Raw genomic sequence first — 69,503 nt, forward strand, 5'->3', positions numbered from 1 at the left:
TGTGTCTTAGCAGCAGGACCTGCTAGGTACCCACCTCCTGGCCAGACAGTGCAAGGACCTGTTCAGTCCTGCCCACCCCTCCGTAGCCAGCAGGGGTGGCCAGCCCGGACACAGAGTAGGTGCTCAGGAAAGATTGGTCAGATGGCGAACAGGAGGGACAGGCGGTGGGGAGATGCGTGGGAGCCGGAGAGGACCGTGCATTCGCGAGTCTGCCATCTTGTTCCCACGTCTTCCGGCAGGGAATGCTGCTTTGTGCAGAAACTGTCTAGAGTGTTAACACTTAAGTGCCCAAACTTTGACAACCTGGCTCACTTTAGATGGCCATTGGCTGAGATGCCTTTCAGGCTACACCTCTGTGGCAGGAACCGCCTCAGTGTCCAGAGGAACCGAGAGCCCCTCTGTGTTCTGAGCCCCCTTGGGCCGGTGGGCAATGAAAGAAATGAACCTTGTTTCCCAGAGACCTTGGTCTCAGCCCCTGAGGACTGGGGCATGTCCCTGCTCCTGGCATTGGCCAGCCTCTGAGAGTAGCCACAGCTCTCCTGAGATCAGAGGCCACACGCCTCTGGGCCGTTGTGTTTCCATGGGCAGTTCTAGATCAGAAACCTGGGTGGGTAGCCAAGAGCTGCTTCCAAGAGGATCCTTGTGAGCCGGGAGCTTCCCCAAAGGTGAGGGATCCAGCCCAACTGAGCCACGTTGCCAGGAGCCGTCTGCGCCGGTGTGAAGGCCAAGGCCACATGTGCTGAGACTCGTTCAGTCCCGGGAGCTTAGTGCGTGGCCTTGGCGATGCCGCCACTCCGCGCAGGCCACAAGCCGGGATGAGAGGAGGGGAGAGACTAGCTAGAGAAGCTCGGGACCCGGGACAAGGCAGCCCAGCAGCCCCTGTGGCCCGCACCAGCAGACCCAGTGAGGGCTCCGGACGGGGCAGCCAGGGGTACCAGAGTTCCTCGGGCAAGTTTCAGGATGCTCCGTGGAGGAGGAAGGTGGGTGGCCTGGGACTTAGCCAGCTGTTGTTAATTTCGGGGAGACCCCAGCTCCTCACTTTGCCATCTGGAGGGCCGGAGGGTGAGGGGGACGGGGTGGCACTGTGTTGTGGAGCAGGGTGACAGAGAAGTCACCCGTGACCTGTGGCTGTTTTCTGCTTTCTCCTCCGCCCTCCCCTTCCACTCCCTCCCTCCCTGCCTCTTTCCCCTTCCCTCTGGCCCTCTCCCCTCCTTTTCCCCTGCCCACCCCACCCTCTCCCTTCCTAGCCCTGGATCCCAGGTGCCCCCAGGGTAGCAGAAACACCCTGTGCACTAAGCCCTGACCTAGCGCCCAGCTGCCTCTGTCCATGGCTTGCCCTGTTCCCTGGACCCCCACGGGCCTGAAACCTTGAGCCGCAGGGGCCCCGCCTGAAGACCACTGCCTCCAGGGACGAGTCTTAAATCAGGCAAGCGAGGGAGTGTGATGGAGCGTCTATGCCGGGGCAGGACCACCCACTGTTCGTTCCATCCCAACATGTCACGCCTGCTCCAGTGTGGGGGCCCAGGTGAACTTGGGGGGCAGCAAGAGCCCCCATGTCCCAGGTTGCCTAGTGCTAGCAGTTGTAGGTCCCCACTGGGAGGCTCTCATTCTGCCTCCTGCCCCCAGTGGCAAGCCCTGCCAGCTTGTGTTCTTGTGGTGGGCAGGACTGAGGGGTAACCTGGCAGGCAGGCCTGGTAGGCTTGAGGGCCTGGTCCGGCCTGGGGGTGGTGGTGGGGGGGGGGGAATTTTGCACCCAGTGAGTCGTGGCTCAACCTGAGTGCACATTTGCAGAGAACATCCCAGAGAGGGGACCTTGGTTTCATCTCAACTACGCTTCTCACCTCCTCCCCAGGTGTCTGCACTTGACCTCCCCCCCCCGCCCCGGCTACACCTCACCCCAGTGCTGGGAACTCGGGGGGCCGCCTGCCCCCGGCGGAGGCTGCACCTGCGAGAACACCCCCGCCCCCGTGCCACAGGCAGGATGGGCGACGTGGCCAACAGTTCCATCGAGTTCCACCCCAAACCCCAGCAGCAGCGGGAGACCCCACATGCAGGCGGCTTCGGGTGCACGCTGGCCGAGCTGCGCTCCCTCATGGAGCTCCGGGGGGCCGAGGCACTGCAGAAAGTCCAGGAGGCCTACGGGGACGTGGGCGGGCTTTGCAGGAGGCTGAAGACCTCACCCACCGAGGGTAAGTCTGCCAGCAGGGCGGGTATGCCAGCGGTGCAGAGCCATTACCTCCCCACACTCCTCCCTGAAGAGGCTCTGTAGCCCCAGGGCAGACAGGGCTTGCAGCCGCTTCCCAGAGGCACTCTTCACTAAACCATGACCACGATTGTGCCCTTATGCCCTCCCTGGGCATCCATTTTCCCCTAGAGTGGGAGATGCTCTGCATGGGGCAACCTGCACCCCTGCTCCCTGCCTCCATCACCAGTGGTTCCCACTTGCATCTCTTCTCTGGATGAAATAGCACTGAAGTACCCAAGCCAAGTAAGGGAGGAAGCTGGCACCAAATGGCACATGCTGGTGGTATGGGCCCTAAACTGAAACCTCAGCAAGAGATGAGCAGGGTGGCCCTTGACCAAGTGTTCCCCACATGCTGTCCCCCTTCTGTGTCCTCCAGAAAGTTCTGGGCGTAGAGGCCTTATGGGTCTGTTGGGAGGCCAGGACCCCCTGGAGGGGACCCAGGCTTGGCCCCGGATTTCACCAACTGGAGCATTTCTGGCCTAGCTGCCACCTCCCTGGCAGGGCTACTGGGGCTACCCCAGGCCGGTGCCAGGATGGTCCCTGACCAGCACAGATGGATCCTATCGGCCCTGTCTCAGCTGGCACACCTTTGTCCACCAGCGCCCTGGCTTCCACCCTTGTCTCCTGCTCCCTGGCTCCATCTGTGTGCAGGTGACACCAGGGCTACAACAGGGGGTAGAAATGCGCCCCTGCTCCCCGCAGAGAAGGTGGACCTGAGGCTGGGTGAGAGCACACCCACCTGGCCAGATCAGGAGCACCGAGGGCCCTCCTGGGTCCCTCCTGCTTTGTGCTCTCAAAGGCCCCAGCCTGGTGCAGGTGTGTAATCGATCAGGGGCAGATGGCTTGGCTCGGGGCCAGAGGATCTCTATCCTCCCCTCCTCCTGGCCCGTCCCCCCACCCCCAACTTGGGGCTGAGTGGAGGGAGGCCCGAGGTAGAGGGCCATTTAGCCACCAGGGCTCTGGCCTCTCCCAGATAAAAGGAAGCAGATGGGTTTCAGCTGGCAGCTCCTTCCTCTGCCTGTCAGGCCTTGTTAAATATTTAAAATGTCAAGGCCCCTGGGAACATGCCCGATTCTGCCACAGTGGCTCTGGCACTCACCCGGTGGAGGGGCAGGCCTAGAGAAAAGCAGGTGCCCAGGTGGGTGGCCCGGCCATGGCAGAGGGAGCCAGCCGGCCCGCTCTGCGTCCAGAATAAGGCTCTGGTCCTGGCCCACCTAGATGCTCCCACTGCCATTCAGACACAGTGACCTGAGCTCCAGAATGGGCGGGGAGGTGGGGTGCAGCATAGCTGAGCCTCAGGGCCCCCGCACACCCCCTGGCAAGGTGGGGGGAAGGCAGCAGGCCAAGCAGGTGCATGCTATATTGGAGGAGGGGACTTTGGGTTTCCTCTCGGCAGTAAGTGCATCCAAGAAAATTCCAGAAGCTGGGAGCCTATGCCAGGCTAGGGTGAGCGGCCCTTCCCCTTCCTGGCCTCCACTGACACTCATGGAAAGGAGGGGCAGATGAGTGGAGAGCTGCACGATGTGGTCCTAATCCAATTCTGATGGCATCTGGCCTCTGGTCCGGGCAGGGTGCCCATCTGTGTCCATGCCAACCGCCGGCCGCTGCCCCTGCAGCCTAGACCGGGGCTGGACCAGTGTGTGCTCGGAACCAGAGGGGCTGCTGCTGGCTGTCTTCGGTTGCCCTCGCGAGCACTTCTCCAGACCCCGGTGCCAACAGGAAGGCCAAGGCCTTGGGCTGCTCTAGGGCAAGGGAGAGAGAGGCATTGCGGCAGCATCAAGGGCAAACCAAGGCCAATGGACAGGCCAAGGGAGGGAGAGAGGAAACTCCTGGGAAAGGGGCCCTGAGGGCTTGGCTGGGCAAATGGGGTTGGGCAGGCAGCATGCAGATTCTTGAGGCGTGACAGGGGCCCAGGGGCTCTCTAGACAGTGGGTTGGGCCTCTGTGGTTCTTGGTGGCTCCAAGTCAGCACCCTTTCCCAGAGTGGGGGTAGTGGAGACCCTGGGTGTCTGGGAGACTCAGAGTTCAAGAACCTTCTGAGTAGTAAGCCCCCTTTTCATATCTTCTGTAGGTCAGGGGAGTGGGACACAAGCCCTCAGCTGGGTCGCTGGGCCCTTTGGAGCTGAGGTTCTCAGTTTCTCCCAGTGGAAGACCACAGCCTCCAAAACCTTGACCCGTGGCCAGGCCCAGCACAGTGAGGCCAGCAGAGAGGGACAGAGATAGCTGTGGCTGCTGCTGGTGAGGGAGACAGTGTGTGGCCGCAGCCTAGCTCGGAGGGCGCATTCTTGTTGGCCCTTCCACCCCGAGGCGCCATCGTCCCCTCCCCAGAAACAAACTTCCCCTACCCAGCACATGCCCACCCTCCTTCTTTCGGATTCTCTATACCACCCTCAGCACGTTCATCTTCTCAAGTCATCTGGGACCATGTCTTGCGTGGGTTTCCAAGCCAACAAGGAGCACCCCACGGGCTGGGACCCCAGCCCTTCCGGTTGCTCCACCCCGACCACCGCCCGTCCACACTGGAGGCCTTGGGAATTGTAGCTCCTCAGGGCTGGCAACTGCAAGCCACGGAGTCCATGAGGTGTCAGTGTGGGGTCAGGCAATTGGGGGCGCCAAAAAGCCAGAAAGCTTTGGGGTGGAGGGGTCCTGTGGAAGGGCCCAGAAGGAAGCCAAAGCCCAAGGGCCGAGGTGGGACCAGGGCACTGTGTCTGCCCCTGGGGAAGATGGCCAAGCGGATGTCTGGCCTTGGGAGGCAGTGGCCTGAATGCCAGTCCCATGTGGAAGCTTTCGCTGCCTTCAGGAATGAGCCTGAGGAGACTCACCCTGTGAAAGCAGAGACCCAGAGGCCCTGGTGCTGACCTGGGTAGGAAGTGGGCTGTCCCAAGAATGAGAAGTCAGGCCACAGATTCTGAAATGAGTGCCTGGGGCCAGCCCCTTTGTGGGTGTGGATTTTACACCCTGCATCCCCTCCCTGCCACCCGACACACAGCAGCTTGCAAGGATGCAGAGGGGGTTGTTAGCTCCTGGCCCCACCCAGGCGTATGGGAGGGTGGTCCAGCCCTTCCTCATGCTGGGATCTCTGCACTATCACCTGCTCACACACCTGTGCCATCCAGGCAGCTGGAGACGCTGCCTGCGCCCCCTATGTGCCCCCCAGGCTTTGCAGAAGGGCTCCAGGCGCTGGGCCAGCGCGGTTCCGCTTCCTGGGAGCTTTCAGCCTAGAGGGGGAGACGGGCGGATGTGGAAAAGGGAGCGGGAGGTGCGGGGTTGGCCTTTGCCATCATCTCCTTCTGTGCCTCTGCTCTGCATCCCTGCACTGCGCAGGCCTGGCTGACAACGCCAACGACCTGGAGAAGCGCAGGCAGATCTACGGGCAGAACTTCATCCCCCCCAAGCAGCCCAAGACCTTCCTACAGCTGGTGTGGGAGGCCCTGCAGGATGTGACCCTCATCATCCTGGAGGTGGCCGCCATCGTGTCCCTGGGCCTTTCATTCTATGCACCGCCCGGGGAGGAGAGCGAAGGTGAGGGGTGGACTCGGAGGGGCGGGGCGTGGAGGCGCACTGCGGGCCGAGGGCTGCACCACCGAGGGGCCGGAGGAGGGGAGGGTCCTAGGAGGTACCGGCAGCAGGAAGGAGCCAGTGAAGGAATTCATCTGCCGCCTCCATCCTTCCCTTCTGTCCTCGGGCGGGCGCAGCCTGTGGGAATGTGTCGGCTGGGGCAGAAGACGAAGGGGAAGCCGAGGCGGGCTGGATCGAGGGGGCCGCCATCCTGCTGTCTGTCATCTGCGTGGTCCTGGTCACGGCCTTCAACGACTGGAGCAAAGAGAAGCAGTTCCGAGGCCTGCAGAGTCGCATTGAGCAGGAGCAGAAGTTCACCGTCATCCGGAATGGGCAGCTCCTCCAGGTGCCCGTGGCCACGCTCGTGGTAGGGGATATCGCCCAGGTCAAGTATGGTGAGTGCGCCCAGGGCAGCACCTCCAGCACACCCAGCTGGGTGCTTCTGTGGGCCCGGTTCCCTGGCAGCTGGATGACCGGACTGGGGATGGGTGGCTACCCAGGCCCAAGGGGACATCCTCTGGGAGTGGTGGGAGGCAGTGGGGAGGAAGGCTGCTCAGACGCTCGGACGGTCTGTGGTTCTGTCTGCCTGGCCGGCCTTAGGAGACCTGCTGCCTGCTGATGGCGTGCTCATCCAGGGCAATGACCTCAAGATCGATGAGAGCTCCCTGACAGGCGAGTCGGACCATGTGCGCAAGTCGACAGACAAGGACCCCATGCTGCTGTCAGGTGAGCCCCAGGGGAAGCAGGGCTCCTGGTCCTGGGAGGCCTAGGGGGACAAGACCTGGAGGTGCTGAGCGTGCCTCCCAGCCCGCGGTACAGATGTCTGTCTCAGCCTTTGTGTTGCTGTGCCAGGCACTCATGTCATGGAAGGTTCTGGAAGAATGGTGGTGACGGCCGTGGGTGTGAACTCCCAGACGGGCATCATCTTTACCTTGCTTGGAGCTGGTGGAGAGGAGGAAGAGAAGAAGGATAAGAAAGGTAAGGCAGCACTAACCGTTGTATGAAGCCTGCTTTCTCTTCTGAGCCTGCCTTCTGGTGGTCCCTCGCTCAACCCGTCCCTGCTCTGGCACTGATGAGAACCAGCCCTCGGCGGGTGGGAGCCCATACCCTCTCTCCTGGAATTCCTTTTGGAGGCCCCTCTTCTGAGGTCTTTGCCCCAGAGCCAGCAGGTTGGGACCCCCAGTCTTGTGCAAGATAATTTCCTTTGGATGGCTGTGCCCTGAAGGCTTTGGGGCATATGTGCCCAGGCACAGGTGTGCCAAGGTGTGGGGAGGGCCCTGCTTGAGTAGGAAGGGAGTTGGAGGGCAGAGACCAGCCACCCTGGCTTGGGAGAGCACCTCGGGGCCATCCCTGGGGGAGGTGTTCAGCCCACAGGGGGAGCTGTTCAGCCTGCATGGTGAAGTGCTGAGGGCCCCAGGCCACCATGACAGCTAGGTGTCATAGCCAAGGTGGAGGGCTCCCAAGTAGGAGGGCCTGGGCACCCTAAAGGCCATCATGGCAGAGGAAGCTGAGAGGGGGCTGGGGCCCTCACCCCAAGGGAAAGCACTGTCAAGGGACATATGTCTTCAGAGATCCCAGCTCTGTATCCAAACTGGCACATGGCTACCCAGCTGCTTCCCCTGAGCCCCAGACATGGCAGGTGCCCCCTGCAGTCCTCACAACATCTGCTCACAATTCGCCTTGCACTGACCTGGATCTCCCCTTAGGCCACTCCTGTGACAAAGCAGGTGAGGAATGGCGTTTGCTCCATGTGCACCCCACCTCTGAGTGAAGCCCCCTGCATCCACTAGAAGTACAAAGACACACACTGGTACGAGGGGACCATGTGCCAGATGCCTGCAGCCAGGGTCCTGTGGACATAGGCAGCGAGTCACCAGTCACCAGCTCCACCCCAGTCAATCAAGGCCACTGGGTCTTGAGCGCAGGTGGGATCAGTCTGCCAGCCCAGGAACATGGGGATGGGTCAACATAAGGAAAGACTTCCTCATGTCCCCCTTCCTGGGCCACTGTGTTCCTTGGAGATGGGTGAGCTGCTGTTGCCTAGAGGCTTCCCAGGGCCCCAGGTCCTGGCATCCTGGGCCTGGGTTCCCTTTGTGGACTCCCCTCCCTGTAGGCTCAGCCCAGTGTCTCTGCACAGTCAGTACCCTGGTGCCCCCAGGATGGCCAGTGGGTGGGTAGGCAGGCCCCGGACCTCCCCTAGGCTGGACTGGAGTCCCCGGTGACCCTCCAGTGACATCCTGATGGCTGCTTGGCAGGTCGCCCCCCTCCATGTTCCTTCCCGGGCTCCTCCCCTCCCGCTAGGTCCCTTCAATGTCAGAGGCCTGAAGGCCTCGGTCCTAGGCCCCTTATCTTTGACCTCCAGCCCCCTGGGTCCCCGCAGCCCCGGGTCCTGTCCCCCACTTGCTATGTCAGGTAGGAGGTATCTCTAGCACCTGGCTTCCTAGAGGAAGGGAGCCCCGAGGGGAAGCCGACCTGGCCAGGCTCTGGGAGGGGCGTTGCACCCACTACTGCACACTGGAGACTGGAAGGTGGGGTCTCACTCTCTCCCCACCTCTGCTGCGATCCATCCTGCCTGCAGGCTGAGCACTCCCTGACCACCAAAGGCTGTTTCTTGCCTTCTGGCCTGACTTCTCGTGGTCCTCTTTGGGCTGACTTGTCTTTCCTCTTCCTCCCCTACCTTGGCTCCTGCCCCCTCTGCAGGCCAGGTCCAGCCATCATCTTCTGGCTGTGCTCATCTCAAACCTCCCTCCCCCCTCCAAAAGGCTCCCCCAATCACAGGGCAATACCCTTTCCTTGTGCCGGATTGTCACCCACCCCTTTGCCTCTGAATGCGCCCATGGGGCCCAACCAACCCCCCATGAGGGTGGGGAAGGAGCCTCTCCTGATTGCCTGGAACCCCCCCCAGACCACACCCCACCACCTGGGAGCTACGTTTCCTCCAGTCTGCATCCCAGGATCTCCAGTGACCATGAGCTATTCTGTGGGGGCTGATGAGCCAGCCCACGAGAGCCCTTCCTGCCTGGGATCAGTGGTCTTTGGACGTAGGGCTGTCCATGTGTGGTTTCTGGAGAGCTCTCTTGGGTGTAGGTGAAGCAAGAGAAGCTGGGGTACAGAACCCGAACCCCCAAGCCTGAAGCCCCTCACCTGCTGGCTCTCCTGAGCCCTCCCAGTGGGACAGTCCTTGCCAACCTTGCAAACCAGAGGCACGGCTGGCACCATTTACGTTGACACGGGGAAGCCAGTCACTGCCACCATTCCTAGCAGCCAGCTTCAGGCTTTATGGTGGCAAAGCACATGAGCAAAGGATCCCCGCACAGATCCACCTGGGGTCCAGCCCTGATGCTCCCTCCAGTGCTGTGGGTGTCCTGACCCTGGCCAACTCCTCTCCCTCCATGGCCATGCTGTGTAGAAAGCTGATCTCTAGGCCACCGGGCTTAGGAACCATCTAGGCCAGGGAACTGCAACCCTCCAAGCCCTGGATAGATACCGCTCCATGTAGGACCTGGGCTGCACAGCAGGACATGAGCCGTTGTCTTCCATGAAAGCAGTCTCTGGGGCTAGGAAGGTTGGGGACCGCCGATCTAGGCAAGCCCCTTGTGCTGGTTCTGGCCCGCGGGTTCACCGCCCGCCCCTCCTCCCACACACACTGGCTGCAGTGTCCTGTGCCCCGCTGTCCCATGTGCGTGTGTGTTACCAGGGCCACGTGGTGTTCTCAAGTCTCCGTGTCTGTCGTTCCTCTCCGTTGTAGGCAAGCAGCAGGATGGGGCGATGGAGAGTAGCCAGACCAAAGGTAATGGGCGCTCTGCACTCAGGATGGGTGGCAGAGGGTGCCAAGTGGGGTGGGGGGGCTGCCTGCCTCTGCTGCAGGGGCAGGACCTGGAGGCCAGGTGAGTGGGGCGGGCAGCCAGTCAGCAGACCCCGCCAGGAGTGCACAAAGATGGCCCATGAGCCCACATCCTGGTGAGGGATCTGATGCTCTGGAAGGGGGACTCACCCAAGACCTTGTGGGGCCAATGGGTTCCCGGCTCAGTGGCCTTTCTGCTGAGGCTTTGAGGCCTGCTGCCCTCTTGGATGAGGCAGACAAAGAGTTCAGAGGCTGCTGGTGGTTGGGCGGGCACTTGGGACTGGAGGTTAGTCTGATGGCCAGGGCCCAGGCTGGGACAGGGAGTGGCAGACTGCATTGGGGGCAGAGACTAGAGTGGTCCAGCTAGGTGGGATGTTGAGTGTCACTGAGGCTGCAGCTAAAGGGCTAGGAGATGGGGCCACAGGGATTGGCTGATGTGCAGAGTCACTGAGAGCTCGTTCAGTGGAGATGAGGATGAGTGGTAGCATTGGGTGCACCCTCTGGGTGGTGGAGGGACCATAACGGGTGGTGAGGAACACAGCACCACTAAGTTAGGGCAGCAGGGGTGCTGTGACGGGACGGCTAGTTCCAGAGAGGAGGTAGACAGACAGCTAGTAGAGAGGAGCAAAGAAAGGCCTGAGCCAAGGGCAGGGGAGGACAGCGCGGGGATTCTTGGACCTCCCTGAGGGCAGTGGGGACATGGCTTAGACGCCAGTGTGCCAGAGTCAGCTCTGGGTTCTGGAACATTCTATGGACCCCAGGTCTCCACTCTCAGGTATTGAGGTTTGGGGTGTCACAGGACTGACCACGCTGTGTGCATTCCCCAGTTAGCAGTGCTTCTGTCTGTCTTCTCTTCCCCTGCGAGGCCCCGAGAGGAGCATCTTGGTCCTGCCCTGGACAGCGCCCACTTCAGGAGGGCCTGGGCTGAGGAGAGAGGAGGGCTGGTGTGCCATTGCTTGCCATGTGAAAGCCCCCCTGTAGCCGTCACCCCAGCAGGCAGGTCCTAACCTTGGCTTCGGGCTTCTCCTTTGTACAGCCAAGAAGCAGGATGGGGCTGTTGCCATGGAAATGCAGCCCCTGAAGAGTGCAGAGGGCGGGGAGATGGAGGAGCGGGAGAAGAAGAAAGCCAACGTGCCCAAGAAGGAGAAGTCAGTCCTTCAGGGAAAGCTCACCAAACTGGCCGTGCAGATTGGGAAAGCAGGTGGGGGCCGTCGACAGGGTAGCCCAGGGGGCCACCTGGTGGGCAGGGAGGGCGCTGGGCTCCTGGGCTTGAGGTTGGGGCAAGGAGAACAAGTGAGCAAAGGAAAAGTGATGGGGACCGTGGGCCAATCAGCCAGGGGACTGGCCAGGGACACATGACGGCCTTCAGGGCCCGCTTCTGCCTCTTCTGGTGAGGATGGACTGTGACCCTCCAAGAGTCCAGGGACAGGCTGCAGCATCCCTTATCTCTTCTGTCTTGCTCTCCCTTCCTGCCTCTACTGCCTGTGGCAGGGCTGGTGATGTCCGCCATCACTGTTATCATCCTGGTCCTCTACTTTGTGATCGAGACCTTCGTCATAGACGGCCGGGTGTGGCTGGCAGAGTGCACGCCTGTCTACGTGCAATACTTCGTCAAGTTCTTCATCATTGGTGTCACCGTACTGGTTGTAGCTGTCCCAGAGGGCCTGCCTCTCGCTGTCACCATCTCCTTAGCTTACTCCGTCAAGGTAATAAAATCAACATACCATGGATTCGAATCCCGTGGTACCAGGATACAGAACCAGGACTCGAGGCACAAAGCCCTTAAGCAGCTTGAACAAGCGAGGACCAGATAAAGTTTGGGATTGCTCAGGGGCAGAATGGGGGCGGGGGGTTGGCGAGCAGGGATGCAGAGCTGGGTTTGGACATCCTTCTCCAACCTGGCCTCCTGGACATGGGGGCACGACGAGCCAGCATCTGCCAGATGAGGGCAAGGTCCCAGGGCGGCAGGGAGTTGAGATGGGGGAGAAGATGAAGGACGACCCCTAGGACACAGTGGGAGAAGGCAAAGATTGTGGTGGATGGGGAACCCAAAGGGCCTGCCTGAGAGGGGCACCGGGCAGGGGCATCATCCTGGCCCATCTGAGCTGTGTTTCTTACTCCCTCACCCCCTGGGCCAATCCCCTCCCCCAGGACAGCTGGCTACCCAAGCCTCCATCTGTGCCCTTTACAGAAAATGATGAGGGACAACAACCTGGTCCGCCACCTGGATGCCTGCGAGACCATGGGCAATGCTACGGCCATCTGCTCTGACAAGACGGGCACGCTCACCACCAACCGCATGACCGTGGTGCAGTCCTACCTTGGGGACACCCACTACAAAGAGATTCCGGCCCCCAGTGCCCTGACCCCCAAGATCCTCGACCTCCTGGTCCACGCCATCTCCATCAACAGTGCCTACACCACCAAAATACTAGTGAGCTGGGAGCCAGTGGTGGGCGGGCCCAGGCAGGGGCGGCAAGGTGTGGCTGCAGGGTGGGCTGTCACCAGGGGCTGGCTAGGCTCCCTTAAGGACTTTTTTGAGCAGGGCCACAATCATTTCTGGGGTGCTGGGCTCCCTCCTCATCTGTGGACCCTGGGCAGGGCCTGCAGGTTCTGGAAGCCCTTCACAGCCCAGTGAATGGTGGGAAAGCTGCCCATCTAGTCCATGCTGGAGGCCAAGGCTGGCCTGGGGTCCAAGGACAGTAAGGTGGGTGGACTTGGGGCCCCCAGGGCCATGTTGGTTCTCCTCACCTCACAGCCTCCAGAGAAGGAAGGAGCCCTCCCACGCCAAGTGGGCAACAAGACAGAGTGCGCTCTGCTTGGCTTCGTCCTGGACCTCAAGCAGGACTTCCAGCCGGTGCGGGAGCAGATTCCTGAAGATAAGCTCTATAAAGTGTACACCTTCAACTCGGTCCGCAAGTCCATGAGCACGGTCATCCGCACACCTGACGGCGGCTTCCGCCTCTTCAGCAAGGGTGCCTCAGAGATCCTGCTGAAAAAGTGAGTGGATGGAACTGGGGCTAGCCAAAGGCTATGGTGTTTCTGGTTTTCCTATTGCAATAGACAGTAGCCTGAAACTGGCCCTTTTAATCACTTTAAAGTGCATTCAGTCCCAGACAAGTTGATAACCCCAAAGGAAACCCCATGCCTATCCCCATCCCCCCAGTTCTTGCAGGAGACTCAGGTTTAATTCCTGGGTCAGGAAGATCCCTTGGAGAAGGAAATGGCAATCTACTCCAATATTCTTGCCTGGAAAATCCCATGGACAGAGGAGCCTGGTGGGCTACAGTCCATGGGGTCACAAGAGTCGGACACGACTTGGTGACTAAACAGCCAAACAAATAACCAACAACAGCTGTTTCTCTGTTTGTGAATTTACCTATTATGGACATTTCATATGAAGGATCATACAGGATGTGTCATTTTGTATCTGGCTTCTTTCACGGAGCGTGGTTTGCAAGGTTCATCTGAATTGCAGCCCTTATCAGTGCTTCATCCCTTTCTGCAACGGAATAACATTCCATTGCATGGACAGACCACCTTCTACTTATCCAGTTGTCCCATTGGCAAACTGTCGAGTTGTTTCCACCTTTTTGCTACTGTGAGTCGTGCCACTTTGAAGGCTTGCGTAGAGTTTCTGCTTGAACACGTATTTTCAGCTCTCTTGGGTATATTCCTGGGAGCAAAACTGGTAACTCTGTGTTTCATCTTTTGATGAACGCCAAACGGTTTTCCTCAGCAGCTGTCCCACTTTAGCTTCCCATTAGCAGTGCCTAAGGGTTCTAGCTTCTCATCCTCACCGAGTTATTACCTGATTATTGTTGCTGCTGTTGCTATAGCCATCGGGATCACACAGCGGTTTTGACCTGCGTTTTGCTGATGACTAGGGATATTTGGTGCCTTTTCATGCGCTTGTTGGTCATTTGTTTAGCTCCTTTGGAGGAATGTCTACTCTAGCCCTTACCCATCTTGGATCTGAATTCTTTGTCATTTTATTGTTGAGCGGTGAGAGTTCTCTGTATGTTCTGAATATTAGATTCTTAACATATATCTGATTTCAAAGCATTTCCTCCCATTCTGTGGGCTGCTGTCTTTTCACTCCCTTGATAGATTTCTTGTTCCTTATCTTGATTTGTCCTTGGACGCACAAATGTCTTTCAATTGGGAAGTCCAATCTATCTCTCCTTTTTTGTTGCTTCTGCCGGGTTCCTTTCAGAGGTTAGTGATGTTCTCAAGGTGATAGTGGTAATAGCAGCACAGCTATGAATATACTAGGACCCATTGCACGGGTGAATCATGTGCTGTGTGAATTAGATCTCAACAGAGCTGTTAGGAAGACTGAGGTGGTGCCCTGCCCAGTGCCCTGCCTCCGCCCCCCCTCAGCATTCACACCTTCCCTTGGCCTTGACCTCTGCAGCCCTCAAGCACCCTCCCCCGCCCACCTGGCTCCTCAGCTGCCTTCTCCAGAGGAGCCGCCTTCTAAGACTTGACCTAATTGTACCTCACTGCTCACCCCTCCCCCCGCCCCGCCTCCTTCCGGAGCCTTCAGGACAGGCAAAGACCTGAACAGAACCTCCACAATCAACATTTTTTCCTTCCTCACCAGTCTTCTCAGGGCCTCCACTTGTCCAATGGCCATGCCAGCCCCCGGGGCTCAGGTTTCCTTTGCTCCTTCCTTTTCTGTGCCCAAATCCCGTCAGCCCTCCCCATCCCAGCCCTTCTGGGGCCTTGGGTTTTTGCTAACATCCCCCCTCTTGCCCCAAAGCTCAACAGGGCAAACGCAACACACACACACCCCCACCAGGTCCCATTGAGTGTGCAAAGATGTGCTGCACAAGTGTCTGAGCTCCTGGCTCCCGGGAAAACAGAGTACCATCAACCTGGTGCCAGAACCAGAAGTCCTCAGTCAAGGTGTGGGCGGGGTCACCCTCCCCGGAAGACCTCCAGGATGGGATGCTCCCTGGCGTGTCTCCTTGGTCTTCCTTGGCTTGTAGCTGCATCTCTCTGGTCTCTGCCTCCGTCATCACACAGCCTTGTCCCTGTGTCTGTGTCTCTATGTGTTTGCTCCTCTTTATAAGGACAGCAGGCATTGGACTGAAGGCCCACACTCATCCAGGATGACCTCATCTTAACTTGGCAACAAGCCTCTTTCCAAATAAGGTCACATTCTGAGGTTCTGGTGAGAACAAGGTGGGGGTTCTTCTAAGCCCCAGCAGCAGCGGAGCACCACCTCCCTCAGAGAAACCCTCTACCCTGCCTTACACCAGCTCCTCCTGCTCCATCCGCCCCAGGTGCACCAACATCTTGAACAGCAATGGGGAACTCCGCAGCTTTCGCCCTCGGGACCGGGACGACATGGTGAAGAAGATCATTGAGCCGATGGCCTGCGATGGGCTCCGCACCATTTGCATCGCCTACCGGGACTTCACTGCCGCCCAGGAGCCCGACTGGGACAATGAGAACGAGGTGGTGGGCGACCTCACCTGCATAGCTGTCGTGGGCATCGAGGACCCTGTGCGGCCCGAGGTAGCTTGTCAGGATGGCTGAGGCAACCGTTCTTGTCTGCACGGGGCCTCGGCCTTGGGACACAAATGCAAGGAGGGGACTGCCCCTTCCTCCTGCCCTCCTGGCCATCACGACCTCCCTGCCAGGCTTTCTAGATAGAACACACAGCAGCCGGCCAGAGTTGGACCAGGTGAGAAGGGTGGACGATGGCAGAGCATCGGGGGCGTGGCCGCCATGGCCCAGGTCAGACCTCCCAGGCACACTGGAGCCCCCTTGTTCTCTGGCCCTGGCGCCCTTCGGGAGGCTCTGTGCTGCCCTCTGAAAGGTCCCCTCTGGCTTGGCATCCACGCCTGGCTCAGGTTCTGCCTCTGCCACGGGAGAGAGGGCAGCAGGTAGAACCCTGATGGCTGCCAAGGCTAGCAGAAGTGATGGACCAGAAAGGATGATGAGGAGGGGAGGGACAAGCCAGGGACAGCTGACTGGGCTCTGGTTCAGAGAACTGGGTACATGGTACTTGAGGAGTGCTGGTAGATAGGAGGACAGTTCTCAGCTGAGGCTTTGATTGGGGCTGAGTGGGGTTCCGGACATCCCTATGGAAAGCTCAGAGCAAAGGTCCTGGCCAGAGGGACATTGTCCGGAAATGACTTTACATGACTTAGGGTCATGAGGGTAGCCAAGCAGACGGTGGGAGGATCCTGCAAAGGAAAGGGCCAGGCAGGGAGGTGAAACAATGGGAAACGTGTTGGCTGGAGCGAGAGGGCAGGTGGCCCGCCCCACCCTGAGCTAAGTAGGTCCCGTGGGACGGCGCAGGGAGCCAGTGCTTGGAGATGACTTCACTCGGAGCTTTCTTGAAACACACCAACAGGGCAGAAGCTAATCAGGGCCTAGAGAGGAAGAGCAATGGGGAGAGGTGTGTGTCCTTCAAGATGGGAAACCCCATCTTGGAGGAAGAGAGCCTACTAGGCTGGCCTTGGAGTGGGCCCAGAGAAGGTGGGCAGTGGGAGGAGCTGCCCAGGAGAGCAGGATAAGAGGGTGCCATTGAGGGTGGCAGGGCCACCCCGGGGGACCCAGGGAGCAAGCCTTTCCCCTCACCAGACCAAGGAGAAACTTTGAGGCAAAGAGGAGGGCTGTGTCCACACGGCGAGCCAAGTCCTAAGGCCATATGGCCCTTGCCTAGACCGACGGCCTCCCCCTCTGAACAGAGCCATTCGCCACTGCTGTCCCCAGTGTTGACGGCAACAGCTCTACACTTTTCCACCCAGCTATCACAGACAGAGGAAGATGAGGTTCCCAGATTCCCAGGGCCATGGCCAAGGCCATGTCCACAGCATCATAACCAGGCCGTCTGGCCCTTCCACCTCAGCCCCCTGGGCCAAGGAGCCCTTCCAGTTTCCCCTCATTTCCCCCATAAATATTCATTGCAAACTGAAGCTCTGGTCATCGATACAAGGTTGGAGGCCTGAGATGTATGCATACATCCTAAGACAGAACTGCAGAGGCAGGTCCACAGTGGCTTGAGACTGGGGACCAGGGTGGGGGCTAGATGGAACAGTCCAGAAGGCAAGCATGTGGGTGGGGCAAGGCCTAGACCTTTCCCTGTTGGTGCTCTTCTCAGAGATACATTTAAAAAAAAAAAAATTCTTCATCTTAGAAAAAACCTGGATAAAATTTCCAAAAAGGTCACCATGAAGGCTCAGCCTCAGTGGCTGCCCCAGTGGGCTGAATCAGAGAGGGAGAGCACCCTCAAGGCAAAGTAATGGGGTGCTTGTTTTAGAACCAGAAATCGCCTTGGTAAAGGGGCTCTGGGGGCAAGATGTCTTGCCTCTGGCTGGAGAATGGCTGCATGAGAGACTGGGCAGCAGGTGGCACCAACACAGCCAGGACAGGGAAGCCAGGCAGGACGCCCCCCCTACCATGGGGACCAGCCAGCAGACAGTGGCCAAGGAGGACACCCTGGGTCCCAATGGCAGGCAGGAAGACCGATGGCACTGTTAGACTTGCCAGGATGTCTGTGGGCCTAGGACAGCTGCAACCCAAAGATGGCCTGTCAGTGGCATGTCTCTGCCCCTGGGGGATCACTTGGCCCCTGTAGGCATGCTGTATTTATGCCAGAGGGGTGCAGGGGCTCATGCAAACATGGAGCCGCCAGGCATCAGTGGACCAGGGCTGTGTCCATTGGGACAGCAGGGATGCATGTGAGGAAGGACAGTCACCCGATGAGGGAGAGGGCACGTACAGATGGAGGGGAGCTTCCTGCTACCTGCCTGGGAGGCCAAGGGCCTTTCAGACCAGAGAGGGAGCCAGCGGGGCCGCAGCCACTCGGAGACAAGCAGAGGCTAGATCAAAGCTCAACGTGCTCAGGCGCGTCATGACCACTGGGTGACAGCAAAGAGCCAGCTACCAGACGCTTCAGAGCCAGGAGGGAACTTGCTGGAAGGGAGGATGTCTCCGGGCAACTCCCAAGGATCCCCAAAAAGCAGAAAGGGTCCTCGATTGAGGCGAAGTGAGGAGACACACACATTACGGAAGGGGCGGGATGCAATGCCCCTTCCCGGGGCTGGGGCTTCTAGGTAACTTGGCAGAATGTGTAAGGTCACTCTGTCCCAGCCCTGGGTACCCATCCTCTCCCTACTTTCTCCACGGCAGAAATCACAGCCACTACCCCCTGGCTTTGGGGGCCCCCAGTGGGCCCCAATGTCCCAGGCCAGGGCTCCCCCACAGCCCACCTGGCCCAGCCTACCGGCCACCTGCCCTGGGGTCTCATGGATGCCCTGCCCCCCACCCTTGGCCCATGCTCCCCTGGCCACTACACATGTGTGTCCCCATCACCCCTCTGTCCCCGGTGCCCAGGCCTGGTTGCCAGGCCACACCCAGGACACGGCGGGCTCTCTAACTCTCTGTCCCCAGGCTCACATCGTCCCCAGGTTCACGTTGTCCCCCGGGCTTCCAGTGGTGCCCACTAGGAGCTTACAGAGGGTTGTGCTGGGGCCAGCAGACACAGCAGGCAGCTGGGTCTCCTCAGGCTGCACCCCGTGCCAGGGCCCCATCTGGACATGTCACAGGCCTAGGTCTCACCTCCTAATCCAGTTCCCTGAGCTCTGAGCCTCCTGTCCCCTCCCAGCCCTCAGGCACTGTCGCCCTGGCTCCCCTCCACACTGCCATCTCAGGGCTTACCAGCCCATCCTCATCGAAAAAACAGGAGTGTCTCCACTCTCTGGGACAAGAGCACCACCTCTCAGTTAGTCTCCACTCCCTACAGCCCATTTCCCCCTCAGCACCAGAGGGATCTCTTGTTCTGTCTTTTCTGGAATCTACTCTTACGTTAAGAAAATGGAGATGTGAGGAACCACAGCGATGGCCCATTTCCCCCTGAGAACACCTAATCATGTCAACCCTATGGCTCTAAAAGTCTTGAAAGTGAAAGTGTTCATTACTCAGCTGTCTCTGACTCTTTGAGACCCTCTAGACTAACCCGCCAGGGTCCTCTGTCGATGGGATTCTCCAGGCAAGCATACTGGAGTGGGTGACCATTTCCTTCTCCAGGGGATCTTCCCCACCCAGGGATCAAAGCCACATCTCCTGCCTTGCAGAAAGATTCTTTACCAAAGTTAGTCTTGTGTTAGTCACTCAGGAGTGACTGACTCTGTGACCCCCATGAACTGTAGCCCCCCAGGCTCCTCTGCCCATAGGATTCTCCAGGCAAGAATACTGGAGTGGGTTGCCATTTCCTCCTCCAGGGGATCTTCCTGACTCAGGGATCAAACCTGTGTCTCTTACATCTCCTGCATTGGCAGGCAGATTCTTTACCACTGAGCCACCTGGAAGCCCATCTGTGTGTGTATGTGTGTGTATGTTTGTGTGTGAATATATATGTGTGAAAGTGACAGTCACTCAGTCATGTCCAACTCTTTGCTACCCCATGGACTATACAGTCCATGGAATTCTCCAGGCCAGAATACTGGAGTGGGTAGCCTTTCCCTTCTCCAGGGGACCTTCCCAACCCAGGGATCAAACCCAGGTCTCCTACATTGCAGGCAGATTCTTTACCATCTGAGCCACCAGGGAAACTGTTAAAGTCTTAGGTTTTATATTATTTTAAAAATAAAATAAGAGATGCAGAGACAAGTGAATCAAGGCCTGGGAGGGGAGGCCCATGATGGCTCCTGCCATCTGACCGTTGGGGCAACTGGGACCAGAAGTTCTTTTCTCATCCTTCCGGACCTCACAGACATGGTACCCCACCAGCTAGCCTGCTAATGGGGCTGGACCTAGCTCAGCTACTGTGGGTCTCCATTTCCCTGGTGGAAACTGGGTGATTTCTACAGTCACCTTGCTGGACACGGCCCCAGTAGTGCCGCTCAACAGCGTTCCCGTGGCTTCTCTCGGCCTTGCTCCTGGGGTCAGGGCCTAGGTCTGAGTTGTTGCTGCTCCCTGGGACTGGCACAGGGAAGGAGGCACCTGGTAGGGGATGGGGGGGGACACTGCTCCCTGTGGGTCAGGCCACTTCCCCCACCACCTCCAGGCCCCATGGTGAGACAAGGGGCACCTCAGATCTGGACGGAGGAAAGGGTAGAGCTCAGACACTGGTGCGTCTGGCCTGGACAGCTGCACCCACCCATCTTATCCCTTGCAGGTCCCTGAAGCTATCCGCAAATGTCAGCGGGCCGGCATCACGGTCCGCATGGTAACAGGGGACAACATCAACACAGCCCGCGCCATTGCGGCCAAGTGCGGCATCATCCAGCCTGGGGAGGACTTCCTGTGCCTGGAGGGGAAAGAGTTCAACCGGCGGATCCGAAACGAGAAAGGCGAGGTAGTTCTCTGCCCATCAGTGGCCCGGCGGGTCCAGGGTTCTGGCACTTTCTACACCCTGCCCCTTGGTTCAGCCCCTCCAAGACTCTGCAGCATCTATGTGCTTTCCCCTCCCAGATAGAGCAGGAGCGTCTGGACAAGGTGTGGCCTAAGCTGAGGGTCCTGGCGCGATCATCTCCCACCGACAAACATACTCTGGTTAAAGGTAATGGAGTGGGCTCGCTCATGGCCCCACCTTCCCCCGGCCCAGGTGGCATGACGCAGGGGGGAGGGGGCGGTGTGGCTGTCACCTCGATTGTGGGTCGTCTGCTCCCAGATGCCCAATGCTGAGCTTCCAATTGGGTGTCTGGCCCTGCCTAAGAAGCAGGCTACTCAGCTCTGGATACATGGCTCCTGGAGATTTTGTCCCAGAGGAAGTCACTTGTCCTTCCCAAACCTCAGTTTCCTCATTGGGAAAATGGGGATAATAATGGAGACTCCCTCCAAGGGCTGAGTGGCCAGAGCTTGCCCCTCCACTCCCCTGTACTCACAGTATCAATGGAAGATGCCAGCAGGGGCCAGCCTCTCATCAGAGCAGATGGGCAAACTGGGGCCTGGGAGAAGGAGACATTTTTCCAAGTCACCCAGTGCCAGGCCCCTGCCTTGTACCAAATCCCACCACCCTGTATTGTCTCACTGGGTGAGGACCAGGGTGGGAGAAGCAGGATGCAGCTGCCAATCAAGACGCAAGACTTGGTCCCAAAGGTGATGGAGTGTATGGAGAGTTGGAGGCAGTAGGCTTGGTGGCAATCTCAAAGGCTTTCCAGAGCCAACTGGCCTCCCACAGCCCCTGGGCTGGTCACCTGGGGCCGCAGATGGCAGGAGCCGTGCCCTGCACTGATCTATGTTCCAGGGATCATCGACAGCCACACAGGTGAGCAACGGCAGGTGGTGGCCGTGACAGGAGACGGAACCAATGATGGGCCAGCCCTCAAGAAGGCGGATGTGGGCTTCGCCATGGTAAGCTGCCCGCTGTGCCAGTCTGGGTCACCGTGGCAGATGGGGCCCTGTGACAGAGGATGCGTAAGCTTTGGGCAAGAATGTGGGAGCTAGCATTGAGGCAAGTTTACAAGTGCCAGACATTTCTTTCTCTCACGTCCTGACCTCCTCTGCCAGTGATTTGTGCCAGGGTATTTGGTGTGATGGTACCCAAGGTGATGAGGGACTGGCTGCATTGCTAGGGGGTCGTGGGGACTTGTCTGCTGAAAACTTGCCCCACCATCTCCAGGTCCAGTCTGAGTGAACCTCAGCCCCACGTGTGATGAGCCTAGTCCCCACATGAGCTTTTCCTCTGTGCATCTCTCTCATGGCTGAAATAAAGCTGGTTCTTTCTGTAAAAACAGCTGAGCAGGGTGGCCTTGGCACAAAACAGGCTGTGCTCGGCTGCCAAAGGCAGAAAGCAAGTGAGGCCTCTCCCAGCCCACCTCAAAGGAGGGGCACGGCCCTCAGAGTGCAGGCACCGGGGGCACAGAGCAGTCCTTCCCAGGGCCATATCCAGAGGGGGCCCAGCCCCAGCTCCGGGCACTGAAGGAACCCAGCTGGGCAGCACCATGGTGACCTGTGTGGGCTGGGAAGCCGCGTTCTCTCTCTGGGACTCCCAGGGGCCCCTTACGCAGGGACCTGACAGAAGACCAGGGGGAGGCCACTGCAGGCATGGTGTCTTCTTCATTTGTGAGCAAAACTTCTGTAGTACAAGGATACGTTTGGAGTGAGCAAGGAGGGCTGGGGAAGGGGCCTGTGGACATGGAATGTGTGTGCCTTCCAGGGCATTGCAGGGACAGATGTGGCCAAGGAGGCCTCAGACATCATCCTGACGGACGACAACTTCACCAGCATCGTCAAGGCTGTCATGTGGGGCCGCAACGTCTACGACAGCATCTCCAAGTTCCTGCAGTTCCAGCTGACGGTCAACGTGGTGGCTGTGATCGTGGCCTTCACGGGCGCCTGCATCACTCAGGTGGGTGCTGGGGCTCTCCCTTCCATGACCACAGCTCTCCCACCTGGTGTGCCTGGGCCTCAGGGCCCAGTGGCAGAAGCCAGGTTTTTCTTTGCTGCTGACTTTTTTTCCATTTAGATAGAATTCACCTAACAAAAAATTCACCATTCAATGACTTTTAAGTACATTCACAGCACTGTGCCGTCATCACCTCTGTCTAGTTCTATCGTGTTTTCATCACCCCGAAGGAAACGCCATCCTCATCAGCAGTCACTCCCTACTCGCCTTCCACCACTTCTGGACATTTCAACTCCATGGAAGCAAATCATAGGTGGTCATTTGTGTCTGGCTCCTTCACTTAGCACAATGTTCTTAAGGTACATTCATGTTGTAGCAGGTACTTTATTCCTATGGATGGAGGACTGATGTTCCATTGTATGGATGGAGCACCTAGCTTTTCTGCATCGTTTCATCAGTGGGCATTTGGGTTGTTTCCACCTGTGGCCACTGTGGACTTGTGTGTGCAAGTCCTGTCCTGGGTCTGCTGGGAACTCTGTGGTTAACCTCTGCAGGAGCCTCTTCCCCTTTTTCTGTCATCCAATTCTCCCCATTAGTGAGTATTCAGAATTTGTCTCTCTTTCAAAGGTATTTTTTAATTGAGATAAAATCCTCATAACACCCTCTGTACCATAATAGCCATTTGAACCAAAGTGTACAACTCAGTGGTTTTTGATGCTGTCTCCATCTTGTGCAACTGTTACCTATACTTGTACCCACTAAGCAGCCACACTCCATTCTCCTCTCCCTCCATCCCTGGCACCCACCCATTTGCTTTCTGTTTCCATGGATCTGTTAGTTCTGGAAGTTTCATAGGAATGGACTCCTACAGGATGTCCTTGGTGTCTATCTTCTGTGAGGCTCATTTTTAACCAACAAGTCAGAAGTGATGAGGAGGAAGGCCCTCATCACAGTTTCTACCTCTTCCTGGCCCGTGGGCATGGGAGCACAGGAGATCACCCATTCATCATGCTCTTTTATGGTCTGGGGCAACTGACAAGGAGGTGGCAACCTCCTGCTAACAATTGGGACCACATCTTCTACATCAATGCCAGCAGGTCAGAGAAGAAGGGAGACTAACATTTTAAGAGCAGCAATCTGAGAGCCAGTGAAAACTCTCTGCTCACCTTAAGGCAACATAGGGATAGAAATGTCAGAATGTTACAGGAAGGCTGGATTTGTTGCAATTTCACTTGAATTAAATTCCAGTGACATTGACCCCTAGTTGAGTTTCTTCCCAGGGGGTGGGGGTGGGGGGTCAGTGAGGGTTCCAGGCCCATGTTGGGGTGACTGGCTGCTCTCCACAGGACTCTCCTCTCAAAGCCGTGCAGATGTTGTGGGTGAACTTGATCATGGACACATTCGCCTCTCTGGCTCTGGCAACAGAGCCACCCACTGAGTCGCTGCTGCTGCGTAAGCCATACGGCCGGGACAAGCCCCTGATCTCGCGGACCATGATGAAGAACATCCTGGGCCATGCTGTCTACCAGCTCACCATCATCTTCACCCTGCTCTTCGTCGGTAGGTTGATCCAGAGCCACATAGCCTCTGGCCCTGTGTAGCAGTGGAAGGGACAGGTACTTGGGAATCTGATTTCCAGTGAGGACCCCTCAGCCCTCACTTCACTGCTATCCTGGGAGTTTTCTTCTGTGTCTGGCATCAGCAACTTTTATGTGATTCTTTTATTTACACCGAGTGGGATTGTCACTTCTTCTGTTTGTGGCCTCTCTGCCTGACATCAGGGGGCTCTCCATGGGTCAGGTAACCCTTGGTGGCTTGGCTTTCAGCACACATTCCTGGGAGCAGACTTGAAGCTCAGTGCAGGGATGGTGCTGGCCAAGGGTAATACTGATGCAAAACATCTTTTGGGGGCACCAAAAGATAGCCTCTGGGGATACTCTCATGGGACCTTTCTGTGCAATCTTGGGAGCAGAAGCTGTTCATGGCTAAGCCAAGGTTGGTCCTTTTAACAGGACAGGCAGGGCAGAGGAGGGTCAGGCCTGCCCTGAGACTTCAGTTCCCATTCCTTCCCTAGCTCAAGCCAGTGCGCAAATGGGTTTCAATGTCTTCACTCATGTCCTGGGGACAACTCCTATCCTGGGTGACAGCTCCCGTGGTCAGGATCCAGCCTTTGCTGTGACCTAATGTGGGTTAGTCCCGGGGGTGCTGGGGGACTCATGACTTCCCCCTGTATCACCCAGTGGGAGGTATCACCCACCTGGGTCCAGCTCTCCTCACGTGGCCCTGGGCTTGCAGGGGAGCTCTTCTTTGACATTGACAGTGGACGGAACGCTCCCCTGCACTCGCCACCCTCCGAGCACTACACTATCATCTTCAACACCTTCGTCATGATGCAGCTCTTCAACGAGATCAATGCCCGCAAGATCCATGGCGAGCGCAATGTGTTCCATGGCATCTTCAGCAACCCCATCTTCTGCACCATTGTGCTAGGCACCTTTGCCATCCAGGTAGGATGGGCGGCTCCACTGTTGGAAAAGGTGGGGGAGAGGGGACCATCACCCCACTCTCCACACCAGCCTTGGCTTCTGTTCCCCTCCTGCCCACATTCCCCGATGCCCAGCTCTCTGAGCATCTTCGTCTTCAAAAGCCCTGGCCTGGCCCCAGGCTCACCTGTTCCGTTCCAGAGGGTTTCAGTGGATCTTCCCCAGAGCTGACCTTCTCCCAGGTTTTCTCACAGGTTTGCCATCCCCATGTCTAGCACTCGATTCCTTGGCAAGAGACCACTCTAGCTCCAGAAGTTTCCTGTGACAATTCTCCCTGTGCCAGGCTGGTCACTCAGCTCTCCAAGAGGTGCTGAGCATTCAAAACCAGGGCATACTGATAGAAAATGTGAGCCAGAGTGAGGCCAATAGGGTAGGACAATAGGCCAGTTTTTTTCTTGCAGTTTTCAGAGGAAGGCCTGCCACACCATGGGAACACCTGGGGAAGCACCCAGGCTTCTCGGGAGGCAGAGGGAGAGTGGGGAACGAAGGCAGGACCTGTGAGATTGAGGGAGCAGGCTGAGGGTCTGATGGTATGAATAATCTCTTGGCTCTGGAGTGTATGGCTGTCTACCTCATGGTCTAAGACCTGGCCCTGAGTGGTTAAGGCAGGAGGACACTGGCATGGAGGGTGGGAGTCCAGGAACAGAGGGAGTTGGAGTGCAAGCTCAGGACCAATTGGTCTGGAGTTAGAAAGCTCGCCCTTGAGAAGAGGCCACCTCCCATGGAGCAGTGATGGGGCTGCAGGAGGCCCATTGGAGTGTCCAGCACCTAGCATATTCAAACACCATGTCCATAGAAGCTGGGGACTTGGCTAGCACTGCCAAGCCACACCTGCATGCTGGAAAGAGGATGGTCTGGGGCACCAGGGTCAGCGGGCTCCTGGCAACAAGCAAGGCCCTGAGCCCATCTGGCATGACACCCCCAGCCTATGGTCAGCCGGTCTGGGAAGCTTTTTTCAGCACTGGCTGAGGGGGAGATGAAGGGAAGGAGCCTGGAGAAAGGAATTCTCCCATGAATGGCCTGTCTATCTGGGTGAATCAGGAGGCCCTCTGACTCCCTGAGCTGGGCCCACAGGCAAGGGTGCCCTGAGGGCTAGAGGTGCTGGCTGGACCCACCTCCTGCCCACCCCTCTCCCACAGATTGTCATCGTCCAGTTCGGTGGAAAGCCCTTCAGCTGTTCCCCACTGTCCACGGAGCAGTGGCTCTGGTGCCTGTTTGTCGGTGTTGGGGAACTAGTCTGGGGACAGGTAAGCATCTGCCTCGGCCACTTTTCCAGCCCTGTGCTCCCTTCCCAATTGTCTGAGTAAGTGAAGACAACCCAGGGGCTCCTGTCTTGCCTCTGGGACAGGCCATGACCTAGGTGCAAAGCTACAAGTGACAGCATCAGTGGAGAGCATGCAGACGACCATGGCCAGGATGTGACAGGCCCTGGTAAAACCGCCTGCCACTCCCTTTTCCACAGTAGGAGTTGAAAATCGTGCTTTAGAATTGGGTAACTTGGAAGATGTTAACACATTTGAAGCTACACAACACCTCTCTGAACCTTCAAGAGGACAAGAGAACGTCTCAAGGGAAATGAGGAAATCCTCTGAGCTGACAGAGGGCAAGTCTCACACTTCTGACTCTGTGGCTGCCGCTAAAGCTAGTTCCTAGTGCCCAAGGTTACATTAGGAAGAAAGGGCTTGGGTACTGGGGCTGGGCAGAGGCCAGGAGGGGCCAGATCAGGCCCTGGGAACACAAGAGGCCCCGAAGGATATTTCTCCAGAGTTCTAGAACATTGGTGTAGGAGGCTGAGTCCAGTATGTACTTTACCCTGTGTCTCAGGCCACCTCAGGCTACCACAAAGTATAGACCAAGCAGCTTCAACGTCAGATGTTACTGTCTGGAGGTTGGACATCCAAGATCAAGCTTACATAGGGCAAATCCAGGAGGGAACAGGAATAGGCTTCCAGGTCCCCACCACAGGAGTCACCAGCAGCACAATTTCTCCCAAGAGCCACATGTGACAACATGCACGGGTACCATCACCAGGAAAGTTCCCCTGAGCAGTGCTTGAGTGGGAGTCACTCCTGGAGGCCTGGAGCACCCATGTGGCTCACCTCATTTTCTTGATCTCTGGGCCCCGGAGGTCAAGCTGGTATGAGGTCCAAGGCCCTGCCGGAAATCACGCTGCCATGATTTCCAGCATTTCCGTGATTTCCAGTGGCATAGACTACCGGCCTTCAGCCCCCAACAAACCAAGATCCACTCATCAGGCAGGGCCCTAAAGGTCTCCTCCCAGGAGCCAGGCCAGAGCCAGACCTTGGTCTGGTAAGGCGAGTCCCTTATGTCACATACTGTGTGGGAAGATGACATGCATTGCTCCTCTGGGCACACACACTGCCCCCTCACTGGGAGGAAGCCTTGAGAAAGTAGCCAAGCATGGTGCAGGGCAGGTGGAGGGAGCGGCCTTGGCCTGGGTCTGAGGGAGGTGGGTAGCGTGGGTCCCTTCCTGGACCCAGCAGCCCTCCCACTTCTGACAGTCACTTCTGCCTGCTGTCCCTCACCTCCGGCAATCCAGGTCATCGCCACCATCCCCACCAGCCAGCTCAAGTGCCTGAAGGAAGCAGGACATGGGCCCGGGAAGGATGAGATGACTGACGAGGAGCTGGCTGAAGGAGAAGAAGAGATTGACCATGCCGAGCGGGAGCTCCGCAGAGGCCAGATCCTCTGGTTCCGGGGCCTCAACCGGATCCAGACACAGGTAAGCCACTGGGAGGCTTGGCCACTCCAGCTCTCCCACCTCAAGACAGGGGCCAGCAAGCCAGAGGTAGAGAATGGGTGAGGTGAGCCTGAGACCAATAGGGCGGCCCTGGGGTCTGGTCGCCATGAGCACAAGGGCAGTTTCTTGGAGTGCCCAGGGACAGAATGTCACTGAGAAGGCCTCTCCCTGACACCCCCTCAGAGCCCAGGTGGCCCTCCCCAGAGTGGGTGCAGGTGGCAGCTAAGAGTGTTTGCTGTGACCAAGAGCTGTGTCTTGGAGAGGTGAGGGCACAGGCTACCTGCAATTCGAATAGCTACTGGGACTTGTTTTATTTCCTGGGGGTGGTCCCAGGTCACGGGAAAGGGACCTTCTCAGGCTGAGGCAGACGCCCACTTCAAATAGCCTTTGATGAACTCACCATTTATTGGGTTATATTGAGAATTCTAGGGAAAGACTTCATTGGGAAGCACACTCTGGCCACCAAGGTGGTCCATTCTGTTCATCCCAATCTCCAAATGTCAGTGCTGGTCAAGGTCTAGGCCATCAGCAGCTGTCCTCTAGAAAGTCAGACAGTCGTAATGGGCACCCCGCTGGGGGCACTTGCAAAGGCTTCATGAGAGCCTGCCTGACAGAGCCACCCTCACTTCCTGCCCCCACCTCTTCCCGGCCAGCCTTCTTGCCAGAATGTTCCATACTTGCTGTTTCTCCGGGTCCTTCCCTGGCACTCCCTGGTGATTTCATCATGGCCTGACATCAGTCCTCACCAAAGTCTGCGAGACGTCCTCCTGGCTCCCGAGCTGGGCCATCCCTCCATTCCTCCTGCTGCCTCCCAGCGCCTTTCCGGAAGTGCAGTCCACCCTGCTCTCCTGGCAACTTCCTGTCCCCTCTCCCTCTTCCTTGCCTGTCACTCCCACCCCCTGTTGAGATCTTGGTCTGCCCCGGCCTCTTGACTGTGACCCCAGCTTCTGGAAATCCCACAGGTCCCGGGGCAGGGTGGAGGGGGAAGGCACCCATTCCCCATAGCCTGGCCCTCCTTGCATAACCTCCAGATGGCGACCACCTCCTCCTCTTTCTGGCCAGATAACCAGCAGCCCTGGGCTGGGGCTTGCTCAGCCCAGACCACAGGCCCCACCACCCCGAGCCCACCTCCTCCCAGCCCCCCAGCCGCTGATGGATGGCTCCATCACTTCTGCACAAGCCAAGAACCTGGAGCTGCCCCCAGCCCTCTTCCTGTGTCCCTGAACACTTGGGTGCATGCCCATTGCATCCATAATCCAGCCACCGCCAGCCTCCTCTGGGCCTAATCACCCGTGTCTCTGCCTGGATTGTTTCCTGTGTCCACCCTGGACCCCTGCAGCTCTTTGTCAACCTAGCCAGTCTGTGACACTTACCACTCCCTGCTTCTCCCATGCATTTCTCCACACTCTGTACTGGACCCCCAGCCCCACTGCCCTGAGCCAGCTCCAACTGCTTCTTTCCCTGGAGACCCACGGGAGGGACAAACACTGCCCAGCCCCTGTTTAGGCAACTTCCCGCCATGGGCCCCTTGGCCTGGGTGGGGACCTCAGCCCATGGCTCTCACCGGCATCTGCCTGCAGCATCTCACCCATCACCACGGGTTCATCCCAAAGTGCCCTCCTGGTGTCCCTGGCTCACCAGCTGCTCCCGCACAGACCTTGGGGTCCTAGCCTCCAGGCACCCCTCTCTCCTCCCTGAGCCCTGGCCAGCTCTCAGGCTCTCTCCTGACCCATGCACCCTGCACCCCGAGAACCCCTGCTGCCTTTCCAGACTTCCCTCTGCTCCCCCACGCTGCTGTGCCTCCATGCTGGCTGCTGTCTGGGCCCCAGGCCTCCTTAGCTCCTCATCCCGTGAAGCCTTCTCAGAGTCCACTCCCTGCTGCCACCAGGGCACACACACTCAGCTGAGCCTCCACTTGGCATCAGAGGTGGGCAGGATGCCCCGGGGGACTTTCCAAAACTGCAGGGTCCCGGGTCACCCAGAGCCTGGGATCCTATAGGGCTGGGTGAGGGGGCACCAAAGAGCACCATGTGAAAGAGCTCCCTGGGGTCCCAAGGGGCTTCTCCCAGCCTCTGGCTCATGCCTCCTGGCATCCCAAGCACCAGCATGGCCAGAGAAGGATGTCTTCAGCCCAGCCAGAACAGCGAGTGCCCACTAGAATGGGAGGAGCCTCTGATGCCAGCTGTCTAGCTCTCCCCTGTGGCCTCCTGCTGCTCATCTGTGAGCCTCTACCCACCCTGTCCCGGCCTCGATCGGCTCTGGGGTGTCATGCCAGGCAGGTTGTGTGGCAGAGCCTATTCAATCCCATCAATGAGCTGAAGACAGCAGCCCTGCCCCCATCCGAGGTGTCTGGGTGGAGGTCCTTGGTGCCCCAGCTAGTTGTGTCCCCTCAGACAGAGTCTGACACTTCTGACCCCTGCTTTCCACACAGGGAAATGGGGCCCAGAGAGAAGGGACCTACCTAAGGTCACTCAAGTCTCCCTCCCCTTCACTTGGTCACATCGAATCTGCCATGCTTCTCAAGAATGATGAACCAACGTTACTGTAGCTCACTTTTTAAAGTTCTTTTTTATTCAAAATACCTACTTGAACCGAGAAAATAAAGCCCAGGAAAATTAAAGTCCCTCAGGTTGTATATACCCCAAGCCAAGAGAACCATTGTCTAGATAGCCAGCCTTAGATTTCTGACTTTTGCAAAATACAGAATTCCTCCCAAGATTTCAGAGGCCACCACAACTTTTTATGTTGCTAAATGGAGGCCTTTCCTAACCTGCCGCCCACCCATCATGGCAGTGCACCAGCCAGGCAGGACATCATTTGAGAACGTGCAGTGCTGTGCTTAGTCACTCAGTTGTGTCTGACTCTTTGTGACCCTATGGACTGTAGCCCGCCAGGCTCCTCTGACCATGGAATCCTCTAGGCAAGAATACTGGAGTGGGTAGCCATTCCCTTCTCCAGGGGATCTTCCTGATCCAGGGATCAAACCCAGGTCTCCCATATCGCAGGCGGATTCTTTACTGTCTGAGCCACCAGGGAAGCCCAAGAATACTGGAGTGGGTAGCCTACCCCTTCTCCAGGGCATCTTCCTGACCCAGGAATCGAACTGGGGTCTCCTACATTGCTGGTGGATTCTTTACCAGCTGAGCTACCAGAGAAGCCCTCATTCCAGAATGAGTCCTCAAATCTACAGACTTAGAGTTTTTCATAGCACTCATGACATGGTCTATTTTGCATTCCATTATAAAGCAAAGAGAAGCTTCAGCAGTGACTGTGCCTTGTTCCTGGCCCAGTGTGGGGGCTTCTGGGATGGGGTGGGGGCGAGGGGAAAATGATGTGGTATTTTGACTGATACCATCATCCCATCAGGACACCACCTGGAGAGGCCCAATCAGAGACAGGAAAGGCATTTTTTCCTTCCTTTGTTGCCTTTTCCACAGTAAGAGTCCCCTCTTGAGACAGACTTATCTTTGTAGCCTTAGAAACATCTCAACCTAGGGAAGAAATAGAAAGAGACAGCAACATCATGGCATGGGTCATCTTTCTTCAGTGTGTTGGGGCACTCAGCACTGTGCCAGCCCCATGGGCACTCAGCAGTGGGCACACAACAATAAGTCTGTCTCACAGTGCATCCAAGGGTTGAAATGATGGACGTCTTCATTGTGGTTGGGATGGAGGGAATCCAAGCACTCAAGTTGCTTTCTTCCTAGAGGCTGGCCCTATGTCAGACACACCACGGACCCTGGTGGCTACCACGTAGCCACCTGGGGGCTTGGGAGCAGGGGCCATGGCCTTGGGCCCAGAGCAGGCAGCCAGTGTGCTCTGGGCTCCAAAAATGCATACTGCTCACATCATCCAGTGAACTCTCTAGAAATAGTTCTAGATAGGCACTTTCTAGAAATTGGATCCACCTTCTAACTCCAAAAAATTCCATAAACACACACACACACACACACATAAACACACATGACCAAGAGGTCATCCCCTAAGAAGCACCCCAAGTGCGTCACAGCAGGCTGGTGTCCCAGAACCTAGACACACAGATTTCTGATGGCAGGACATTCATAGTGCCCACCCACCCACAGTCACCTGGAAACCCATGTCTGGCTTTGCTCCACCCCCAGCCCCCCCCCCCTCCACCAGCCAAAGGCAGGGTCGGGAAATCCGAAGACACTGTGTCTCTGGGCAAGTTCACCCCCATGGCACTTCTTTCCCAAAGGCTCCCTGGAAGCTTAAAGGGTGAGGGCCAAAGCCAAAGCCGTCTTTGCTCCCCAGACCTATCTCTCCATTTTCCTCCCGTCCTGCCTGTGGCTCTGTGGGTAGGCATTCTGATAAGACAAAGTGGGGGCTTTGAGAAAACCCCTCCCCCTCTTGTAAAATCCATTCTTCCATTGAGATTTCCCTCTGAGTACCCCTCAGTCACTTGGATGAGCCACAGAAGCAGAGTGATGCCAGGTTAGAGCCATGTAAGCAAGGACGGGCGGGAAAGGGCAGCTGTCCCCACCATCCACGACCTTGTTCCAATGGGAGCATGTCACATCCCTCAGGTGTGTTGGGGCAGCAAAAAAGTTGAGCACTACTGACCTAGGATAACAAAGTATTGCCAGACACAGGTATTTATTGACAAGTGGCTTGCAATGAGCATATCGTGAATGCAAATGGCTCTCCCTAAAATCGTTTGTGGTGCACCTGATCCATCACTAATCCCCGAGCGCCCCAAGTCTTTTGAGCCCAAATCATTCGCTCAGCAAACCATCTCTTGATGGATGACGCAGAGGCCGAGGGCCTTGGCCATGGTCCCACCGGAAGCACCGCGGCGACCCCTATGAGGCTTTGCTGTCACGATATGCGCCCAGCATGGTCCCTGTCCCCACCTAGCCCCACCCCCATGCAGTCCCCAGGACCACAGTGCAAGCCAACCTTTATCTCATTTTCTCTCCCACAGATGGAGGTAGTGAGTACCTTCAAGAGAAGCGGTTCATTTCAGGGTGCTGTGCGCCGGCGGTCCTCGGTCCTCAGCCAGCTCCATGACGTAACCAATCTTTCTACCCCTACTCACGTAATTCTCTCTGCTGCCAATCCCACCAGTGCCGCTGGGAGTGAGTCTTGAGTCCCCTTTTCTCTCATAAATGGCATCTCTGGGGAGGAAAAAGCCTCCAACTCTTCCTTCTCTTTTTTTTCCAGTCTTGCATCCTCCGCGCACCGTGGCTTTTCCGTTCTTTCTTTATTGCCCTGTTCAGTCCTTCCCACCAGATGGTGTGTCACTCCAAAGCCATAGCCTCTTATGAAATGTATTGAATCCATGGCACTGCTGGACCTTCGTTCTTTTCTCTGTTTGGTTTATTGTAGTTTATTTTATTTTCGTTTAGTACTCCTTCTGTCATTGGTTTTCTTTTCTTGAACTGGTCTGCCTTTGCTGATGGTTCTTCACGAACTTGGGCCGTATTCTAGTGGTGTTGGGGACTTGGTGGGCACTTGGTCAGTGTTCTGCGGGGCAGCATGAGGTTGGCGTGCAGGCTCAGGGCCGTCTCCGGGACTTGAAGGAGAAGCCTTTGCAGCATCTTTCGCAGTGGAAGAACCCAGCCCACCAACTGGGGACTAAAGAAACAGCTTCCAGAACTCTCCTTGAGGTGGTTTTCAAAGGCAGTAGACCTGAACCACCAGGCATTAGAGGTGTCCCGAGGAGCCCTCCTCATGCCCCAAATCCACCCTCGGCCACATTGCCATTTGTCCCCAATGCATCTTTTCTCTTTCCAAGCAGGCTTGAGGATTGGAAGGTCTTAACCTGATCTGGTCCATACTCTCTATCCTCCTTCCTTCGAGAAGTTGGGAGATATTGATTCCTTGCTATATGTTCCACTGAAAACTTCCCGCCATGTCATCACATTTAGAAAGAAACCCAGGGGGCAGTCCTGAAGAGGTAGAAACTTCCACATTTGCTCACATTTCTTTACAAAGACAAAAGGAAAGCCATCAGACCATTGAATCCACTACCCCATGGTCCCCCGAATGACAATGCAAGGAACCATGTGTGCCCCACCCACCCAGGGTCACCTACTTCTCGTAACAAACTTGACATTTTCAAAAACAAAACAGTGAACCTTCAGATATGAGCCTCTTTCCTTTCCTTCCAGTGGGACCTGGCAGCTCTCACTCCGAGAACACACCACTCCCCACAGACAGGAGTCGTTAACTATGCTTTTCCCACCAGACTCTGGGATTTTCTTTTACCTTGATTTCTTCTCTTTTCCTTTTTTTCTTTTGTCTTGTAGTTTCTTTATGGTTTTTGGTTTGTTTGTTTGTTTTCTTCTTCTTTTTTTTTAGGAACTGGTGAGAGGTCCCCAGTGGAGGGTGTCCCTCCTCTTGCATAAGCCATTGTTTCAGGCCACTCTGCCCTTTACAGAAGGGATGTGGGCTGCACTGGTCCCCACTGGGGTCACCTTGTCCCCTTTGGAAATGTCACGCATGTGAACGCACACACACACAAATGCATTCTCCATCCCACAGGCCACACATACGTACGGCTACCTTGAATGCTCACTGAGACACCCACCTGAGCCGCAAATACTGGCTGATGGCCCTCATGGGTGAGCTGGAAAGCTCCAGCCTCATCACACAAGGGAGTTGCCACCACTTCACCCAGAGAGACTTACAGGAGGCTTGGCCAGGGCCCACTGGGCAGCTGCTGCCCTCCCCCTGCCCCACTTCCTCCACGTGTTCCTTTGCCATCTCTCTCTGTGCTTTCTGTCTGTCTGTCTGTCCATCTGCCTGTCTGTCTGGGTGCCTCCAGCTTCCTCCCTTGGGGCAGTGTCTCTCCTGTATCTTCCTTGGCTCCTAGTGCCTTCCTTCTTTCTGTGGCCATGTGCCGCACCCCGCTTCCCACTGCCGGGAGCCCAGCAGTGCAGAGTAGGAACCACTCTACAGGGACCCAAGTAGCTCCTGGCCAGAAGAAGGTTGGCTGTCCCTTCCACACCTTGTGCCACTGGGAGATGAGTGCCTTCAACCTGCGGAGGGTTCTGATGTTCTGATTCACAAGGGGCGGCCTCAAAGGCACAGCACCTCGGAAAGGACCCCTCTGCAGAGGAAGATGCTGGATGGAGGACCAGGTGACACCAGGGGACATTCCAGATTCCAGATACTGCCCACCAAAACTGCTTCCTCCCACCATCACTGCGTGGCAGGTTGGCTTGGAACTCTAAACTGGTTCCCAGTCTGAGCTTCAAAGACCCTGAGAAATCACCAAGCCTGGCACCCACATCATGCAAATCAGAGGAAGGCCTGGTGGAGCAGAGGACAGCCCCAGGCCTTAACTCTCTCCCTCAGAACTTACCAGTGGTCACGGGGCACAAGGTTTCCTCGGGAAAACCTGGCTCTTTCAGGAAGGCTCCTGTCCTCCTTGCCCACCACTTGGCCAGGCCACGCCTCGTCCTGAGCACCACAGCCAGTCTCAGCCCAGTGTCAGTTCTACGGAGAACCTCGGGCTCTCTAGGTGGAAGGCCCGGTTCAGGGTGTGGACGAGGAGTCTGAAGGCCAGAATGAAACATGACACAGATCACCCAATGCAGGTCCCAGCATGTAACATCAGTGGAAGAAGTGGCCAGAGAATGTCCTCAGAATCTGAAGGGGAGGAGAATCCTTCCAAAGGATGTTTGCGGGGAGGCTAGAGATGCAGTGATCCTTGGGGCTCAACGTGCCCACATTCACAGCCACCCACGCTTCCTAGTCAACCTCTGACATCCCCCCAAGCTCGGCTTCCCATGTCTATATGTGCTTGCGGGTCTTTGCTGCTCCTGGATTCAGGAGTCCTACTCAGTCCCCACACCCCTGGTCAACAGGCAATGACCTCCCAGCTCCACAATGGCCTTAGCTGCCTCCTCCTTGCTCACTCAGCCATTTCTCCCACCTGGCTCAGTGGCTGCCCCACCACAGCCATTTCATTCTTGGCCTGCCACCTCATTTCACAGGACCTCAGCCATGCTTGGCCTTGAGGCCACCCATATGAGTGGCTTAGGGAAATTCATCCTTTACTAACCACCTTCAGTCTTTTGGAAATGAAAGGGGTGTGAAATCCTATCCTCTGTTAGTGTGTCAGTCACCCCCATTCCTGCCCTGATTACACTCTCACACAATAATGCTGGCTGTCAGGATGCCAAAGGTAGAGCCAGACAGGGAATGTCTAGTCACTCAGGTTTACTTATAAGCAGCAAGCCCAGGGTGCCAGGTGGTTGCCCCCAGGTGTGAGGGGGGACACACAGACACACCCCAGGCCCTCCGCAGCCACACATCCAAAGCCCATTCCACATCAGCCCAGCCGTCTATACTCCAACATTTACTGTCGCAGGGGCAGCTTGTGATTTTGGTCAGATGTGGCCAAAAGAACTCCCTCAGGGCGGTTTTGTTCTGATCAACCATGCCAGAAACATATCATGGCAGTTGTTTTATTTTAATTGGCTTTTGCAACGTGAAAACATTCCATCCAACTTGGCAAAGCCCAGCTAGGTGGGGCCTTGGGTCTTCCATGGACATGCCCTTCTGGAGAGCAGGGAGAGTGCTCCTCACATGCTCACAGAGCAGTAGTTAAGGCAGCCCCATGGAGGATGGAGGAAAGAGTCTGCAAGTGAAAGCTGTCTCATTTGCTGGAGTTTGCTTCCTTCTCAGGAAATCCATTGGTTTCGAGCCAACTCTGCACGTGTGGGTTTCTGGGAATAGTGTATTGGCATTTGCAGTTGGCTCTTTGACAGTGTGCACACTGTCTCCACACTAGGAACAGTATCAACCCTGCCCAAGCCTTCATGCAGGTAGGGGCCCTACCACGTGGAAGGACCTTGCAGGCAATTCCAAAAGCACACACCAGCTGAAAGCCTAAGGCCGACCCTGGAAGCCCTGCTCTGGAGCCCTTCCCAGTAGGCACTTCCAGGCCAACTCCAGGGGCTGGGAGCCAGGGCTGAGACAGCTCAAGAGACTTAGTTGAGATCCTAAAGCTAGAGATGGCTGGGGTGAGAGGCAAGGCCAAGCTCCCAAAAAGCCCAGGACTCTCCATGCCTTGGTCAATTGAGTGCAATGTTGTGCTGATGCCAGCCACTGAGGCTGGACTATCTCAGTCCTGGGCACGCACACATGCCCACAGAATGGGGGGTAATCTTCACAACTTCACCAGCCACCAGCATTTTCGGTTGGCCAACACCCACAAATCCATGTCTTTTGTTTGGGATTCGGTACCTCAGTGAAAGGGCCAACTCTGGAGTTTGCATTTTCACACCTCCTAATTCCATGGTTGAGGAAAGGGAACCTTCCCCTTGCTGTCCCCTCAACTGTGGTTCCATCACCTTACATGTCTTTGTGTTGCTTTCAAGTCATGAATCACCTTCATGTCTATGGAGGGGGTTTGGGAATTGAGAACCTGAAATTCATGGAGGCCTCATGGCTCTCCCCGGCTGCTGTGTTCAGAATTTGCTCTAAATCCAAAGCCCCAATGCCAGGGAAGCTGCCAGCTTCCTTCTTCCTACAGAAAGTTCTGGATTAGTAGTTGGTCCAGAGCCAGGCATATCCATCAATCATGTACAGGCTTTCAGGGAGTAGAGCAAGACAGGGCAGGAGTTGGCCGGAAGAATTCTGAGTTCTGTGAGCCTCATGCTGAGACAGGAGCAGAGGGTAGAGAGGATGTCAACCCCCCCAGGGCCTGTTCATCCCACAGGACAGAAGGCGTCAGGCCCAGTTTCTATTGTGACTGTTGTTATTGCTTTTAGTTTTCTCTTCTTTCCTTTTCTTTTCCTTTAATAGGGTAGGTGTTCCCTCAGTCCTTCACCATCCTGTCTGCTTTCATGGCCCTTCCCCGCCTCCACCAGCACCTCCATTGCAAACTCCAGTGATTAAAATTCAAAACCAAAGCACCGCCCATTCAATTTCAGCCGTGACCTTCACAACCCTGCCTCCTCAGGCCCCAACTATTCATCAGTAGCATGGCCCCATGGCAGAGTCTGACACAAGCACCCCTCCTCCATGTGGCCCCAGTGGTCCTGCAGGTCAGGAGTGCAGGGTGAGAAGAAGGCAGGCCCTGGGCGGCAGACAATAAAGAAGTAAGCTTGCGCTCAGTGCAGATGCTCACCAGCCTCAGAACAAAAGGAAGGAGAACAAGAGAAATGTTAGGGGCGCTGTTTGGGATAAAGGTTTTCTGAGACAGCCTCTTAGAGGGTGGATTGTCAGCTGAGTTCCAAATGAGGAGACAAGGCTGATGGGATGATCTGGTGGAAGAAAAGTCTAGGCGGGGGAAGGGGGCAGGTGTGATGGCCCTGTGGGACACTCAGGCTAACTGTTCTGAGCAACACGGGTGGAGAGTGCTGGTTGGGGGAGCTATGATGGGAGACATGTGCCAGTCCATGTGGGCCCCCTGCTCTCAGGGGTCTTATGTTCCAGTGACAGGAAACAGAGAATAAATAGGATGTGTGAGGTGTTTGAAGGTGAACCGTGCTGGGGAGAAAAGGAGGCAGAAGAGGTGCCGGGCTGCTGAGGGAGATGGGTGGATTGCAGCTACACATGGAAAGAAGTGAAAGGGAGCCATGAGGCTCCCTGGGGAAAAGCCTTCCTGACACAGGGAACAGCCAGTGCAAAGGCCCTGAGGCAGGAGTGTCCCACTTGAGGAAGAGCCAGGGGGCTGCAGAAAGTAAAGGAGGAAGAGGAAGATAATGGTCCAAGGCAGGCCTTGGCAGTACTTTTCCTTTGAGGGAGACAGGGCTACTGAAGGGTTTGGAGCACTGGAGGGTGTGACTCAGTCTGACTTGTGTTTGTTTGAAAACATGGCTCGGGCTTCCATGCCAAGAGAGAGCGGAGGTCAAGAGAGGCAACAGCCAGACAAGGGAGGAGACCTGGGAATGGGAGGTAAAGTTGAGGAAGCAGGCAGAGCCCTGAGTATGGACATAGAGATGAGGCCTCCTTACCAGACAGATGGTTAGAAGCACCCAGGAGATGCATGGACGTGGGTGGAGAAAAGGCCCAGATGACCCGGCGTCCAGCCTGGAGACGGGTTGGCACGGAGAGCAAGGGGCGGAAGAGAACAGAGCCAAATGAAGCTGGGGTCCTCCGTAGCCACAGCTGGAAGGACAGCAGGACCAAGAGAGGGGCAAAGAGTAACCTAGATGAGGTACAGGGAAATGGCCAGGTGGCACGCCCAAGCAGTGAAGGAGAAAAAACGGCAGTTCTCATATGCCAGGAAGTGGGGGTTGCGACGGGTCTCAGGAAAGATGGGGCGAGAAACTATAGGACAGCATCCAGCCCCAGCCAGACCTGCCCTAACCTAGGAGTCCTCTTCGCTCGCTGGTGCTTTTCATGTCTTTCTTTCACCTTTAAATTATCTTATAGTCACCTGGACTTGGGGTGGGGGTGTCCCACACTGCACAGACTGGTGTGAGTGCCACCGCGGTAGGACCCAGAGCTGCCTCAGCAGCTGCTGGGATGTTTGGAGTCCTCACCTGCTAGACACAAGGACAGGGCCCGACTCAGTGTCAGACAAGAGGGATAGAGACAGGGAAGACCCCCCGGGACCCAGGGAAGATCCAGGGGCCCAGCCCCAGTGTCTCTGTGCTTGGGGGTTGTGGTCCCCGGGAAACACAGCTGCAGCCATGGAGGTGGGAAGGGCTCCACTGGAGAGAGGTTTGAGAACTAGGGGCCACAAGATATGCTGATGTTCGGCCCTGGGGTTGCAGTACTGGGTGCCTCCAAGGTTCAGCCAGAGCCCTGCCCCCTGGATGGGAAGACAAGGCAAGGGGCAGGGTTGGCAGAGGCAAGGCTGGGGGCCCCTCCAGGACCTCCTTCAGTTTGAGAGGCCTATTAGCCATCCACAGGAGGTGCAGGGGCAGCAGATGCCAGGAAGGGAGGGTCCTGGTTGCAGGTGGTCATGGTGCAGGGGGTGTTGATGGCATCGACTTGGGCTGTAAGCTGTGGGCAACACTGGCAGCCTTGAGTACAGTGACATCCCTTTGGGGTTCTCGAGATGGAGAGGTGACCTGAGGGCCTTGCCCCGGCCTCTGGGACAGCCCCGGGCCAGGAGAGGAGCTAGGGCAGGGTGCTGGATCCACTTGGCTGTGACCAGGCTTTCACACAGAGGCACCAACTTCACCATGGGGACATCCTCAGGGCCCCGGATGTGAGCCCAGGCCTCCAGGGTGGTTCTGTCTTCCCAGTTCCAACCAAACCCATGTCCCAGAGGTTGGCTGTGCCCTTTGGTGGGAGGTGGCCTGAAAACACCCCATTGTAAGACCCATCCCAAGCCATTTGTTAAGAGCCCAAGATTAGGATACAGGGAAACGGAAGCTGGAGGGAAGCTGACTCATGGTCAGCTGTAAACACACTCAGGTTGACTTGAGCCAGAGGTGCATGTTTGAGCAGGCAGCCCTGGCACCTCGTGTTGGTGACTGAGCAGCTGCTCTGTGCCAGGCTTTGGCACCAGGCAGCAAAGAAGGCTAATGACAGACATTCAAGTGAGTCTTTGAGTACAGCCCGGAGGACGGCCCTGGCGAGGGTGGACTGGGAGAGCTGAGGGTGAGTGAGCAGAGGCCTGGCTTGATCGGGCCGGGGCACCGGATGACTGCTGGGAAACTTACCACGAGGGCCACCAGGGTTGAGGGTGGCAGGATGCCACTGGCTCCCGCTTCTGTGGCTTAGGGGGTTGTGGCTGAGAGCCAAACCAAGTCCTCCAGCATGACCATGCAGCCAAGAAGCTGCCCGTGGTTTTCCCACAGTCCTGGCACCAGAAAAGCCCCAAATGATGAGGCCACATCTGCCGTGGCTACAAAAAGTGAACTGTTCCCTTTCATTAAAAAAAGTCAAAATGACACTCATTTTGGTGTCAGCCCCATCTCAGAAACCAGTCTGGGGAATGAAGGGGCCGACAACAAATGACGGCCATCTAGCAGCCAGAAGATGGGTCTTCACCAAATTCCAAGCAAATCCTCACAGGATTTAAGATATGCAATTAGAAAATTCCAATTTGATGGTGCAGTGTGGTTCATTTTTTGGCACTTGACTGCAAGGTTCTCCTGGTTTAAACTGATCACGGAGCACTGAGCCTGGTTGACACTAGAGGGTAGCAAAGGACTCATTGTTAACAGTAGGATTCATGGTCAAAACCAGGGGGCAGTGAAGTTGTCCTATGAAGGGCCAGGGAGCAAGTACTTTTAGCTTCTGGTCCAAGTCACTGTGGAAGCTATACGGCTCCACCCTCCAACACAGCCAGACAAAATGCTCACAGGCATGGGTGTGGCCGCGGCCCCACTAAGACTTCATTCACAAAACCATGTTGAGGGCCAGAGTTAGCTCTTGGGCCACAGTTGCCAATACCTTCTCTAAACCAAGAAAATCCAACCCTAGCACCTTGGACTTGGAAGTAGCTTTAGAACTGACATGTGTCCATTCACTCACATAGGGAGTCTGGCCTCTGAATCTCAGCACAGGGCCAGCTGGTTAGCATGGGGGCCAGCTTAGGGTTTCCCATCCATTCTGCCTTCTAGAAGTATGAGAGCAGCCAGGCTGGGGGCCCAAGGATGGAGCAGAGAGAGGCAGCAGCTCTGCAGCTTGTAGACCCAATGAGACTTGAGCACGCATGGAAGTGAAGGCAGGGCCATCAGAAGAAGCCGAGGGGCTAGGCCTGCAGGAGGTGTGGGGCTCAGGGCTGCCTGAGTGCAGCTAGAGCTGTAGTAGCAGGGGAGCAAGGCATTGTGGGAAGCTCTTTCCTGGGACCCTTGTGCTGATCTGAGGCCTGCAGATGCCAGTGGGGTGGCCAGAGAACCTGAGAATAGGGCAAATATGTCAGGTTCCAGAGACTGAAAGAAGTTGTCTGTCTTGGAGACTGAAAAGGAGGAGGGCGAGAAAGGCTAGAGGGGCGGGTTAGGCGCACCCTGCAAAGGGTCTGTGAAAGGAAGTGATGACCTGGTCAAATGCTGGGCATCCGAGCAGGACAGGCTTGGTGGGTAGAAATCAAAAGTGGAGCCATTTTCCATCTTGGGTGCCTCCAGATGGGGGACTGGCAGGGGCCTGAGCCACAGTTCCTGGTTTCAGCCAGATGAGCCCTGGGCTGCGGCCAGGGCCAAGAGGTTGGCCTGGCAGCATGGACAGCGAAGAGGAGGGACAGGGACAGGCCAGTGCTCTAGGCACCCTGGGACAGAGTAAGGAAGAGTGGAGGAGAGGGAGAGAGAGAAACTGGTGAGGTAGGAGGGCCAGAAAGGGGCAGTGTCATGGAAGTTTCCATAAAGAGGGGCAGTTGCTGAGGCATGGGAGCTAGGGGACAGAGGAGAGGACCTAGAGAAGCCAGAGGGGGACCCACTCAAGAAAGGCCTGCCGTGTGCCCAGAGTCTGGGGACTTTTCTCATGCCAGAAAGTTCCAGATTCTTTGGAAAGAGAAAGTAGAGAGCCCAGGGCCCATCACATTCCCTTTTTCCAGTCAACTTTCTCGGCTCCCATGTTGGAATCGCCCCGCCTTCCCCCACCCCAGTGTAGTCAGCAGTCCACTGCATCTGCTGCTCGTGAGTTCCAGAATATCTACCATTTGTCCTGCATGCATGTCAGATGATGGGAGGTAACCACACCCAGGCAGAGGGCTCCGACCGTTCTCTTCCAAAAGACCAATGTTTGTCATGCAGTGACCCCTGCCATGGATGTGGGCACAACTGGCAGCGCCAGCCACCGCTCATGGTCTCCTTCCTTCTTCCTTCCTCCCCCTCTATTCCCTTCCCTTCCCTCCCCCATCCCCCTCCAGATTCGGGTGGTGAAAGCGTTCCGTAGCTCCCTCTACGAAGGCCTGGAGAAACCAGAATCCAAGACCTCCATCCATAACTTCATGGCGACGCCCGAGTTTCTGATCAACGACTACACCCACAACATCCCGCTGATTGACGACACGGACGTGGATGAAAATGAGGAACGCCTGCGAGCCCCCCCTCCACCCTCCCCCAACCAGAATAACAATGCCATAGACAGCGGCGTCTACCTGACCACGCACGGCACCAAGTCAGCTACCTCGTCACTGTTTTCTTCCAGACCCGGGAGCCCGCTCCACAGTGTGGAGACGTCCCTCTAAGCAGGACTGCTCTGGGCACGTGCACCATGCACACACACGCACTTGGACGGGTGGGGTCACGGGCAGTGAGGACTGTTGAAGATGCCCGACCACCCTTGCCTGAAGCCAATCCATTCTAGGAGGGGGTGGAGGACGAAGGAGAGATCAGAGAATGAGAAGAGTTGTGTGTACCCCCTCTTTTTCTATGGAAGCTTTTTTAAATGAACACTGTCATTCCACCAGATGTTCACCGTTCAGGCCATGCAGTGGGACAGAAGTCTCCTTGTTGTTTTTTGGGGGGAGCACTCACTGCAGAGCAATTGGGTCAACAGTTTCAGCAGGGGAGTGTCACCCTGCAGGAAGGATGCTCTCACCCAGGTGGCCCACCAGCCCAGCACCCCCTCGCCGGGATGGGTGCAGTTGGTCTGTGTGTGCGTGTGTGCATAGCCCCGTGTGCACATATATACATGTGTGTGCACACAGAGGACCAGATGCATATCTCAAGAATAAGGAACTACTTATCGGCATGATATTTCCATTCCTCTTATCCAGTATTTTCATTTTGAAATTTCATTATTTATTGTGCCAGGGTCGATTGTTTTTTTTTTTTCAGGGAACTAGACTGCAAGAATCTCCTTTTGGTTGCTTGGGGCCCACTTCACTGCTCCTCCCCCAAAAGTCCCCTCCATCCCCTATCCTCCCAGCACAGTTCCTGGGAGCAGGAAGGTCAAGGAAGGCAGGTGCAAATCAGAACACTGGAAACATTTACACTTTGAGACCCCTGCCTATAGAGGAAAAAAAAAAAAAGTCAAAATTGTTCTTTCAAAGGAAAATAACAAAGTATTATTGAGAATGATCCCCTCCAGTAGGTAGAAGGGGGAATTTTGCTTTCGGTTTCCTTTGGCTCCAACTCCGATTCTCTAAGTCCTGAATTCTGGCCAATGGGTGGGTTTTCTTTGTCTGCATCTCCACTTCAAGAGCACGAAGCCTGGCCCTAGACGTTCCTGACCTCCTGGGGACAATCCAGGAGAGCTGGTCTGCAGGTGCAGGTAGGGCAGAATGCAGAGTCAGAAAGAAAGCAGAGAGGGACCAAACCCAGGAGGAGCTGACTTGGCCACAACGCAGACCTCAGCCCCCATCAGCACCTCCAGCTGGACTCCCACTCTGGTTTAGAGAATGCCAAGAAGTCTCTGAGCTGCCCCTAAAGAGACTTGGATCAGTTCTCAGTCACCCCTCGCCAAAGTGCTCTCCTGACCCTGGTCTTCTCACTCAAAGATAACTATGATGCATGGGGGCATGGATTTGGGTCTGCAGCCACCTACGGTGACCTCGGGGATGCCAAGCCCCTGGGGGCGATGGTACCTCGTGTCTGTGGCTGTAATTGCGAAAGTGGGAAGCTGAGGAGGTCAGCTCTGCCACGTGGTTGGCTGAGCCCACGTGGAGGGCTGGATCTGGGTTCCCCAGACAGTTCCCTTGGGGGCCTCTCCTGGCAGTGTGGACCCCCAGCATGCCCTCAGTTTTCCTCAAATTTATGATATCCCAGGAGGGAAATGCAGAAAAAAGCAGTGGTTCTTTTACCTTCAGAATTCTTGTCTCCCATTTTGCACAGAGGAGGTTGGGGTCCAACCACAGCCTGTGGCTGGGGCCTGGGAGCTGAGCCACTGGGGGACAGTTGGGAGCTGAGGGGCGGAGAGGCATTAACTAGACCACTGGCAAGGCTGGTTCGCCCATCCTGGGCCCATCCCACAGCCCCTGGCCAGGGCTGGTCTGACCTCGACCTGTGTCTGTGCACGTCTGGATGGGTGGCGTCCCAAGCGCGCTCAAGTCCCCACTGTTAACATAACACCATGTCACCCCTGAGCAGGAGTAGTCATATCTCGGGCCAGGGTATTTCGGTTAGAAAGGCAAATCCCACTAACAATGCCAGCTACAGATAACTTAAAGCCATCCCTTTTTTCCAAAGGGCACATTGAGAATGTTACCCATTTGTAAATTGTTCTCCAATGTCCTTGTTTAAACAACAACAAACAGGGCAACTCAATTTGTCGCAGGTCTGTGTGTTCTTAACCAAGAATTCAAATTGGAAATGTTGAAATGGAAGAAGATGCACGCGGAACACTACGCTCACGGGCTTCTTTTCATCCTCTGTTGTAGACACACTGGTAGGACACATGGTTGACATATAGCGCAAGCCTCACTGCTGCTATCCAGTCGCCTCCTGTGCTCGGCGACCGTTTAGTCCCCGGGTGCCTTTCCACGGGGTGTGGGGTGCAGACCGCTGCTCTCGTTTCTGTGTGTCTTCAGACTAGGGGACCCTGTCTCACCGGGAAGCCCCTCTCTCTAAAGCATTATCTTATACGGAATGGCTTGGTCAACTGTGTTCAGTTATTAAATCTGTTTTACATTTTTATCTGCCTGTTAAAAAAGATGAACAAATATAACTTAATGAAGAAGACCACAGATGCATCATAATTTAAAGTCTGTAGTTGAATTTCCTAATTTTAAGACTAGACCAAAATTTCTGTATATTGAAAAAAAAAATGCAAGGCTGCTGTACAATCTCACTCTGGGTAATGTGTGTGATTTATTTGGTGAATTCTCCTCTGAAGCTAGAGAGGTGGTGTTCTCCCCTTCATCAAGCTGGGGTGAGCCCCAGGGACAGCGGGGTTCCCGGGGGTGCAGCCACCTTGCTGATCCTAATGGAAGGAGGAGAGTGCTCAGCTCACCTGCTCTGTGTGGTCAGGCTTGAATGGTCTTGACCTGGAAGGGCCTCACCTGAATGTCTAGACTAGCATCCTCAGAGGTGGGTGGGGTGGGGAATACCACCCAAATGCCAGAACCCTGGCACACATGCAGATGGTGTCTTTTTATTTTCACTGCTGCAAAGTACAAATAACATCACATTTAGCATCTTGACTATTTTTAAGTGTTCAGGTTGGCGGCATTAAGTATGTTCACGTGGGTGTGCAGCCATCCCCAGAACTGCCCATCTTCCCCAATGGAAACTCTGCCCCATTAAACACCATCTCCTCCCCCAGCCCATGCCCCCCAATCCTACTCTCTCTAGGGTCTGAAAACTCTAGACACCTCATACCAGTGGAGTCATATGGGGTCTATCCTTGTGTTTGGATTCTCTCACTGATCATCATGCCTTGTAGGTCCAGCCATGTTGTAGTGGCTGTCGTTTGAAGGCTGAATCACACTCCATTGTGGGGCTGGACCATGTTCTCTTCAACCAGGCATGCATCGATGGATGCGGGTTCCTTCTACCTTTTGACTTCTGTGAACTGCACACCTGTGAACATGGGCGTATGCATATGTGTTTGAGCCTCTGTGTTCACTGCTTTTCAGTAGATACCCAAAAGTGGAATTGCTGGATCCTATGATAATCTTTTTTTTAATTAATTAATTTATTTTAATTGGAGGCTAATTACAATACTGTAGTGGTTTTTGCCATACATTGACATGAATCAGCCATGGGTGTACATGTATCCTCCATCCTAAACCCCCCTCCCACCTCCCTCTCCATCCCATCTCTCAGGGTCATCCCAGTGCACCAGCTCTGAGCCCCCTGCCTCATGCATCGAACCTGGACTGATGATCTATTTCACATATGGTAATATATGTGTTTCAATGCTATTCTCTCAAATCATCCCACCCTCTCCTTCTCCCACAGAGTCCAAAAGTCTGTTCTTTACATCTGTGTCTCTTTTGCTGTCTCACATATAGGGTCATTGTTACCATCTTTCTAACTTCCATATATATGCATTAATATGCTGTATTGGTGTTTTTCTTTCTGACTTACTTCACTCTGTATAATAGGCTTCAGTTTCATCCACCTCATTAAAACTGATTCAAATGCATTCTTTTTAATAGCTGAGTAATACTCCATTGTGTATATGTACCACGGCTTTCTTACCCATTCATCTGCCGATGGACATTTGGTTGCTTCCATGTCCTGGCTACTGTAAACAGTGCTGCAGTGAACATTGGGGTACACATGTCTCTTTCAGTTCTGGTTTCCTCAGTGTGTATGCCCAGCAGCGGGATTGCCGGGTCATATGGCAGTTCTATTTCCAGTTTTTTAAGGAATATCCACACTGTTCTCCACCTATGGTAATCTTCTATTTACTTTTTGGAGGAACAGCCAGACCATTTTCCATGGCACCCTTTTCCATTCCCCCCAGCAGTGTACAAGGGTTACCATCACAGATTTCCTCTTTAAACCAAAGCCATGGAAAGAAAGCCCATTATTGCCCTCATTCCCTGGCTCCAAGGGTCACTGCACCATTCATGCCTTCACACATCAAGTGTCTTTGAACATCTGTCCTGGGGACAGCCAAGCTGCATGGCCCAGCCACTCTGCCCCACCAGCAGAGCCACAAGGGCAACCCTGGCTCATGATTTGCAGATGACTTGTGTGGAAACAGGGCCCAAAGTCCCTGCATCCTGTTTCCTCGTATTTCTATTCCTCCACTGTGCATGTCACCCTGGTAGACATGGCAGCGCCAGAGGGAGCATTTTCCAGGGAAACTGCCAAGAAACAAGCAAAATGGCTCCTAAGCTCCCTCCCAACCACCTGAGGCCATACTTGCAGAAAAGGCCAAAGGCAAATGGCAGCAAACAGCAGAGAAACAAATAGCAAGAAGTTCTGGCTTCATTGATACACGAGGTCCTCTCAAATAAGAAGGTGAAGTCAGTGGAGGTTGGGCCAAACACCATATCAAGATAGCTGTGCCTTCTGGGGAGATATTACTCATCTATATCTGAGTTCTCTTTTCCGTAGACTTCCATGAGCAAATAGGACTCAGGTTGCCAAGGGAAAAAAAAAACAACAACAACTGGTCACTCACCAACTCCTTGAGGCAGGGAAAATACTACGACACCCATCCCTTCACAAAGCTGGGAGCCATTCTTATCAGCCGGCAGCCTTGGAACACAGGTGGCTGCCATGAACTCGGGGGACCTAAGCAGCAGGCCTTTCTTCTCTCCTGATTCTGGAGGCCAGAAGGCAGATTCTAGTTTTCCCCAGTTTCTGGCATCACTGGCAGTCCTTGGCTTATAGACAAATAAGTCTAGTTTCTGCCTGCATCATCATGGGGCCTTGTCCTTATGAGCTTGTGTCTCCACCTGGTATGTGTCTGTCTCTCTTCTTATAAAGGACACCAGGCATATTGCACGAGGGCCACCCTACTCCTGTAAGATCGCATCTTACCTTGATGACACTGCAAAGGCTCTATTTGCAAATAAGGTCCCATCTCCACAGGTTCTGGGGCTTAGGATGTGACCATGTCTTTTGGGGACACCAGACACTCCATCCCAGCTACAAAAGAAGAGATGGAGAGATGGACCGAGCCCCTACAAGGACCTGGTTTGCTCCCCCCCTTTCTCTGGCTTGACAGGCCAAGGAAGGATTTATCACTTTAAGATGCGCTCTGGACTAAAAAGTTCCCAGAGGCCTGGGGTTCTAGAAAATCTTTATCTCTCATTATTGACCTTTTTGAATCTAAAATAAAAAAGACAGAAGACTGTATCTCTTTAATCCTTATTATCTTTTACAAAGCCTCAGTAATAGGAAGCCAAAGCAAACAAAAGAAAACCACTCTGGACCAGATTTTAATTCATATTGTGTGACTGAACTGTCCTTACAAAGCAGAGCTGGCCATGTCACATATTCCCCAAAAGCATCACATATGTCCCAATACCATTCCTTACCTCTGTTCCAAAGACAACACACACATACAACCCCTCAGTGATGCCCTAAGTCCCCAGGGCAGTGTGACAGATAACACACGTGGGATGAGGGAGTTAAAATAGCTATCACATTCTGAAATGTTTTGGTCTAACCTGCTTGATTTACACAGCGGGAAACTGAGTCCCATTGAGACAAAGGAACTTGCCTGATACCTGATTATCGTTGAGAGGAAACTTAGGGCCACAAAACCTCCAGAGAGGCTGCTATTAGCCCCGCAGCCCAGAGCTCACCCAGTTCAGCTCTGTGGCTCACAGCTGGGGTTGGGACACCAAGGACAGAGCTAGTCAACACAGGCCAGGCAAGTCCCAGGGTTGGGGGCTACACCCCGCCTGTGGGGAGAAAGGGGGTGATAGAGGCAAGGTGCCTTTTAGAAAGCACAAGGTGGAAAGGACTGGCAAGAAACCCAAAGCCGCCTTCAGAGCCCAGCCAGGCCCTCACCCTCCACCATCCACACTCTGAGCCCAGGCCCTGGGCTTGGGCACCAATTCTGTCCTCAAAGGGAAGGACAAAGTGGAAAAGGGGACCTTGGCTCATATCCTTCACCTTGAAGCCAAATAACACAGTCACTTCATAACTCAAGGGAGCCTTGCTGCCTGACTTAGCACCGAGGTATGACTCCTCAAGTCCCTGACCCAGTGGACCCCAGGCATGCCAACCAGCTCCCACACCTGTGGGTGCCAGAGGGCACAGTGGCCAGTGTCCAGAGCCCACATTCCCTGGTGACAAGCTCAGAAATGCAGTAAAGTGCCTGGGACAGTCCCCCAGGCCCCACACTATCATGGTGAAGGGCGGTCCCACAAGCACACGTGGAGCCTGGACCCTTTCTCCCAGGGAGGACATTTGGGCCGGAGATTAACTAGACTCTGCATCTAGACTCACCATCTCGGCACTTTTAAAAAAAATCTGTAACTTTCTAGATACATTTTGGTCAGATCTAGATTTCTTGATCTCAAATGATAGTCCTTAACCCCTCCTTCCAAAATGTAAGTTCATTCACCAAGCAGAATTACTGCCAAGCCCTGCAAGTATCCCAGCAGAGGAAGGTCACGTGGGCTCCTCTAGGGGGTGCCATTGTGACATGGGCACAAGCTGTGTCATCCTGCCCTTCCAGAAGTGGTGGAGGGTCTGCCCTTGGCACCTCAGGTTGTAGGAAGGGCAATTCCACCTGGAGAGCCTCTGAGGAGAAATCAAGTCTGGATGGTACCCACAGACCTCTAGGGCAGCACGGGCTACAGAGCAAACACCGGGCGTCTCAGCTGATTTCTATCATCTTTTATTACACAAAATAAAATTCCATCTATGTTGAACATTCGTTCATACTTTCTATAAATCTGGCTTTTAAAAAATCCCCAGGGGTGCAGTCCCATAGCTTCTTAGATTTTCCTGCTGATGACATCACTCTTCAACGGCAGTCAGGTCCTCTCAAAGCACAAATGTTGACGCGGCGACTGGCCTTGAGCCACCTCACGCAGTATACTCTCAGCCTGCCCGCTGAAGGCGTGACTCTCGTCATTGTCCCGACCACAGCTGCTGGGGACAGTCATCGCCTTCACCAGCCCTCCCAGCTGGTCCTCTGGGGGCTGGCCTTCACGGCCCTTTGGCGGTGCTGTCCCCAGGCTGCCAAGCGTCCCGGGCTTCTCTTTGGGGAGGCCTGGACCAGGGCTTTAGGGGATCTCTGTGTCCATGGTATAAATCTGAATGAGATCAGACACAATGTTATCAATGGTTGGCTTGGTAAGGTCTTCACTAAACACCTAAAAAGGAGGAGAAGGAAAACAGGCTCTGGTTAGACTCCCTCTGGGTTAAACAAGGCACCTGCCACTAAGCACAGAACCACAGTACATGGGAGTGGAGATCGCATGGGGACTCTGCTATTGGAGACCATTCCAGACAGAAGAGGCTTTGGTGATCATCCAGCTCACATAGAAGAGGGGACTTGTCCTGGGTATGTGGGGAGCTGGTGACAGAGCTGGGCCCAGAGCACAGGCTCCTACCCATGAGTTCTCAGCTCCATGGTTTCTGGGGGCGTCCATTTCCAGAAGTAGACTGGACACACCCCACCTTAGGCCAGCCCCTGAGGAACACATGGACTTGCTCTCTACCCTGGACCAGACCATCTTCTTTTTTTTCTTGGTGGCAACACTCGGCTTGAGGGATCTTAATTCCTGACTAGAGACCGAACCCAGGTCCCAGCAGTGAGAGTGCAGAGTCCTAACCACTGTACCACCAGGAAATTGCTCAGACTGCCCCTTGACTGTGCCACAGAGCTTATAAAATTGCAAGATGAGTCCCCAGGGGCCCCAATGAAAGGGGTTACCCTGCCTGTTTCCAAGTAAGGTCTGGCCCTGGCCCTGCTCCTGGGAAGGGACTGCTAGGCCCTGCCTGATGAGAAGGGCCCTGCCTGGGAGCTTGGACCTGCTCTCTCCTGGACCATACCTCCATTCCTCTTATCTTGGCTGATTTCAACCTGCATCCTTCCCCAGGAACTAACCCTGACACCCATAACCATGAGTATAATGGCTTTTCTGAACTCTGGGGATCCTCCCAGTGACACATGGAGCTTAAGGGTGCTCCTGAGGACCCCTGATGACACCAGAAGTAAAAGGCAAAACAAGGAGTCCCTGGTTGGATGCTGTGGCCCCCAGGCCTGGGGGTTGCTGCCTGAGCTCCAGGTCTGGGGCTGAGCCAGGGCAAAAGCTGGACTTGAGTTCCCCCTGCTGCATGGACACCCAAGGAAGCTTGAACCCATCGGGGCTGTCATCTCAGGTGGGAGACAGTGACCTGGAAAAACCCCTGCCCTCCCCATCCAGCTCAGGAAGATCCAGCCATTCCCCTCCCTCCCCCTGCCCCCACACTCTGGGTGGAAAATAAATATCTCAGAAACACAGGCTTGCTTGTCAGGATCCACTACCTGAATGCTTCTGGAGACCCCAAGCCAAGAAATGACCATTAAAAAGTAGCCCAGGGCCAAAATCTGGAAGCAACCCAAGAGTCCATCCACAGAGGATGGACTAACATGATGCAGACCAGCTGTACCAAGGAACGGCACTCAGCCTTAAAAAAGGATGGAAATTCTGAGTCCTGCTACAACTCACTACTGCTTTAGAGCTGGAGTGTCATCCACCCAGAAGACAAATGCAGTTGGGTGCCAAGGGCTGCCCCACTGCCACCACCACACCCAAGGGCAGACAGGCTTCACGGGGGATGTCAAGTCTCTTGAGCAGTGTGGGAAGCCCACCCAGAGCAGACAAGTGGCATCACAGAGGTGGCAGCTGGGTGCACGTGAGCAGGAAGTATCTCTCATCAGCAAGCAAGTGGCCTTCACACGCCCAGAGGAGGCCCAAGAGCTCCAGCACATGGAGCCCAGAGCCACCCAAAGAGAGCAAAGAACAAGGGAAGCACAGCTATGCTGCCCAGAGAAGTAGGCTCACACAGGGGAAGTGTGTCACCCAGAAAAGAGGCCCACTACCTGATTCAACAGAAGGGGGACGCAGGGGGTCACACAATCTGGAAGTCCCCAAGAAGTCCAGCACAGAGCAATGCTTTTGTCCATACAGCCACCCTTCCCGCTCCCCCCTCCAAGCTGCCATCAGGCTACATCCAGCCTGAGGTTGGGGCCAGACACCTTTGTTCGACGATACTTGCACACCTACTACCCACCAGGCCCAGGCGCTGGGCTTGGGGCCGCTGATGAAGCAAACAAGATCCCTGGCTTCAGGAGAGGGGGAAGGACAGACAGGCAGGAAAGGACAATAAAGCACAGACAGAAGCTGCTATCTCCGAGGAAGGGCAGCCTGGCGGGGGCGGGGAGGTGCTCAGGAAGGGGGAGGCAGCCACTGTAGGTTCACAGAGGAGGGGTAGTGCACAAAGAGGGGGAGTCTTCCAGCAATTCAAAGTCTGCTCACATGGAATCTCATTCCAGGACGAGGAGGGACAATGAGCTTCGTTTCATGAAGAAAGGAACAGCAGATTTCAAGCATGGGAAAGGAAAAACAAAGAATGATCTCAAAATCCCATTTTAAGCAATGGTGGGACTACTGATGGAAACCTGCTAGGACTGCATGCAGCCTTTCTGGTGGACACAGTTGACCCAGCTCTCAATAAACTGCTCCCTGGGTCCAGCTGGTCTTGAGGAGGAGGGCTGTCATCTATCTCCTCTGTTTATCCATTCATCCACCCACCCATCCATCATCCGTCGACATTCCCATTCTAACATCTATCCATCCACTCATCACTGATCCATCTCTGTATCTATCGCCTATCTACCTACCTACCAGCCACTGTCGTTTTAGGGCACCCCTGATACTTCGAATGTGATGCCAGACTTACTGATGTCTCACCTACAGCAAGCTCCCACTCAATGCAATAAAAGTGCTTGACTGAGCTCAGTAGTTCTCAACCAGGGATGACCCCCTCCCCACCCCGAGACACTTGGCAATGTCTGGATACCGCTTGGGTTGTCACGGCATCCAGTGAGTGGAGGCTGGTGATGCCGCCCTGCACCCAACAGTGCCCAGCGTGACCCCCCAAACATCCACAATATCAAGGGGGAAGAGCCCAGCTTAGGCTATGGTGACAGGATTACTTTCAAGCTTCAGGGTTCCCCAGTAGCCTGCATCTTTCTTTGCAGGTAATCACTACAAAGACATTTGACGCCTGGTGTGGGGACTGCTGAAGGTCCTCAGGGAGGGAAAAGGCGGGGGGTGGGGGGGAGACACACACCAGTGCAGTCACCTCACCTGCCACCATGGCTTCTCGGCCTCGGCCTCAGCAGGCACTTCAACCCCATAGGCTTGTAGGGCCAGGTGGATTACTGCCACGGCTATGTGCTGAGCCCGGAAGCGGAGGCATAGCCCCCCGTGGTAGCTGTCCTGTAGCAAAGCCCAGGCGGTAACGGAGACAGGGGTCCGCTGCCAGCTGTAACGGTTCAGCCAGTTCTTGAGCGAGACCAGGTAGTGGAGCAGGTACTGTAAAGACACACCAGTCAGCCGCCCCCCACCATCACCTGCCTCCTTAACCGGGAGTCTGCAGGCCCTCCCCCTGCCAGCCTCTCTCTCCTAAACTGCCATGGTGTGTATACATCACAGATCAGATGCCGTCTCCCTGTGTCCACCTCCAGCGACCCTTGCCCCAGGTCCCCACCGGTTTGCCCACTCTTGTCCTCTGAACCCAGCTCCTGAACCCTGCCTGGGCCTCTCTGTCAACATGGCCCTGCTCCGGACACCATCAGCGATTATTCTGCTCCTCCCCTTGGCCCAGCTCAAACATAAAGCTCCAGAAACAGCAGCCTGATCTGCAGAACAGACCACAGCCCCCACGGGCCAGCCAGAGACAGGACATCAGGGGAGCTCAAGTCTCTGAACACCCTCCAGCTTGACTGTCAGCTCCTGTTCTACCTGAACACATGCTCTCCTTGAGCCCATGGGGAGGGGAGCCCTGCACTGTGCACCAACACAAACCATGACTGCTGAGCATCTCCACCATGGGTTCTGGGATTAGGGAGGTGGTGGGGGGAAGAGATGGTAACAGGGGAAATAGGAAGGCCTCCACGGTGACCAAGTTGTTCTTTCATACGTTAACCAAGGCAGTGGCCACCAGTACACGTGACAAACAAGCAACACCCAGAACTTGGGCAGGGGTGTTGTATCAGTGCCCACACCCTGACTGTTATCTTCTATTTATTCGAGTTTTGCAAAATGCCATTTGGGGAGGCTGGGCTATTTCTTCTGACTCCTTCTAAATCTACAACTCACTCGACAAAAATTCCAATGGGAAAGAGACAAAATCACAGTGCAGAGGCCCACATCACAGCACCTCCCCCTTCTCTCTGCAGTCCACCCACCAAATGCCCACATGAGGCCTCAGGACCCCAAATGATTCTGCTGCAGGGCTACTTTCTGTGATAGCTCTGCTGTCGGGAGGAATGTTTTCCTAGCAGTGAAGTCAGTGACCCAGCTTTTCTCAGGGTTTTTCTGCACAGATGAGCTGCGTGTGAGCTGTGAGGTGGAGTAGCAACTCCCAGGAACAGAGACTCCAGCAGGTCATGAAACCGGCCTTGCCTCTGCTTTTGTGGGTCAGTGAACACACAACTTATATGGGTCTAGGGACAGGTACAGGCTTCAGAGGGCACATGGATCCCAGGTTTCAGCCACAGCCGAGTGGGCAGAAAGGCAGAAGCTGAAATCAGAGCTGCCTGAGAACCCTGGGAGTGGGGATGAGACAGGCCACCCGAGCGTCACTGTGCCTCCTCGGGGCCCTGTGTGGCTCCAGGCTCAGATGACTGCACTTTCCAGATAAAGAGCAAAGACTTTCATGCTGCTGGGAACCATAAGTGACTGCTGCCCTTCTACCAACCCCCACCACATGTACCTTGTGCGGGTGCTGGAAGGAGACCTGAAAACGCAGGACCCGCAGCACGAGCAGTTCGCACTGTACGATGCTGTCCCGGATCTCCCAGAAGCGCGAGTCCAGCTCCAAGGGGTCACTGCCCGGGTGGAAGTACCTGAACAGAGAAACAACATGGCTGGCAATAGAAGGGGGTGCCCCCAGGAGCCCTGTCATGGGGTGTCCAGATACACACACCAGAGCTCCTCTGTCATTGACCAGCATAGGGTCCACCTACATGTCTACATAGGGGATAAAAACAGGAACCAGGGAGGAAAGAAGCTGCCTCCAGTGTTAGCCCCAGTGGCTGTGCCATGGCACTCAGCAAGACATGGGCTCTTTGCACCCGGGGGTGGCAATGCCCATGGCACTCAGTCTGGGCCCAGGGAAGGTATTTAAACACAGGGATGATACACACTCAGAAACATAAAAGTATTCAGCTATTTCCCAGATTGTCTTTCTTTCACTCCAGATCTTTCTGTCCTTGTGTACACCTTATTTGTCTACAAGACTCCCACCTATGCAAGATCACTACGATGTACGGGAACAGGATTTACACTCGAGTGATCAGAACTCTCAGCCACTGAGTCATCATTCTCAGCTCCCCTCTCGTCTTCTGAGCTCCCCACAGAACCCACCTGGGTGCCCACATTCAATTAGTGAGCCCTACAACTTCCCCTCGTGCCCACCCGCACTCCCTGCTGGGCCCTGGCAATTACAAGTGGACTCCGGCTGGCCCCCTGCAGTGCCCTCTCTGGTTTTATCTCCTAGTCATTCTCAGTACATCGCGAACCTGTCATGTTTATGGTGTGGGGAGTGCTTTTCCATTAACTGTTTATTAAAAGAGAAGCAGCACAAAATAGCTTTCTTCCTTAATGATTACAGAGTTCCTAGAAGGGCTATGACGCACTGCTAGTCAGTAACTTTCCAGAAACTGCTTTCTCCCAGAGCCGCTGGGCCTTGGCACAGCCCATCCAGCTGGCTGGACCCCATGTTCTTCCCCAACAGAAACATGGCTACTCAGGCCCAGGGCTGCGAGAGACACTCCTGGGCTACTCTGACTCAGTTTCCACACCATCTAAATAGGACAACGGCCCCAGAACCCAACTGCTTTGATCTGTCCTGTCCAAGACACCTTGAGAATCTTCTTTGGTGCCCCTCTGCAAGCTCCCTCTGCTCTAGCCTGTAACAGCCTCTTTCCACCCTTCTCTGCATGCCATCAGTCCTCTGAGGTTTCCCCCAAATCTGGCCCCAGTTGCTGTTGCACAGGTGTCCCTAGACTTCTGACACTGCGCTCACTTCTGCCTCTGCTGCTGGAGCTCCTGGCCCCAGTTCAAGGCCACCCAGGTGCCTCCTTCTGAGTTTGACTGCTGGCATCTGGGAGACACTGGAAGCTGCTACCTGTTGGAAACATTGATGATGTCACGCGTGCGCAGATGCTGTTCCTCCACTTTGCCGGCCAAGTAAAGGGAAGACATGGCCACCAAGTAGGGGTCGTAGGCGTCCAGGTTGATCTCGCAGAAGAATTTATGGTAAATGGTACAGGCGGTGGCGATGGGGATGGACCGCATCCCTAGCTTGACACCTACCAAGAGAAAACACACACGGGAGAGCTTCATCCAGAGCTCACCCCCTGTGAAGTGTGAGGTGCGCCAATGAGTTGGGCACTGAGGGTGCACACGCCTGCTCGGACAGCACCGAGAGCCCAGGGCCCAGCTGACAGGGGCTGCCGACCCTTCCACGGGGTCCTTGACCTGAGGAATTTAGAGGCAGGCTTGTCAGACTCTGACAGGCTAATGAGCCCCTGGAGGTCACACTCAAGTGCGGCCTTCCCTTCATAGCTCTGCAGGTTCCTCATGTCTCCCAAGCCCCCAAGGCTTCAAACTTCTCCCCGATCTGTGCCTGGCATATCCCTTTCTGCACATCTCAAAAGCATCAGCTGTGTGTCGGTTTCCACGTGAGGAAGTATTTAACTAGAGGTCACTCCCACCTCTGCAGCTCGTAACCAAAACCCTGCCAAGGTGACAAGAGGAAAAAAGGCCTCTGAGTGCCACACAGATGCCACAGGTCCTGATGCACTAGGGTACTAGTCCACAGGGTCAGAAAAGGCAAGCAAAGGAAGCAGGGTGACTGCTAAAGGCAACCACAGGCCGAGCAGGAGAAAAGCACAACATCAATGACCACAGCCAGGCTTGAGGAAAGAAGAGCAAGATACTGAAAAGGGAACAGAAAGAACTCAAAAACTGGAGCATGATAGTTTGATTTAGGCCTTAAAAGCCCTAAATCCCTCAGAAAGCTACTAATGAAATCACTGCACTGGGTCACAGAACTAAAACAAATTCACAATGACCAGGGTTAACAAGGGAAGGTTAACTTGACACCCCACAGACTGAAGGAAGATGGAGAACAACCAATATCATTAAAATTGTGCTCAACATTCTCTACCTAAAAAGATGTATTAGTTCCCTTGAGCTGCTGGAACAAAATACCATAAACAAATTGGCTAAAAACAACACGTTTTTTCTCTTACAGGGCCGGTTCCTTCTGGAGGTTCCAGGGGAGAATCCATTTCCTTGCCCTTTCCAGTTTCTAGAGGTGCCTGCAATCTTTGGCTCGTGGCCTCTTCCTCCAGCTTCAAAGCCAGCAGTGCAGCATCTTCTAACTGTGCTTCCATCATCACATGGCCTTTTCCTCTGCCGTCTACTTCTCCTGCCTCTATATCTAAGGATGGGTGTGATTATATCAGGTGCAGCAGATCATCTAAGACAGTTCCCTGACATCAAGATGCTTAATCCCACCTGCAAAATCTCTTTCACTACATGAGGTTAACAGCCCCAGGTTCTGGGGATTAGGATGGGGCAATCTCTGGACCAGTATGCAGCCTCACAGAGAGAGCAAGGGCATATGCAAAACATGAGAGGAAGGACATATGGAAACATTTTAGCATTAGCTTTCAACATTCAGCACTTAGTAAAACCTAAGCATGTCAAGGTTTAAACTTGACTTTAGACAGTGAAGTTCGATGTAGACAATTCCTACATGGGACCCATCATTCTCAGAGATGTCAGATGAGGTGGTATTGCTACATGTGAGCCTCAAAGGGTAGCATGTTTTCCTGGTTTACACGGACCTTCCAAGCATATGTGTGGCATATATGAGGGGCCACTGCCATCCTTCTTTATACACTTTTCAAAACGTTTTGAAAATTAAATGTACACACCAGTGGGATTAATGGTCCTAAACTATTTCTCCAGAGTCTGCTTATGTTGACTTGAAAGCAGACTCACTCAAACCACTCTTCCCCGGAGTGTACATAAAGTAACAAAGACTGGAAACAATGTAGCATTTTAGACAGATAAACAACGTTTCTATGGAAATACAACTGGCTCCCTCGCCTGTTGGGGATAGGGGCGCTCAACATGGACGCCGCGACAGGGTTGGAAACACTCAAACCCCTCTTCTGCAGGGTGTACACAAAGTAACCAAGATTGGAAGCAACCTAGCTTTTTTGACAGAGAAACAATGTTTGCACGGAAATACAACTGGCTTCCTAGTCTCAGCCTTGGGAGCAGGGGCGCCCAACAGCACAGGGGACGCCATGTCAGGGTTCAGAACAGAGGGTGCGCCTTGGGTCCTCGCTATGACGGGACCTGTCAGGAGCGCCACCAATGGCATGTTCCAGAAGGTTCCATATGACCAAGTGCGGGCGTCCCCTTATGCTGGGAGACAGGTGTGTTGGAAGGCACCTTCTAAGCTATGGCCAGTCCCTTGCCACATCTCCTGAGGCCTAGGCGCCAGTCGTGAAATGGCCAAAAGCCCAGGAGGCAGGGCGTGGCGTCAAGGCTGAGGCCAGAACCCACAGGCCGAGCCTCAGCTAGGGCCCGGTCTCTGCCTTCCATTCAGCCACGCCAGCTCCGCGTCTGGCAGGTCCCCCTCCTCCGGGAAGCGGGTCCCCTACTCCAGTAGCCCCTGCCCGCCTGCTCGCGGCTCCCGTGACAGACTGGGGGCCGGCTGGACGCAAGGGCAGCACTGCGGCTCCGGCCACCACGTCCCGCCCTCTTCCTGGCGCGGTTACCTGCCTCCATGATGAACCTTGTCACTCGGAAGTGTACCCTCGACTCAGGTGCCAGCCGCCCCTCCGAGCCCCGGGTCTCAGCCCCTCCTCCGCAGGTCCCGGGGCCACTGGCCTCCATGAGGCCCCGCCCCACAGACCCAGAGCCCCTCACCGGAAGGAGAGGCGCCCAGACGCGTGGCGCCTTGCTCCCGGGGTGTCCTCGCCGCGGGAGCCGAGGTGCCGCCCCGCCCTGCCTGGGTCGGCCCTCCCTACCGCCCCGGGTGAGGGTGCTGAAGGCGAGCCCGGCGGACTGCGCAGGCGCCAGATCAAGCGCAAGCGCACAGGCCCGCCCTGTCAGGCGTCTGTCAGGCGACTGTCGCGCTCCCCGCCCCTCAGCCTGGACTCCGGAAGTCATCCCGCGCCGCCTCAGGAGGCGTAGGTCCCGCCCCCGGAGACTCACACTCCGCCCCTGGGAGTCCACAGGCGGCCTCGGGGAATCCGGGAGGCTACTCCTCCAACGCGCAGGGAGGTTACTACAGTCCTAGGGCCAGGGCGCAAAAACAACCCCCCTAACGCCTGAGCGACAAGTCCCTACGGTGTCGCTCCGGGCTGGTGGCCCAGCGTGGGGCCGAGGCGGCGCTTACCAGAGCTCACAACAGTGTCTTCCAACCGGACAAGACATGGGGTTCAATCTCAGTGTTCCTAAAACCCAAGTCCGGCTTTGCCAGAGTTTCCCAGACCTACAGGTGAACCCTGAAGGAAGCGGTGTGCACAAAATGAGGACAGTTAGTAGGGCTGTTTGTGTCAGGCTTTTCCAGGGGCCCAGCATCCCTGGGGGACCTGCTTGCGGCTTTCCTTTCCAGACTGGCAGCAAGGGAGGAGCTTAAGAAATGTTTGCTCAATGAGTGTTAATTGAATATCCAGCTCCCAGTGCAATCCCACACTTCGTGTCTTCCACAAGTAGGAAATTCTGCATCAGGCATTAGGGATGTACAACCACAAAGGAACCCCCAAGCTACTGATAGACAGTGCACTCTGGTCATTCTGATACAGCCAGACAGTTCCTATCATTTGAGAGAGTTTGGAAGGTTGAGAGGAAAAAGTCACCTTAAGGCCAACCTTTATCTTCTTCAGCCCCTCCCTTGTCAGTTTCCCCCACCTGGTTCTCTCTACACCAGCTGGCTTGGTTTCCTGGCACTGCTATAATAAATGACCAGCAAAGTAGGTGACTTAAAACATTAGAAATTTAAATCAAGGTGTCAACAGAGCCATACTCCCTCCAGAGGCTCTGTAGCAGCATCCTTCCTTGTCTCCCAGCTTCCGGTGGCCCCAGATGTCCCTTGGCTTGTAGCCGCATCATTCTGGTATCTGCCTCCATTGTCACATGGCCTCTTCCCTTGTGTCTGTCTCTTTTTTCTGCCCTATTTGTCATTGCATTTATGGACTAATCCAGGATGGTAGCAACTTGCAGTCCTTAATCACATCTGCACATCGGCATAGATCCTTTTGCCAAATAAGACCATATGCACACGGTTCCCGGGATGAGAACATGGACACATCTCTGGTGGGAGTGGGGTGGCTACCATTGCCCACGACAGCAGCCACCAGAGTGAGTTTTTTGCAGGTCAAGACTAAGGTGACCCTGCCTGGCTTAACAGCCTCCAGGGCCCCTTTACCTCAGGAGAAAGCCCAAGGCCTTGCCTGACCTTCTAGTCCTGGAGAAGTCACCCTGCTAACTGGTCACTCGTGGCAAAGGCCTTGGGCAGCTCCCCGAAGGTTATGGTCTCTCTGCCCAGTGAAAGAACTGCTCCTCACATTTTATCCCTGGCTCCCTCTGTCCAAGGCAAGGGGCAGGCCCTCTGGGCTGATTACCTCTGAGTGTGCATGTGTTTGCATGCTTGTGAAGGAGCTTGGGACCCCCAGCCTCCTGGGCTGGTATAACAAATGACCAGCAATCTAGGTGATCAAGTCATGCCGTGATCACTCCATCACTGCTGTTTGTCCCTAGGACCAGAGCAGTACTCCCCTGACCCCTCCCAGCTCCCCACATCTGTGTAGGATGCACATGCCCCCCCTCCCTGAAACGCGTGCGCACACAGACGCACGCAAGAGTCAGACACTCCCTCCTTGTCCACTGGGGTGTGCACGTGCTCACACCCAAACTGTACCACTCTTCCCTCTGGCCCGTGGCCCAGCAGCCTGCCTGTCACCTCCTTGCCCACTGGGCTTGCTGGTTAAACAGTGCCCCTAGGATTTCTCCTTCTCCCCTGGGCCTTTTGTGGTCTGAGGAGTCTAGGCTCAGCGAGTAATAGGTGCCTGCAAATGTGACTCAAGGGAATGATTCAATGAACACATTCATTTTGAAAGAGCTGGGTCACAGGGCACCCTCCTGGCAGGCCGCCTGGGTGCAGTGGTTGATAAATGAATCATTCACTAGCCACCAATTGGAGCCAGCCAACCTCGGGGTAGCGTTTCTTCTCTCACAGGCAAGCCACACCCACTATCGAGGCACTCCCTGCCTTGTCCCCCCTCATTCTGCCCCCCTGACCTCACCTGGGGATCACCTCCAGGCCCCGCAGAGAGAAGATGGTCAAGAAAGGCAGGGTGGACATCATCTTGGAAGAGGACTCTGTGATATTTGCCAAGACTCCTTATCTACCCCTGACCGTGCTCCGTAACCCCGAGGGAGCCGCAGCCTCCTCACAAGGATGAATAAGCGAGTCAGGGGGTCACACTGAAGCTCAAAAGATGAGGCAGAGGAGGGCAGAGGCGTTTGGGGCACAGAGGAAAGCTGTGCCCGGGCAGGACCTCAGGAAAGCCCACATGCTCTTCAAAGGCAGGGCTCACCTCCAAAGTGCCTGCCCTGCACACCTGCTTCCCAGGGGCCTCCACCCAAGAACCAGTCAGTGGAAGCCCTGCCCCTTTTCCTTGGAAACTTCTCACTCCACTATCACACTATCACCGTTTCTTCCCTGCCTCCCCTGCCCCCCGCCTCACTGGCACCTTCTGGACCAGTGAAGGCAGCTGCTCAAGCCTCCCTGTGGATCCCTTTACCTGCCCACCCCCCACTGCCTTCCGCCCACCCACCCTTTTCAACGTTGCATCCTTGAAGCTACTTGTGTCCCTGGATTCCACGCTGTGCCTTTGGTCCCCCACCCTGCCCCCATTCCATCCTCTTGGTCCATTCAGGCTGCTGGAACAAACCCACCAGAGACACGGATTTCTCGCAGTTCTGGGAGGCTGGAAGTCCAGGATGCCAGCAGGGTTGGGTTCTAGGGAGGACCCCCCTTCTGGATTACAAGCCAGCCAGCTTCTCACTCTGGCCTCACAGGAGAGACAAGGCAAGGGAGCTCCTGAGATGCTTTTGGAAGGGGACTAATTCCACAAGGGCTCTGCTTCATCACTTCCCCAAAGTCCACCTCCGGGTACCACCATCACCTTGGGCCTTCTGACTTCACCAGATCAGTCTGGGGGAGGGCCTATTCAGACCATATCCCTCGCCAAGGTCAAGGGTCACGTCTGAGCTGTCTCCCACCTGTGGCCACTCGTTGCAGTTGACTGCTTGGTACATGGTCTGGCTCTGTACCTGGACGGCTTTGAAGATTTGTGCTCCGTGTCTCCTCAGGCACCACCCCCCACATCTGGGCAAGCTTTGAAGCCTCGTGCTCCGTGTCCCCCCACGTCTGGGCAAGCTGATCAGGATACCCTCCCCCCAGCCCCAGCCAGAGCAAAGAGTCTACCATGCACTTGAGCTGTTTTCCCAGCACCTTGGGGGGGCCTCAGACTCAGAGCCAGGGATTTTTTTCATAACCTCTTAGTGGGTGTGGGGCCATCAGTCTCCACATCCAAACCACATTCGGGGTGGGGGTGTCCGTCTCACTTGCACACAGTGACCACAACACACGCCCTCCTGCCCCAAATGCTTTCCCTTCGGGGATTCCTAGGTTCCGGGCCTGTTCTCCTGGCTCGTCTCCTCCCTCCCAGGTCAGCTGAGTGCCCAGTGAGTCGGGCTCACGGCTGGTGCTGGGACAAAGCAGACAGTGTCTGCCTTTGGTAGCCTTGCTCTGGCTCCAGACACAACCACCTTTGTAAAAACGAAGTCCAATCAGTGCCCTTCCCTCTCCAAGCCCCCACAAGAGCCATACCGGCTGCCAGAAGGCAGCTCTATTTACCCAGCAACTGTTCTCCCAGGCACAAACACTGGTGAGATTATAGTTCTTGGTTTATCTACTGCCTTGGATTATTTCCTTTGGACTACATGAGTTTCAAGTGAAGACAGACTCAATACGGAGAACAGTGGAGTGAGCTCTGAGCACCTATGAGATCTCCTATGAGGCCAAGTTGGGCCTCAGGAGAAGGGCTGAGAGTCAGCATGAGGGTCAGAAGATGCAATCCAGCCACAGATGTGCACAAACAGCTGCCACGAACGAGCCACAGGAGGGACTGATAACTGGCACAGGGGTTCTTTGAAGGCGTGATAGAAATGTTCCGGAATTAGATTATGGTGATGAGTGCATAACTCGGTAAATATGTCTATTTTTTTTTAACTTTCAATTTTTACTTTATTTTACTTTATAATACTGTATTGGTTTTGCCATACATTGACATGAATCCACCACGGGTGTACATGCGATCCCAAACATGAACCCCCCTCCCACCTCCCTCCCCACAGCATCCCTCCCGGTCATCCCCGTGCACCAGCCCCAAGCATGCTGTATCCTGCATCGGACATAGACTGGTGATTCGATTCTTACATGATAGTATACATGTTTCAATGCCATTCTCACAAATCATCCCACCCTCTCCCTCTCCCTCTGAGTCCAAAAGTCCGCTATACACATCTGTGTCTTTTTTGCTGTCTTGCATACAGGGTCATCATTGCCATCTTTCTAAATTCCATATATATGTGTTAGTATACTGTATTGGTGTTTTTCTTTCTGGCTTACTTCACTCTGTCTAATCGGCTCCAGTTTCATCCATCTCATCAGAACTGATTCAAATGTATTCTTTTTAACGGCTGAGTAATACTCCATTGTGTATATGTACCACAGCTTTCTTATCCATTCATCTGCTGATGGACATCTAGGTTGTTTCCATGTCCCGGCTATTATAAACAGTGCTGCGATGAACATTGGGGTACATGTGTCTCTTTCAATTCTGGTTTCCTCGGTGTGTATGCCCAGCAGTGGGATTGCTGGGTGATATGGCAGTTCTATTTGCAATTTTTTAAGGAATCTCCACACTGTTTTCCATAGTGGTTGTACTAGTTTGCATTCCCACCAACATGTAAGACCAGAAACTATAAAACTCCTAGAGGAGAACATAGGCAAAACACTCTCTGACATAAATCACAGCAGGATCCTCTATGATCCACCTCCCAGAATTCTGGAAATAAAAGCAAAAATAAACAAATGGGATCTAATTAAAATTAAAAGCTTCTGCACAACAAAGGAAAATATAAGCAAGGTGAAAAGACAGCCTTCTGAATGGGAGAAAATAATAGCAAATGAAACAACTGACAAACAACTAATCTCAAAAATATACAAGCAACTTATGTAGCTCAATTCCAGAAAAATAGACGACCCAATCAAAAAATGGGCCAAAGAACTAAATAGACATTTCTCCAAAGAAGACATACGGATGGCTAACAAACACATGAAAAGATGCTCAACATCACTCATTATTAGAGAAATGCAAATCAAAACCACAATGAGGTACCACTTCACACCAGTCAGAATGTCTGTGATCCAAAAATCTGCAAGCAATAAATGCTGGAGAGGGTGTGGAGAAAAGGTAAATATGTTTAAAAAAAAATAACATGTTGAACTGTGTAGCTTAGATGAGTGACTGTTATGGTATCTGACATAGCTCTATAGCTGTTAATTTTTAAAGTTCCTGTGCTCTTCAGAGACAAGTGAACTGACAGCTGCTGCTACTGCTGCTAAGTCGCTTCAGTCGTATCCGACTCTGTGTGACCCCATAGACGGCAGCCCACCAGGCTTCTCTGTCCCTGGGATTCTCCAGGCAAGAATACTGGAGTGGGTTGCCATTTCCTTTTCCAATGCATGCATGCATGCTAAGTCACCTCAGTCATGACCGACTCTGTGTGACCCCATGGACAGCAGCCCACCAGGTTCCTCTGACCATGGGATTCTCAAGGCAAAAATACTGGAGTGGGTTGCCATTTTCTTCTTTGGTGAACTGACGGACCCACCCTCAAAGTCCTGAAATAGGGCAGATAATGGCACAGGGTACTTTGCTCCCCCTTGGGGAGGGGAGTTGAGTGGATTGTTGGAGATGGGGGGAACACCCAGGCCTGACACTTCCACGCATCCGGGATCCGCCGGTCTGAGTGGGGGCTGACGGAGACATCTTGACCCGAGTGCCTCTCACCAGTGACTTTAACCCACAGGCCGTGTGACAATAGAGGCAGGGCTTAAGAGTGATGTGGCCACAAGCCAAGGAATGCCTGCAACCACTGGAAGCTGGAAGAGATGCAGAAGGAGAGATGTGGAAGGGTCCTTCCCTAAAGCCTCCAGATGGGAGGGAATCCATTTCTGTTGACCCGGTTTGCAGTCCTCTGTTGCCACAGCCCAAGGAAATTGACACAAAGGGGTGTGGGAGGGAGTGATTAAGCCCCACCTCGCCATCTGCTACAGAGACAGTAGAGAAGATAGATGTGGCTTCTGATGGTTGTGTGGGCCCCTCACAAGTTCTGCCAGTGGAAGGAAGAAGGCCTGAGGAGGGCAAAATCTTTACCCCAGAGCACTGGGAAACAAAAGAGATAAAAAGACTGCAGATGAAGCAGTCAGATCCAAGAAGGTCAGGCGGCTTCTCAAAGCCTCCCAGCCTGTGGATGCCAGCCCAAATGGGTCAGGGCTGTTAGCTCTGGGAGCTTAGAAAGGGAACTTCTCAACAGTTTGGTCATCCTTGCCAGGCGCCACTCTCCTGTATGCCTCTCTAGCCCCAGCCATCTCGATCTTTCTACCAGACCCTGTCAATGTCAATGCCAGCAGAGCGCTTTCTGTGTTTGTGATCGCCAAGGCTCATGGACACACCTATTGCTCTCTCTGCCCTCCACCAGGACAGGGCAGTAACGCATCCCAGATTTTTCTCATGTGTGTGCCCGCTATCACTTGACCAAGTCTGTCTCTAAAGGTGTAAATCCCCAGGGAGAATCTGATGGGATGAATCTTCATTATGAACACACAGCCCTCTGAAACAGGAAGCCACCTTTGGTCAAATCAGTGGCAGGGTTGAGGGGGCTCAGTGTCTACACACATTCCTAGGGAAGCTGTGTGGGAGATCGGCAGTGACCAGCATGCCAACCCAGGAGCCCAAGGACACCCATTTGGCAGGGTCAGTCTCAGCGCATCTGAGCCCACGACCTCAGGTGTTACACTTTGTGCACCACCCCCATACACCCAGAAAGGGACTCAGAGAAAAGGGCGTCATCACCCACCCTTTCCAGTGGTCAGCCAGAGATATTGTCTTTGCTATTTGTTCACTGAGCAACTCTCTTGGCAGGCAGTCAGTAGAGACGGTCTAAATTGCTAGATGAAGAAATAAGTGGGAAAAAGCCAGTTGTCTGGTGATACCCAGGCAAGTATCCGAAGAGTTACAGTATTACGTTGAAGGCAGGCCATTGAAATAGTGACAAAGTGCATCTAGACTGGAAAGGGAAAAATAAAACTACCTCTATGCACCGATAACACAACCTTATATAAAGAAAATCCTAAGGAACACACACACACACAAACTACGTAGAGCTAATAAATAGTCCATCCAAGTTGTAGAATACAAGAGCAGTATACAACAATCTATTGTATTTCTACACAATACCTATGAACAATCAAAAATGAAATTAAGAGTTCTGTTCATAAGAGCATCGATTGAATAAAATACCCAGCAATAAATATAACAAAAGGAGGGCAAAACTTGTGCAACAACATACTACTGAAAGATATTAAAGACGATCTAAGTAGAAAGACATCTTCTGTTCATATATTAAAAGGTTTTAATTGTTTAAATAGTAATATTCTTCAAATTGGTCTACAAATTCAATGCAATCGCTATCTAAGTTCCAGTTGGCTTTTTGGCAGAAATTGACAAGCCCATCTTAAAATTCATACCGAAATGCAAAGGACCCAGATTAGCCAACATAATCTTGACAAAGAACAAAGTTGAAGAACTCACACTTCCTGATTTTAAAACTTACCACAAAGCTACAGGAATCAAGACTATGTAGTACTGACACAAAGGTGGAGATACAGACCCACAAAATAGAAACCTATACTGCTTTGGTTAGCTGATTGTCAACAAGGGTGACGAGACATTCAATAAGGAAAGAATAGTGTCTTCAACAAATGGTGCTGGGACAACAGGATAGTAGCCACATGCAAAAGAGTGAAGTTGGACCCCTTCCCCACACCATATAGAAAAATCAACTCAAAATGGATCATAAACCTAAATGTACCATAACAGCTGAAACTGTAAAACTCTTTTATAAAAAATAGACATAAATATTCATGAACTTGGATAAGTTCATGGTTTCCTAGATATGATACCAATAAATAACATAAGTAGATACATCATCAGTTCAGTTCATTCTCTCAGTCGCGTCTGACTGCAACCTCATGCACTGCAGTACTCCAGGCTTCCCTGTCCATCACCAACTCCTGGAGCTTCCTCAAACTCATGTCCATCGAGTCAGTGATGCCATCCAACTACCTCATACTCTGTTGTCCCCTTCTCCACCTGCCTTCAATCTTTCCTAGCATCAGAGTCTTTTCCAGTGAGTCAGTTCTTCACATCAGGTGGCCAAAATATTGGAGTTTCAGCTTCAGCATCAGTCTTTCCAGTGAATATTCAGGACTGATTTCCTTTAGGATGGACTGGTTGGATCTCCTTGCAGTCCAAGGGACTCTCAAGAGTCTTCTCCAACACCACAGTTCAAAAGCATCAATTCGTCAGCACTCAGCTTTCTTTATGGTCCAACTCTCACATCCATACATGACTGCTGGAAAAACCATAGCTTTGACTAGACGGACCTAGACAGACCTTTGTTGGTAAAGTAATGTCTCTGCTTTTAATATGCTGTCTAGGTCGGTCATAGCTTTTCTTCCAAGGATCAAGCATCTTTTAATTTCATGACTATAGTCACCATCTGCAGATTTGGAGCTCCAAAATCACAGATACATTGTAATTCATCAAAAGTAAACAATTCCGAGCAGGGCAGCATGGCAGGGCTTTCCGAGCTCCGACTGGCCACCCAGCGCTGAGGGAAAAAAAAAAAAAAAAAAGATTCATGGCTGCCAGGGGCTGGAGGGAGGGAGACTGGGGAATGACCACTCAGTGAGTATGGGCTTCCTTTTGTGAGTGATGAAAATGTTCTGGCCTAAGAGAGTGGTGATGTTTGCACAACCACGTGGTGATGGTGGTGAAGATTCTAAAAGCATTGAACTGTACACTTTAAATGAGTGAATTAGCGTGTAAGTGATATTTCAGTAAAGCTCAAAGGGAAAGTAAAGACCCCAAACCGTCATCTCAGAAACAACTGACTCCTGCACTGTGGTTACGTAAGATGTCACCATGGAGGAAGCTGGGAGAAAGGCACGCAAGACTCCCTTGCACTGTCTTTGGAACTTCCTGTGAATCTATAACAATTTCAAAATAAAAACAAAAGATGTCTGATGGGGCTGGGCTGTTAACTCAAGGCTCTGTGTCCAACTTCATTCAGGTTGTTGGCAGAATCCATTTCCTTGAGGCTGAAGGACCAAGCTCCCTGCTTCCTTGACTTGTGGTCCCTTCATCTTCAAGCTGGTGAGTGGAGTCCTTCTCCATATCTTGTCATCTTTGACTCCCCTGTGGCCTCAGCCAGCAAATCTCTGCTTGTTAAGGGCTCCTGTGATGACACTGCCCAGCCAATAATCAAGGCTAATTTCCCCATGTTCAGGTCAATTGGTTAATAGCATTAATTACATCTGCAAAGTCGCCTCAGCTGTGCAGCATAACATATTCATGAGTACGACATCAGAGGACCAAGGATGTGAGAGTCAAAATTCTGCCTATCACAGTGGGTTATTTTAAATCTGTCTGGGATGTAAACCCCCAGGAGGGTGAGGGTTAGGCATTAGGTGTTAGGGAGGAGGAGGGAAGCCCTAAAAGAGCTGTCCCCAGTTTGGAAAAGCCTCGACAACCATGAGGGGGGCTGTGGTCACCCAAGGAGAGGGGGCAGGTCACCCAAGGAGTGGGGGGCAGGTGGTGGATGGAAAGAATGGCCTGGGGGAGGCCAGCTGCAGAAGCTTTCAGAAGTTCTTCCACCCCAACCTTGGCCTGCAGTTTTCTCCTTGGATGTAGCATCCAAGGACCAGTCTCCTATCTGCTTGATCTCCAAAGACGGTCTTCCTAAGTCAAGGCTAGAAGGAATCCCAGTGAGTTGGGGGCTAGCCTGCTGCCCTGAGCCCATTGTACTGGCCACAGCCTACCACCAGGGGGCAGAGTCGACTACATCAAAGTCCACACAGCTGGAGAGTGCGGGTGTGTGTGTGTCTAAGTGTGTGTACAGACGTGTTGGGGGCATGCTCGTTGCTGGGTTGTCTCTTCACCAACCATGTCAGAGCCTCCTCTGTGCTGCCACGGTGGCTGAAAGGCTCCTCTCTGCTGGACACAGGCTCTCAGAACAGGAAGAGCTCATATAATCCGGTTGTTACCCTAGTCAACACCCAAAGCACCCATCTCCCCTGTTCAGGCAAAAGAACGGATCTGACTGGGTGCTACAGATTGAGTCTTGTGGCAGCACAAACAGCCCTCTTTGGGGCCAGGAGTTGGGTCTCCTTCAGAGAGAGAAGGGAGCAGGCCACTTAACCAGCCCCCACAAACTCAGGCCCACCACCCTCCAAGCTGGATCTCAACAACTGAAATTCACATCAAAATGCAGAACTAGTGAATAACTGGGCTCAGGTCCCAGAAATAGGCTGCCCTTTCTACAGGGTGACGGGAAGATCC

At 54.5% G+C, this 69,503-nt stretch overlaps 2 protein-coding genes across 8 annotated transcripts; one reads left to right on the plus strand and one right to left on the minus strand.

Moving 5' to 3' along the window:
- The first annotated feature begins 1,981 nt into the window (after window positions 1-1,981).
- Window positions 1,982-42,324, plus strand: ATP2B3 (ATPase plasma membrane Ca2+ transporting 3). The gene is made up of 21 exons (XM_052662815.1): window positions 1,982-2,189; window positions 5,569-5,766; window positions 5,940-6,197; window positions 6,403-6,528; window positions 6,655-6,780; window positions 9,551-9,592; window positions 10,683-10,847; window positions 11,138-11,352; window positions 11,838-12,080; window positions 12,405-12,646; window positions 14,938-15,172; window positions 19,785-19,964; window positions 20,081-20,168; window positions 20,856-20,962; window positions 21,768-21,959; window positions 23,303-23,516; window positions 24,252-24,463; window positions 25,639-25,746; window positions 27,060-27,242; window positions 32,203-32,289; window positions 42,004-42,324. The coding sequence occupies exons 1-21, from the start codon at window positions 1,982-1,984 to the stop codon at window positions 42,322-42,324; spliced, it is 3,750 nt and encodes a 1,249-aa protein (XP_052518775.1).
- Window positions 42,325-49,327: 7,003 nt separating this feature from the next.
- On the minus strand, window positions 49,328-58,768 carry CCNQ (cyclin Q). Of its 7 annotated transcripts, XM_052663143.1 has the most exons (7): window positions 58,518-58,641; window positions 56,973-57,163; window positions 55,844-56,027; window positions 54,428-54,560; window positions 52,798-53,025; window positions 51,964-51,999; window positions 49,328-49,812 (listed from the first exon to the last, which is right to left on the minus strand). In XM_052663143.1, the coding sequence occupies exons 3-7, from the start codon at window positions 56,011-56,013 to the stop codon at window positions 49,723-49,725; spliced, it is 657 nt and encodes a 218-aa protein (XP_052519103.1). In that variant the 5' UTR covers window positions 56,014-56,027; window positions 56,973-57,163; window positions 58,518-58,641; the 3' UTR covers window positions 49,328-49,722. The 7 variants fall into 7 exon arrangements, with proteins under 7 accessions (XP_052519103.1, XP_052519105.1, XP_052519101.1 ...); XM_052663145.1 differs by lacking the exons at window positions 56,973-57,163; window positions 58,518-58,641 and adding an exon at window positions 58,669-58,768; XM_052663141.1 differs by lacking the exon at window positions 56,973-57,163 and having other exon boundaries at window positions 49,328-49,752; window positions 58,518-58,768.
- Window positions 58,769-69,503: the final 10,735 nt, after the last annotated feature.

Source organism: Budorcas taxicolor, chromosome X (assembly GCF_023091745.1).
Source record: "Budorcas taxicolor isolate Tak-1 chromosome X, Takin1.1, whole genome shotgun sequence".
NCBI lineage: Eukaryota > Metazoa > Chordata > Mammalia > Artiodactyla > Bovidae > Budorcas > Budorcas taxicolor.

Bases quoted from the DNA above. Each gene is read 5' to 3' on its own strand.
- ATP2B3 (XM_052662815.1), top strand. From the start codon at position 1,982: ATGGGCGACGTGGCCAACAGTTCCATCGAGTTCCACCCCAAACCCCAG. The intron at 5,767-5,939 runs GTGAGGGGTGGA...GGGCGGGCGCAG, and splicing joins GCCCGGGGAGGAGAGCGAAG to CCTGTGGGAATGTGTCGGCT. The intron at 12,647-14,937 runs GTGAGTGGATGG...CATCCGCCCCAG, and splicing joins TCAGAGATCCTGCTGAAAAA to GTGCACCAACATCTTGAACA.
- CCNQ (XM_052663139.1), bottom strand. From the start codon at position 58,635: ATGGAGGCCAGTGGCCCCGGGACCTGCGGAGGAGGGGCTGAGACCCGG. The intron at 56,028-58,517 runs GTAACCGCGCCA...TTCTCTTGGTAG, and splicing joins AAGGTTCATCATGGAGGCAG to GTGTCAAGCTAGGGATGCGG. The intron at 54,561-55,843 runs GTAGCAGCTTCC...TTCTCTGTTCAG, and splicing joins ATCATCAATGTTTCCAACAG to GTACTTCCACCCGGGCAGTG.